The sequence below is a fragment of the Schistocerca serialis genome, chromosome 8, assembly GCF_023864345.2.
Source record: "Schistocerca serialis cubense isolate TAMUIC-IGC-003099 chromosome 8, iqSchSeri2.2, whole genome shotgun sequence".
Classification (NCBI taxonomy): domain Eukaryota; kingdom Metazoa; phylum Arthropoda; class Insecta; order Orthoptera; family Acrididae; genus Schistocerca; species Schistocerca serialis.
Window position 1 is genome coordinate 551,824,540 of NC_064645.1, and position 72,089 is coordinate 551,896,628.

Here is a 72,089-nt window from a genome sequence, read left to right on the forward strand (position 1 = left end):
CGCCAAATTTCACCGCTCTGTTCTAACGGATACGTTCGTCGTACGTTCCACATTGGTTTCTACGATTATTTGACGCAGTGTTCCTTATCTGTTAGCACTGACAAAGTCGCTGCTTTCGGTCGTTAAGTGAAGGCCGTTGGCCACTGCGTTGTCCGTAGTGAGTGGTAATGCCTGAAATTTGGTTTCCTCGGCAAACTCTTGACACGTCGGAATATCGAAATCTTTAATGATTTACGAAAAGGAAAGTCGTTGCGTCTAGCGCCAACTGCAAATACGGCGTGCAAAGTCTGTTAAATTCCGTAGTGCGGCCATATTCACGTCGGAAATTTTTTCGCAGGTGTCAACTGCGTACAAATGATACGTCCGCCAGTGCACTGACCTTTCATACCTCGTGTACGCGATACTACAGCCACTTGGCTTTGTGCGTATCGATATCCCATGACTATTGTCACCTCTTTTTATTTACTATTGCGCCAGAACCACCTTGTATATTAAGAAATTTGTTCTCTTTCTCTTCCACTTTATTCATATGAACTTTTTTCGGTTCTTCACACAACAGTGTTAGCACCGTACGTCTCAGAATAATGTAACGGCAGCATGTTTCTCGATTTTCTTCCCGTCTCTTTTGTCCCGTACAGGAGCTGTACACCGACGCTCCGTCGTAGCAGACACCGCTACTCTCTGGATGAAGCAGCCCAGTTAGACACAAAGGAGTAACACAACCCCGCCCGGCACTCTTGCGACGTCTGCAGAAGTCGTTATCTTGGCAGTCACAGTGAGCAGCACTTACAGCATATTTCACGCTGAGTTTGACCTCTAAGAGCGGAACAGGTCTCTCTCTTGTCTTTCTCACAATCTTGCAGGACATGTGTACGAAACTGTAAACGTAATTGTTGTTGTCTTCAGACTGATTTGATGCGGCTTTCCACGCTACTCTCTCCCGTAGAAGACCCTACTTCTCTGCATAACTACCGCACGTCAAGTCCATTTGCTCTTTCTCTACAGTCTGTTCTCGCCACATTCCTGCATTAAAAGCACGTCGTGATACTGTCAGAGGCGCATCGGCGACTTGTGCTCTTGCTATGTCCTGTATGGAGGTGTCTGCTCTGGTTAAGGCTTGCTTCGCTAATGCACGGTAAACCCAACTTGTCCTGATTTGAGACAACTATGCCCCATCTTAGAACAAGTAATGAACAATGTAATAAAATAAGGAATACAATCTGCCCGTAACAAGACAAATGAGAATAAACTAAACAGAACACACATCAATCGCATCTAGGCGTAGTGTCAGTAAACTGAGTATAAATGAACCCGAAAACACGTATACAAAATTCTAGCAATAGTGAATGTGTTGTGGCGATCGAACGTACACTGAGATCACAAAAGTCATGCGATAGTGACATTCACAAATACAGTTGGCGGTAGTATCACGTACACAAAGTATAAATGGACAGTTCATTGGCGGAGCAGTCATTTGTACTCAGATGATGCTTGAGAAAAGATGTCCGTCGTGATTATGGTCGCACGATGGGACATAAAAGACTCCGAACGCGGAGTGGTAGTTGGAGCTAGACGCACGCGACGTTCCTCTTCGGAAATCTTTAGGGCATTCGATATTCCGAGATTCAAAGTGTCAAGAGTGTGCACAGAATACAAAATCTGGGGCATTATCTCTCACCATACAACTATGAAGTGCTTCATGACTCATCAAACACCGAATTCGGTTTCATCTGAGGCCACATAAAACAATATTGAAACCATCATTCGTGAGAATTTATAACACTACCGTCTGCTACTGCTGTACCATAACCTTAAAGTTGGAGGCAGGTGGTGAAATAAAACTATCTTATTAAAGCAATTATGGTATAACGCAACAGAGCAGTGCTACCCTCTGAGAGGAATTTTGTTATGTTGACCGTCTTGTACCTAACGTAAGTGGCTTATCGGAAATAAAAGTCAGAATTACGTAAATATTCGAACAGTAACAAACAATATTTTTGCCTATCTATACTGTTTAAAGAATAAAGAAAACGGTCGCCAGCCTAATTAGGCAAGAGAATGATTATCATTCTTGTTTAAGAAAATAGGTATGAGTAACTTCAACGGACAAACACAACCTATATTTTGCCACACGCAAGTGCAATGAACTCTGATACCTGCATAAGTTCACGGTTAAGATTGGAAGCTGACAGAGCAGAACAGACTATTTGCATAAATATAACAGATAACATTACACACTATTACTTTCATGGCTTATTCAAACCGAATAAGTTTTATAACATTACTATTAATATTCACTGCAGAATCATAAATTGGACATAGGTTAAGTATTATTTTTCAAACACTTTCCTAGTTGACATGAAATTATAAATGTAGTTCACTGCAAAATTATGAACTGGTAACAGGTTAAGTCTCTCTCACTTAAATACTTTACTATCTAAAATGGAAGATAATTGGAATTCACTAACAGGTTACTTCTCACTGTCTTTTGAATAAAGAAATTATTGTTTTCATAAATAGTGGTCTTTCTATTTCATTGTTATTTGTCATGAGCATAAAGGATAACCTGTGGATCCTATTACATTATTAATATACACTTTCATTACCCAAAAGAAACAAGTACTTAGCAAGCATGAGTATATAACTTTCCACTATTGCAGTTTTCCACTTTTACTACAGTGAGACACAATGTTGACAAATTTGCAAGAACTGACTCACCTTTTAAAATTTACTACAGGCAGCACTATGATCATTATCTAAGCAAAACTTTATAAGCCTCAGTTTTATGAACTCTTAATTTTTAAAAGAGACAGCAAATTGTCTTTATTACCACAGTCTTCTACTTTCAAGTAAATAATTAAATAGGTGACTTTGAAACTCCAAAAAACTTTAAATTGGACTGTTTCCATCACTGGGAGGCTTTCACAAAACTACATCTACTACCTCCCACAATTTCACTAAATTCACAGTAAATCTGAATACTCCCTTCTCACCAAAGATCAAACAACACTATTTAATTAGCTATTTGGCTTTGAGGCTTTCATTTTTTTCCCACAAACTAGGACACTCGGTAATCATAGTTCAAATGGAGAAGAACCTGAGAGGTGTTGTGATAGGGAAAAAATCAAGGTAGGTACATAAATTCAGTTATAGGTTACCTTATATTTGTGCACACTAAAACATCCAATGAGCTGATCCTTCACTGTTTATTACTATAGTGCTCCATTACAGTAACTGCGCAATGTGGTGGCAACTGCATGTTGGTAGGTGGATTTGCAGGTAGAATCGCCGGACTCTGTCAATTCTTGGTGGCGATGATAGACATCAATTCCAGAATAGTTCCAGCTCTTTGTCCATCCATCCGAGGCATTGGAAAGCGGCAGGAAAAAGCCTCTCTCGGAACCAGCACAATATATAACTTTTACATGGGCAGTGCACAGTTTGGTATCTCGTTCCCGACTGACTCTTGGTTCCACCTTTTCTACCTAGGACAACCACAATTTGCTCGCTGCACAGTTCCGTTCCCGAGGGGAACCACAGCAACTTTTACATATGACATAATTAAGAACCCTAAGTGAAGGTCAGCAGTTTACATAACAACAAATAAACATTTTAAATAAAACAGAACATTTGCACATATTGGTATTTCAACAAAAAATTATTGAAACAAAATTGTTCAATCTCAAAGACAACCAAAGACGTTAAGTGAGAAAGACAACCATATCATTTGCTCATATCCTATATATTACATAGGTGAAACTTCCCACATTCCAAAAGACATCAAGTTTATAACAGAGAAAAGAATAAACACTCCCATGGTATGGATTCAATCCAACAACATTTACAGAAACTCAATGATGTAATACTAAATAAAACAAAAAGGCAAAATAACTCCGTACAGCATTAGAGCTATGGTGTTACAAATTCCGTACTGCCGCTAAAGATGGAGTTTAATCGTTACAGAGAAGCCCAACTCGAAATCGAACAAACTCCCATCCAAAAACCTCTAGTTACTCTATCACGGAGCAGCAACTGCTCGTGAGACTGATCTCGTCCGCGCTCTGTTAAGTTCTCTCCAAAAGTTAAACTTCCTCGCCTCTGCTTAGAGCGAGCGACAAAACTTAGTGGGGGCGTACCGACTAATCCCCAGATTGCTTGCTTTAGAAGGAGCAGGCACTTCCTCCAATCAGAAGAAAGGAAAGGAAACACCTGGTCTCTCCTGCCTAAAATTTTCCAGTCAACGGCTGAAATTTTGAAGACGGGACGCCCAAGGCTCGGATTTGAAACGGCCAACCGCGAGGCTCCACGGCCGCGTTTGAGGAAACTGTGTAGCGGCACAGTGTCGTCACCGGAGCTGCCTTCGAAAATAACGTTCAGCCGCTCTTCCCGGTTTGTCACTCCAAAGCTAAGCCAAGAGCTTCTTCCTGAACTTACCCAGTTACATGGATTTCTTATGCCTCCGGATTCATTCGAAATGAGCGATCATCCATGTTTGGAACAGACGGTTCTTATACATCCACCTAATGGTGGGTGACGGAGGGTTCTTCTGGTACCACTAACTCATACCCCCTTCCCCGTTCCAGTCGCTCAGAATAATTCCCAGTAAGCGTTGTGTTACTTTTAATTTCACGAATTTTGTCGTCATGGTCAAAGTTAGCTTGAGCTTCAATGCGAGGTGCTTTTAATAGTATCCACGACGAAGCTCTGTCTCGAAATCTGGCAGAAAATCCAATGAGATTCTGGCGTTATGTAAAGTACACCAGAGGAAAGACACATTCAATATCCTCACTGTGTGACAACAATGGTGATGCTGCGGATGACAGTGCCACTAAAGCGGGATTACTAAACACAGTTTTTCGAAATTTCTTCACCAAAGAAGACGAAAAAAATTTTTGAATTCGAATCAAGAACAACTGCCAACATGATGAGTAACTTAGGACTAGATACACTCGGCGTAGCGAAGCAGCTTATAAAAAAGACAAGGCGTGCCATCCAGACTCTATATCAGTCAGGTTCTTTTCAGAATATGCTGATACAACAGCTCCTTACTGAGCAATTATACGCAACAGCTCGCTCGTCGAAAGGTCCGTACCTAAAGACCGGAAAGTTGCACAAGTCACACCAATGCCCAAGAAAAGGAATAGGAGGAATCTTCTAAATTACAGACCCAATCACTAACGTCGATTTGCAGGAGGATTTTAGAACGTTTACTGTGTTGGAACATTATGGGTAACCAAGAAGAAAACGATTTATTGAGAAACAGCCAATACAACATCGTTCTCGTGAAACTCAACTAGCTCTTTATCCTCACGAAGTAATGAGTGCTATGGACAGAGGATGTCAAATTGATTCCATATTTTTATATTTCCGGAAGGCTTTTGATACCGTTCCTCGCCATCGACGCCTAATCAAATTGCGTGTCAATGGAGTATCGTCTCAGTTGTGCAATTGGATTCGTGATTTCCTGTCAGAAAGGTCGCATTACATAGTAACTGACGGAAAGTCGTCGAGTGAAACAGAAGTGACATCTGATGTTCCTGACCTACTTAAACGATTTAGGAGACAATCTGAGTATCCTCTTGGATTGTTTGCAGGTCATGCTGTCAGTTACAGACTTATAAAGTCATCAGATGATCAAAACAAATTGCAAAACGATTTAGATAAGATATCTGCATGATGTGCAAAATGGCAATTGACTCTAAAAAGCTGGCCGGGGTGGCCGAGCGGTTCTAGGCGCTACAGTCTGGAACCGCGCGACCGCTACGGTCGCAGGTTCGAATCCTGCCTCGGGCATGGATGTGTGTGATGTCTTTCGGTTGGTTAGGTTTAAGTAGTTCCAAGTTCTAGGGGACTGATGACCTCAGAAGTTAAGTCCCATAGTGCTTAGAGCCATTTGACTCTAAAAAATGAAAAGTGTGAAGTCATCCACATGAGTACTAAAAGGAATCCGCAAAATTTCGGTTACAGGATAAAACACATAGACAGGCTGTGAATACAACTAAATACTTCGGAATTACAATTACGAATAACTTTAAATTGGAATTATCACAGAGACACTGCTATGGGGAAAGCAGACCAAAGACTGCGAATTATTGGCGGAATACTTAGAAAATGTAACAGGTCTACTAAAGAGACTGCTTACACTATGCTTGTCCTCCATCGTCTGTAAGACTGCTGTGTGGTGTGGGATCCGTACCAGATATGATTGACGAAGTACATCGAAAAAGTTCAAAGAAGCGCAACTCTTTTTGTTATATCGGGAAACAGGGAAGAGAGTGCCTTTGATATGATACAGGAATTGGGGCGCTAATCATTAAAACAAAAGCGATTTTACAATGAAATGAACACCCTTAGCTGCTTACAGGCGTTGACATACGTCAACGGGGACAGATGAAAATGTGTGCCCCGACCGGGACTCGAACCAGGGATCTCCTGCTTACATGGCAGACGCTCTATCCATCACCCGTTCAGTTTCTTTGTTGATCCGTTCACTCAGTTTTATATTACAGAGGGTAGCTAACTCTCTGACCGAGCACCCTGAGCTACCGTGCCGGCATAATGAGCGTATGGCATTGGTGGCCGGGAGACCCCTCGTGGGGCCACTACGGCGACTTGCGAGTGAATGAGGATGAAATGTTGGTGAAAGACACACAACACCCAGTCATCTCGAGGCAGACAGTCCATCTGAGCCACCGAGGACACAGAGGATAGCGCGACTGCAGGGATTTATCTCTGGCACGCCTCCCGCGAAACCCACATACCCAACGTATTGTCCCGCACTACATTCGTAGTGCCCCCGCCCATTATACTCATTACTCGCGGCGCGTTGCCGATTCAAGCAAGAGTTCGGGCACTGTTTGTGCATTCGCACAGAATGTATTATATAAAAGAGATTTTCGTTGCGGTAGGATCTTCTCATGAAATTTCAATCACCAACTTTGTCCTCAAAGTGCGAAAATATTTTGTCGACCCAGCCTATGTAGAGGCCGGTCGGTGTGGTCGAGCGGTTCTGGGCGCTACAGTCTGGAACCGCGCGACCGCTACGGTCGCAGGTTCGAATCCTGCCTCGGGCATGGGTGTGTGTGATGTCCTTAGGTTAGTTAGGTTTAAGTAGTTCTAAGTTCTAGGAGACTGATGACCTTAGAAGTTAAGTCCCATAGTGCTCAGAGCCAACCAGCCTATGTAGAGAGGAATGACCATTATAATAAAACAAGTGATGTCAGAGCTCCTACGGAAAGATTTAAGTGTTCCGTTGTTCCTGCGCGCTGTTAGAGATTAGAAAGATAGTGAAATAGCTTGAAGGTGGTTGTATGAACCCTCTGCCAGGAACTTGACTGTGAATTGCAGAGTAATCGTGTGCGCGTAGATTTCTCGAGATGTATGTGGGAGGAAGTAATACATTGTCCGACTCCTTCCGGAAAGTACTCTGTCGAAAATGTAATAGTAAACCTCTTCGTGATGCACAACGCCTCTTTTGTAGCGTCTGCCACTGGAGTTCATTGAGATTCTCCGTAACGCTCTCGCACCGACTAAACGATCCCGTGACGAAACGAGCCGCTCTTCGTTGGATCTTCTCTATGTCCTGTATCAGTCCTACATGGCATATGTTGTGTAGTCAGTTGTAGTCACGGTGAAAACAAAGACACACGAATCCAGGTTCTCAGCGTCATCTCCCTCTCTAGCATGGAAAATACGCACGAGCCTGGAAAATACGAGCAAGACCACCGAAATTACATGAGAAATGGATTGATTGACGCCTTTCAACCTTATCTTCACTTCTCTGAAAACAAGCTTCCGGTGTTAATGGAAGAGATTCCTTTGGCTACAAGGATGGGTATGTCTTCCAGCATGACGAGGTCGCCTGCAAATTCTAGTCGTGAGGTGACACATTATCTAGACCTAACATTCCCCAGAAGACGGACCCATCAAGGCAAGCTTTTTGTCCGTAGGGATGGTTGAAATGCGTAGCCCACAAAGAAAAAATTCTGTCTTGAAATAAGACAGTCTCGCACTTTTGGGGCATCATAGATGGGCCTAGGGGTGAAAATTACAAAGTTTCAGGCTGTGCCTCTTTCGCGTTTTTATATTAACTCCATTTCCCCATTTTAATCTGCATAGGACTCGCACATTGAGGGGAGTACACACACACACACACACACACACACACACACACACATATATATATATATATATATATATATATATATATATATATATATACTCGATTCCCAGGATTTATCAACTACACACACACACACATATATATATATATATATATATATATATATATATATATATACTCGATTCCCAGGATTTATCAACTACACACACACACACACACACACATATATATATATATATATATATATATATATATATATATATATAGGGTGAGTCACCCACCTAACGTTACCGCTGGATATATTTCGTAAACCACATCAAATACTGACGAACCGATTCCACAGACCGAACTTGAGGAGAGGGGCTAGTGTAATTGTTTAATACAAACCATACACAAATGCACGGAAGTATGTTTTTTAATACAAACCTACGTTTTTTTAAATGGAACCACGTTAGTTTTGTTAGCACATCTGAACATATAAACAAATACGTAATCAGTGCCGTTTGTTGCATTGTAAAATGTTAATTACATCCGGAGATATTGTGACCTAAAGTTGACGCTTGAAACCTCCGACGTTCAGTTGCGTGTTGTAACAAACACGGGCCACGGTCGGCGAGCAGCATCTGCAGGCACATGTTTACGATGACGACCGTGTTTACGAGTGTGGCTGTAGTGCACTGTTGTGGTTTGGTCTAGCTGTCGCAGTGTCCGCATGTAGCGCTTGCTGCTATTGTTATTCTGCATTCGCCTCCGCACGCAGAGCAACTGTAGTACACCGTGTTACCAGACGTCTTGTGATAGTGTAGTGTTGTAGGAACTGTGACCATGGTGTATTCGAACTCTGAAAAGGCGGAGATGATACTCATTTATGGCGAGTGTCGACGAAATGCAGCTGAAGCCTGCAGGGAGTCTGCAGAACGGTACCCGGACAGAGAGCATACAACGTGCCGCACATTGTAAAACATCTACCGCCAACTGTATGCAACAGGTATGGTCGTAGCACGCAAACGGGTCCGTAACAGGCCCGTCACAGGAGAAGCGGGTGCAGTTGGTGTGTTAGCTGCTGTTGCCATGAACCCACACATGAGTACACGGGACATTGCGAGAGCCGGTGGACTGAGTCAAAGTAGTGTCATGCGCATACTGCATCGTCACCGCTTTCACCCGTTTTATGTGTCGCTACATCAGCAATTACATGGTGATGACTTTAATCATCGAGTGCAATTCTGTCAATGGGCATTAACAGAGAATGCGTTGCAGTTCTACCTGTTTACCGATGAAGAAGGATTCACAAACCACGGGACAGTGAATCTACGGAACATGCATTACTGGTCACTGGGCAATCCTCGCTGGCTCAGACAGGTAGAGCGACAGCGACCGTGGACTGTAAATGTATGGTGCGGAATCATTGGCTACCACCTCATTGGTTCTCACTTCATTGCAGGGGCCCAAATAGCTGCAACATACATCGCGTTTCTACAGAATGATCTGCCAACGTTGTTCGAAAATGTCCCACTGGAAACGCGACGACGTATGTGGTATCAGCATGATGGTGCACCTGCACATTCCGCAATTAACACTAGGCTGACCCTTGACAGGATGTTCGACGGGCGTTTCATAGGACGTGAAGGACGCATAAATTGGCCAACCCGTTCTCCTGTCTTACACCTCTGGGCTTCTTTCTGTGGGGTACGTTAAAGGAGAATGTGTACCGTGATGTGCCTACAACCCCAGAGGATGTGAAACAACGTATTGTGGTAGCCTGCGGCGACATTACGCCAGATGTGCTGCGGGGTGTACGACATTCATTACGCCAGAGATTGCAATTGTGTGCAGCAAATGATGGCCACCACATTGAACATCTATTGGCCTGACATGTTGGGACACACTCTATTCCACTCCGTAATTGAAAACGGAAACCACATGTGTACGTGTACCTCGCCCCTCATGGTAATGTACATGTGCGTCAGTGAAAAAGACCAATAAAAATGTGTTAGCATATGGACGTAATGTGCTGTTCCAGTCTCTTCTGTACCTAAGGCCCATCACCGTTCCCTTTGGATCCCTACGTAATTCGGTGCTCCCCGATACACACGATCGAACAGCGGAGGAGTGGTACTCAAGCGTCAACTTTAGGTTACAATATCTCCGGATGTAATTAACATTTTACAATGCAACAAACGGCACTGATAACGTATTTGTTTATATGTTCAGATGTGCTAACAAAACTAACGGGGCTCCATTTAAAAAAACGTAGGTTTGTGTTAAAAAACATACTTCCGTGCATTTTTTTATGGTTTGTATTAACCAATTACACTAGCCCCTCTCCTCACGTTCGGTCTGTGGAATCGATTCGTTAGTATTTGATGTGGTTTACGAAATATATCCAGCGGTAATGTTAGGTGACTCACCTTGTATATACATATATATATAAAGTCAGTATAAATTTGAAAACTGAATAAATCATGGAATAATGTAGATAGAGAGGTACAAATTGACACACATGCTTGGAATGACATGGGGTTTTATTAGAACAAAAAAAAAAAAAAACACAAAAGTTCAAAAAATGTCCGACAGATGGCGCTTCATCTGATCAGAATAGCAATAATTAGCATAACAAAGTAAGACAAAGGAAAGATGATGTTCTTTACAGGAAATGCTCAATATGTCCACCATTATTCCTCAACAATACCTGTACTCGAGGAATAATGTTGTGAACAATACTGTAAAGCATGTCCGGAGTTATGGTGAGGCACTGGCGTCGGATGTTGTCTTTCAGCATCCCTGGAGATGTCGGTCGATCACGATACGCTTGCGACTTCAGGTAACCCCAAAGCCAATAATCGCACGGACTGAGGTCTGGAGACCTGGGAGGCCAAGCATGACGAAAGTGGCGGCTGAGCACACGATCACCACCAAACGACCCGCGCAAGAGATCTTTCACACGTCAAGCAATACTTTTTTTTTGTTCTAATAAAACCCCATGTCATTCCAAGCATGTGTGTCAATTTTTACCTCTCTATCTACATTATTTCGTGGTTTATTGAGTTTTCAATTTTATACTGACTTTTTGATGACCCGGTATATCTGCCTATTACATATTACGACCCTCCTCAAGTGTCGGCGATCACTGTCCGTTAACAGACGAGGTCGGCCTGTACGCTTTTGTGCTGTACGTGTCCCTTCACGTTACCACTTCAATATCACTTCGGAAACAGTGGACCTAGGAATTTTTAGCAGTGAGGAAATCTCGTGGGCAGACGTATGTCACAAGTGACACCCGGTCACCTGACCACGTTCGAAGTCCGTGAGTTTCGCTGAGCGCCCCATTCTGCTGTCTCACGATGTCTAATGACTACTGAGGTCGCTCATATGGAGTAACTGGCAGTAGGTGGCAGCACGATGCACCTAATATGAAAAACTTATGTTGTTGGGGGAGTCCGGATACTTTTGATGACATACTGTACCCCTGCATTGGCAGACTGTTGTAACTACTGAAGGAGAATATATTATTGACGACTACTGTGTTATCTGTGTCTATCGTGGTTGTTAACTCATGGAAAAACCTTATGAACTTATTCTGCAACCCAACATATACTTTTTCAAGTTTCTGTTGTAGAACGACTTTATTAACCTATTAGTTACACACGACAAGTCCCGTTTCGACTACGATGCCTTTTTCAAGTGGTATGCAATATGCAGAAATCTGACGTCTGCAATATAAGCCTGCAATTGTGTGCCTCTACCCGAATACCTTTCCTGAAAACGGTATTATCTTCATTTTTTTTTTCAATCTCTTAGAGCACTTCGTAGTTCCAACGACCTACGATGAACTGTTTCTGTAAGTGCAGCTGAATTTCGTCAAATGTCATTCATTATTGTGAGTTCAAATGGTTCAAATGGCTCTGAGCACTATGGGACTTAACATCTGAGGTCATCAGTCCCCTAGAACTTAGAACTACTTAAATCTAACTAACCTAAGGACATCACACACATCCATGGCCAAGGCAGGATTCGAACCTGCAACCGTAGCGGTCGCGCGGTTCCAGACTGCAGCGCCTAGAACCGCTCGGCCACAGCGGCCGGCTATTGTGAGTCTTCAGGTTTTTTTTCGGCAAAGCTGATAGTTTGGAAGTTTTTACGCTTGCATCCTAGGTCTCGTTTTACCTTTACACAATATGTTTACAACTTCCCGCTTTCTTCTGATCAGGTGGCGTGCCCAGATTTCGTTGTTTTCCGTTTGGACTCAAACCAAATTGTGTTATCTCAGTTGCAAAACCCCAACACTTGAGACTTTAGAAACTGCGAATGTGTACTTTTTTAACACATAACTCTATAGTTGGCGACCTTCGGTATGGGTTGAATGACGTTTAAACGTCGAGCAGTGAAAGCAGTTTTAACAACGAAGTGATTTTTTCCTACTTTTAACGAAATGCTGTCCGAAGTCATAAACGAGAACCCGTAACTGTGTCGCGTAGCACGCGGGTAAGGGGACCTTAGTCAACAGTGTTACGTCACGAATTAGCTTTACTGGTCGTTCAGAAAGCGAGCAGCAACGACAGTGAACGAGGTAACCTGCAACACTGCACTGCCCTATTGTACGAAGGATTGAATAATCCGCATTAGCTTTGGAATAAAATCAACTTCATTCTGTTAATCAGAATTTCACAAAGAAGAATGTAACTAGAGAGAAAAGTTAAAGGGTTTGTTTTTAGGAAAAAAAAGCAGTTTAATTTCTCGTAGATGTTGTCGTTAGACACAGAGAACAAGCTCACATTCGAAAATAATGGGATATGTCCTCATGCATCTCTTTCAAAGTAGCCGCCCCATAGTTTCATCTCAAGTGATTTAGGAAAACCAGGGAGATCTAAATTTGGATGATTGGATATGCTTTTGGAGCTCTAGTCTTAATGAACAGGAATGTATTGCCTTAAATACTGCGCCAGATGATCAGAGCAGATATTTTATGAGCTGCGTAGTAATTGTAGAGGGAGGAATGGCGCTGGTGAAAAGTACTTCATGAGATATTATGTGTTATTGTAGAGAAACTTCATGGCAGTTACTGTTGGTTACTATCATTCAAAGTCGAATACTTCTAAGCTGTTCAGCAAGGAACTAGCCCGATAATTTCGGATGCCACTTTCTACAACAAGACAGTTATTGTTGCAATAAATATGTGGTGGCTTAGCATTACGACAAAAAAAGTCTAGGTGTTTGTTGATACAAACTGCTGCAGCTTAGCGTGGTATATTATCCAGAGAAACGGTGCAGTGGGTAAGAAACTTTCTGTCCGAAGTAGAGGGGTTCATATCCCCGTCGTTTCTTTCTCATTTCGCTTGATCGTGCTTTATTTGTTTTCCTAAGTCCCTGTAGGCAAACTTCATGTCGGATATGTCAACAAAGTAATGGCGTATTTTCTCCTCCACGTTTCGGTAATTTACTTCAATCTCCATTTTTATGCGAGTGATATATAGTACCTCTCATTAGTTTCGATATCCCATGACTGTTATCTGTTGTTCCAAATATGAACACAAACAAAACTTTATTTCTCCAAAAATGCAATGATATACACATAAACAGAAAAATTATGGTTCAAATGGCTCTGAGCACTATGGGACTTAACTTCTATGGTCATCAGTCCCCTAGAACTTAGAACTACTTAAACCTAACTAACCTAAGGACATCGCACAACACGCAGCCATCACGAGGCAGAGAAAATCCCTGACCCCGTCGGGAATCGAACCCGGGAACCCGGGCGTGGGAAGCGAGAACGCTACCGCACGACCACGAGATGCGGGCTAGAAAAATTATGTTTTACTTTTATTAAAGTATTCTCCCGTGTGTTTAATGATTGCCTCACAAACTCGAGGCATGCAGTCAGTAAGTTTTTGTATGCACTGAGAGTCTATACGATTCTACACATAATTAACAACATCCCAGAAATGTTCCTTGCTTGTTATGTGAACTTTTCAGATACGTCAGTCCACTCCATTCCGAACCACTTCTATAGGATTACAATCAGAGGTTTGGGATGACCGAATCACACCTTTCAGCACTTTTTGTTTTCCCTTTGATGCAATGTACTTCTTACAGAACGCCGACCGTTGTTTTGGGTCATCATCGTGCTGTAATGTAGACGCTTTCGCCATTAAGCTCAATCCACATGGTACCGTATGATAACGAAGTAGCGCTTCTGGCTCATACACATTTCTATTTTGAAAAAAATGGTTCAAATGGCTCTGAGCACTATGGGACTTAACATCTGTGGTCATCAGTCCCCTAGAACTTAGAACTACTTAAACCTAACTAACCTAAGGACATCACACACATCCATGCCCGAGGCAGGATTCGAACCTGGGACCGTAGCGGTCCCCGCGGTTCCAGACAGAAGCGCCTAGAACCGCACCGCCACGCCGGCCGGTTTCTATTTTCACGACGCCGTAAACACTCTATCTCCTGCAAACCATAACAGAACCCCAACGTGTTTAACTGTAGGTAGAGTGCACTGCTTGGCCACCTTTCTCCTTCAGTTCAACAAAAATCCTGCTTCTAGCATCAAACATCTCCAATTTCGATTCTTATGTGAATAACATTTCTTCCACTCTTCATGAGTCCGCTTACTAAGTTCTCTAGCCTATTCGAGCCTATTTTTATTTACGAGCTCCAGAAGAGGTTGCTTCGCTGCCACACATCCTTCCGAGCCGGTATCAAACAGTCTCCTTTTTACTGTTGCAACAATATGTTTTTCTTGTTCATTTGCACCAAGTCTGCGCGAATTTGCGCTGCTGTTTTGGAACCTATTTCTCTTAGCTATAATTCTGATGAATTTGTCATAACTTTTAGTTGTTTTACGAGGTCGTCCTGGTCGTGATAGGTCCTTATTGCCACCTGCTGGCTCCTGGAGGTGAAGGGTGTACTGGATTCCCTCTAAAGTCAAGCCACATTGTTTCACAATTTGGGGCACAGATAAACCTACTTGTCTGAGCGCTACAATTGCAGCACGTTTGTTTCTGTATATCTCCACACTTGTCGTAATATTGATGTGCAGGGCGACAACTGTCACTAAGGAGCTGAAGTACACAACGATATAATACACATCAGGGCCGGCCACTGCGTGCTTAACTTGCAGCGTATGCGTGCCACGTGAGGGGCAAGGCACGGCCTGCCACTCGGCTTTGCTCGGCCTTTCTCGGAAGTCCAGGAACGGCGCGACGTCTCACTTAAGAATGCGCGGTGAGGCACTGTTCACGCGGCTCAACTCTTTTGAGTTCGGCGGAATACCAGTGCTAGCACTGTTTGCCCTCCGCTATTTGTTCGTCGTGAAGAACGATGTTCACAGGTCTACTGGCACTTTACACGAAAAGAGGCAGTCTAGCAATATATCAGAAGCGCATGGGAATGATAGGAGACGGGAATGAGAATTCCCAATACCTAATATGTAGTCGCACAATCGACGGGTACTGCATATTTGCTATGAAACTGCATTACAATATCATGCAGAAAGATTTTGAAAATTTAGTTGCCAACGAAAAAGCATAAAATTACTATGTTCGACAGACCGGATTCATTGTTCTGTACATTGTGCTCAAATTCAAATGGCTCTGAGCACTATGGGACTTAACATCTGTGCTCATCAATCCCCTAGACTTAGAACTACTTAAACCTAACTAACCTAAGGACATCACACACATCCATGCCCGAGGCAGCAATCGATACTGCGACTGTAGCAGCGCGGTTCCGGACTGAAGCGCCTAGAAACGTTCGGCCACAGCGGCCGGCCGCTTTGTGCTAAATTTGCAACTATGGAGCACATGGAGAAAATTATGGTACACGCTTCACTCCATTGTCAGTTGCAACAGTTTTCAGCGGAACTAAGAGTATGGAGATTTCATGTATTACCGCAAAGTACACTGGTTAAGTTAGGGGGCATGGTCGGAACAATTTTTCGATTTAAAACACACTATTCTTTAATTTATGGAGGAAAAAGAAGTGCAGGGACGAAAATTAGAACATCCGGAATGGATTGCAGACTTCGCATTTTAGGTGGTTTTGAGACTGCCCACAGTAAGGCAATGCAAGGTATTTGGATTAGATTGGGATGCATTTAAAACGAAAATCGCGTTGTAGAAGGGACACATTCTGACAAAGACAGGCCTGTTCCATAAGTTCAATATCATTAAAGCAAACGCAAAGTTTCAGGAATACGTTGTGGCGATGAAAGAATTACAACGATAATTTCCTAAACGTTTTGAAATTAAGGATGTCACGATTACGTGGGAACTTGAGTACAAAATTCTGTGAAATTGTATGCATCTGTCTGTAGGCTGACAGGTGCAAATCACATCTTCAGCGCGCCAAAAATAATTAACTAATACCGATTTTTTTTGTTTGTGATCTATGTTGTTGAGTAATGTGAAACATAAAACCACGTCGTATGTAGTGCAAAGTTTGCAGTCCCCCCCCCCCCCCCCCACCCCCCCACTTGTCCTCTTCTCACGCGCAGACTGCACGGTGTGGCGGTGGGTGAAACGTGCAGCAAGACTGAGCACTTTGGCACAGACCATGAGCCAAAGTCTTGGCTGCCCCTGGTATATATCGTACCTCTGCTTGAAGTACACTGCGGGCATTACAACACTAGAGGGAGCAAGAGGGTAGTATGGAATAGGCATTCATTCTACGGTTGCAGGTTCGAATCCTGCCTCGGGTAAGGATGTGTGTGATGTCCTTAGGTTAGTTAGGTTTAAGTAGTTCTAAGTTCTAGGGGACTGATGACCTCAGAAGTTAAGTCCCATAGTGCTCAGAGCCATTAGAACCATAAAATCTCAAGTAGATGAAAACAAACACATAAACCTGACATTTTTACCAATGTTGTACCTATTCCTTTGCTTACTCATACATAGCCATGACATTATATGGCACCTACAGGGAATTAGATGGCAGTTATTAAGTTTATTGAAACGAATGAGTATCAGTGCCTGCTCGATACTTATCGATGAATATATCTGAAAGAAAAAGTATCCACATAGAATGTGGCGCAATGCTTACGAGCCTGTAATGTATAAGATGCCCATTTCTATACCCTAATTTAAAATACAACTGGAACACCAAGGAGAGTAGCAATTAAAAATTTTTTACTCGCATATGTAGAGGGTAGTAGGAGGAACAATAAATCTGTAGATGTTTTTGAGGGTGTAGAGGATGTGACATTTAGTGTTCAGAGTTGCTGTAACCCTGCTGGACATCAAGCTGAAATGAGCTTGGGTACAGAATTCCATGCTGCTTCATCTCTGTACCCCAGTTAATCGACCATACTCACTGAGGAGTGGTGGCGTGGCTGTCTCTTGGAAATCCATGACTATTTAGTGCGTGTGACATCTAGAGAACTTGTTGGCCAGAGAAACAATTGAACACCACCTGTATCAAGGTACACCAAGACAGCACAGACGATGTGCGGTGTTGAGTTACATTGTTGAAAGATAATGTTAAGGAGACCTTTGAAGATAGAGCACAGCCAACGGTCTCAGCACCACAGAAATGAAATGCTTATGGCCAGATTAACAGCAATGTGGACCAAAAGTGACTGTGTTGTGTAGCCAATGTCTCCCATGCAATCACGCCAGGACTCGACTGAGCCACTCCTGTGTTCAGTATTTTCGTTGCTCACCGCTGGCGGTGTGCCTCTATCTGCTGTCGCATCGAAGGTAGTCATAAGAGACTGTAGGGCACTCTCACTTCTGATATGGTGCTATGAAGCATAATGTTCTTAGGGAATATGATGATCATTACTTGGTTGCTATACTGGATATGATCTGACTTCATACAGATAATGAAATGGTTGGCAGTAGTTAACGCTCTTGCTTGTGTGCTCTAGTGAAGGAATAGCAGTATTCCTTACCTGCGATCAAAGGAAGAGGGTACTGATTTAAACGACTGCAGTAAAAGCATATGGCTGCTGAGGGCTGAAGGGAGTGTTTTGTCTATGGAACCTGGGTGGAAACGTTGCAAACCGCTCAGCTCCTCGGTCTCATTGTGCAGACGCGTTAGAAGGCGCCAGTCGGTCGGCGGCCGCGTCCAGGTAGGTTGACTAGCGCCGAGGAGTCGTTGCTGCTATGGGCAGAGGTAGATGACTGCAATAAAGTGGAGGATGGGCCCTTGTTAGGCAGGAAGCAGACGAGACGACTGTGAGTTTCTGCGAATTTCCGTGGGACAGGTCAGTGGCGCGCAGATGTTCAGACTCGGCTACAAAACATATTTGTGAAGGCACGAGGCTTTTAGCGAGTTTATGGGCGTTCCTTCGAAAGTTCGAAATGGACACAACAGGGGAGATAATCTTTTTATGAAGGGCTGTGGTTCTATCCAGGTCATGCTTTTAGCAAAGACGCGGTGTAAACGCGTGGGAAAGAGGCTGCAAAGCTGAATCGTTTTTCCTTTTCTCCCAATTAATTTTAAAGTCTCTGATTGGTCAAATCTGTGAATGCAGAGTAAGGGGCGGTCTCCCAGCTTCGAATGCCACGCCCCAGCTCGTGATTGGCTTGTGGGAATAGTCTAAGATATAAATATGCTATGCTACTATGAAACGTCCCCTTGAACAATTATACATGACTGTGCTTAAACTGACACACAATATTTTTAGCGCAATGCAATCTGACTTTCAACAATCCCTACAAAAGAATGGTCCTGACTAACATTAACCTATACCTTTCACAAATCACTTACTCACAAAAATCTTCGTTACTCGAACTACTGCAATACAGCGAGCGCCACTACTGCCAGCTAAATAAAAGATTCAAACTACTGAAGGCACTAACTACTGATAGGCATAGTTAGCAAATGAAAGATTTTAATAGAGAACAAACAATGTATTTACCTTACTAGTGTTCAAAAGTCATAATATATATAGCAGTTCATGACATCCATTCTTACAAATGTACTGTTTCTGATGGACACACGTCTAGATCCTCCGCTCTCAAAAATCCGCCATCTCACTTCCCCACATCTACCACTGCTGGCGGCTCACCTCCAACTGCGCAACGCTACGCGCTGTTTAACATCCAGCTGCCCAACACTACAATGGCAGACAACAATGCAAACTAGCCACAGACTGCACACAGCACAGCCAGTGATTTTCATACAGAGCGCTACGTGGCGTTACCAATAAGAAAACCTAAACAGCCTACTTACAATATGCTATGCTATCGTGTTGGCGAGGAAAGCTGAGAGAAAGAGAAGAGGACTCTCTTATACTGGCGCTTCGCTAGAAAAGAACTGCAGATCTTTACCCAAATGGTGAGACTTGTGTCCTTTCCTAGTGTGCCACTTAGAGCATGTGCCAGTCACCATCTGAACCGTCAGAGGTACTGCTTCTAGCATCACACACACGAGTGATGTGTGGGTGTACTTATTTGTCTTGAGTCGGCCGTCTAAATATCTTACATATTCCGTCACTCATAGGCATGGCACGGAGTCAGATTGGTTTGGCAGACCAGTAAATGGCTACACCTGCACACTGGAATCCACCAGGGTTTCAGAGGCTCATAGAGAAGTACCTGCATTCTGAATTAGCCGAATGCAAGACCATGTACGAGGGCAGTTCAATAAGTAATGCAACACATTTTTTTTCTCGGCCAATTATGGTTGAAAAAACCGGAAATTTCTTGTGGAATATTTTCAAACATTCCCGCTTCGTCCCGTATAGTTTCATTGACTTCCGACAGGTGGCAGCGCTGTACGGAGCTGTTAAAATGGCGTCTGTAACGGATGTGCGTTGCAAACAACGGGCAGTGATCGAGTTTCTTTTGGCGGAAAACCAGGGCATCTCAGATATTCATAGGCGCTTGCAGAATGTCTACGGTGATCTGGCAGTGGACAAAAGCACGGTGAGTCGTTGGGCAAAGCGTGTGTCATCATCGCCGCAAGGTCAAGCAAGACTGTCTGATCTCCCGCGTGCGGGCCGGCCGTGCACAGCTGTGACTCCTGCAATGGCGGAGCGTGCGAACACACTCGTTCGAGATGATCGACGGATCACCATCAAACAACTCAGTACTCAACTTGACATCTCTGTTGGTAGTGCTGTCACAAATGTTCACCAGTTGGGATATTCAAAGGTTTGTTCCCACTGGGTCCCTCGTTGTCTAACCGAACACCATAAAGAGCAAAGGAGAACCATCTGTGCGGAATTGCTTGCTCGTCATGTGGCTGAGGGTGACAATTTCTTGTCAAAGATTGTTACAGGCGATGAAACATGGGTTCATCACTTCGAACCTGAAACAAAACGGCAATCAATGGAGTGGCGCCACACCCACTCCCCTACCAAGAAAAAGTTTAAAGCCATACGCTCAGCCGGTAAAGTCATGGTTACAGTCTTCTGGGACGCTGAAGGGGTTATTCTGTTCGATGTCCTTCCCCATGGTCAAACGATCAACTCTGAAGTGTATTGTGCTACTCTTCAGAAGTTGAAGAAACGACTTCAGCGTGTTCGTAGGCACAAAAATCTGAACGAACTTCTCCTTCTTCATGACAACGCAAGACCTCACACAAGTCTTCGCACCCGAGAGGAGCTCACAAAACTTCAGTGGACTGTTCTTCCTCATGCACCCTACAGCCCCGATCTCGCACCGTCGGATTTCCATATGTTTGGCCCAATGAAGGACGCAATCCGTGGGAGGCACTACGCGGATGATGAAGAAGTTATTGATGCAGTACGACGTTGGCTCCGACATCGACCAGTGGAATGGTACCGTGCAGGCATACAGGCCCTCTTTTCAAGGTGGCGTAAGGCCGTAGCATTGAATGGAGATTACGTTGGAAAATAGTGTTGTGTAGCTAAAAGATTGGGGAATAACCTGGTGTATTTCAAAGCTGAATAAAACAACCCCTGTTTCAGAAAAAAAAATGTGTTGCGTTACTTATTGAACTGCCCTCGTACTTGCATTTTTCGGGCACGCGCCATTAATAACAGATTGCTGCCGTCCATGACTCCAGTCGCCGAGCGCACCGTGGTGTGCTACCCTGACCTACAGAAGGGTAAAGTAATCGCTGCTACGGCGTAGGGCTCCAGTATACGCTTCTCAGCACCCTGTTCTTTCTAACCACATTTTTCTTTATGGAATAGTAGAGTATAGGTGCTTGATAGTAGCGTAGTTTTTGGGTCATACCAAGGATTCTCATGTACGAAGTCAGGTAAAGCAATTAGTTCTGGGTAGTGTCGTGTATTGAACCCAAGCTGATCACTTTGTTCGCCATAAACTGCATGTCATTGAAAGCGTTTGCCCAATAAAAAAAATGTTCTTGTGCCGTTTCTGTAGCCACTTTTTTTGTCTTCTGATGTTAAGAATGAATAAATCTATTGTTATTTAGATCAAAACTCCTCCAAGTGTTCTGATTAAAATTACCTTTGCCATTTTCGTTAAAGGCATTCGATACAGTTCCCCACAGTCGTTTAATGAACAAAGTAAGAGCATATGGACTATCAGACGAATTGTGTGATTGAATTGAAGAGTTTCTAGATAACAGAACGCAGCATGTCATTCTCAATGGAGAGAAGTCTTCCGAAGTAAGAGTGATTTCAGGTGTGCCGCGGGGGAGTGTCATAGGACCGTTGCTATTCACAATATACATAAATGACCTTGTGGATGACATCGGAAGTTCACTGAGGCTTTTTGCAGATGATGCTGTGGTGTATCGAGAGGTTGTAACAATGGAAAATTGTACTGAAATGCAGGAGGATCTGCAGCGAATTGACGAATGGTGCAGGGAACGGCAATTAAATCAAAATGTAGACAAGTGTAATGTGCTGCGAATACATAGAAAGATAGTTCCCTTATCATTTAGCTACAAAATTGTAGGTCAGCAACTGGAAGCAGTTAATTCCATAAATTATCTGGGAGTACGCTTTAGGAGTGATTTAAAATGGAATGATCATATAAAGTTGATCGTCGGTAAAGCAGATGCCAGACTGAGATTCATTGGAAGAATCCTAAGGAAATGCAATCCGAAAACAAAGGAAGTAGGTTACAGTACGCTTGTTCGCCCACTGCTTGAATACTGCTCAACAGTGTGGGATCCATACAAGATAGGGTTGATAGAAGAGACAGAGAAGATCCAACGGAGAGCAGCGCGCTTCGTTACAGGATCATTTAGTAATCGCGAAAGCGTTACGGAGATGATGGGTAAACTCCAGTGGAAGACTCTGCAGGAGAGACGCTCAGTAGCTTGGTACAGGCTTTTGTTAAAGTTTCGAGAACATACCTTCACCGAGGAGTCAAGCAGTATATTGCTCCCTCCTACGATATATCTCGCGAAGAGACGATGAGGATAAAATCAGAGAGATTAGAGACCACACAGAGGCATACCGAAAATCCTTCTTTCCACGAACAATACGAAACTGGAATAGAAGGGAGAACCGATAGAGGTACTCAAGGGACCCTTCGCCACACACCGTCTGGATGTAGATGTAAATGTAGATGTAGATTACAATTCAAAGTTGGAAATTTGCAGTCGCAACAATTGCCGCCATACTGACCGTCTGTAGGTCTCCAGAGGTCGTCGCTCTGTCCATGTGGAGACTCTTCTTAGTGCTGACAAGCCTATTTTCTGACCCAAGATACAAGAAGTGGCACTACTACCCTACACATGCAAACCGAGAGAGGTGGCGCAGTGGTTAGGACACTGGACTCGCATTTGGGACGACGACGGATCAAACCTGGGTCCAGCTATCCTGATTTGGGTTTTCCGTGACTTCCCTAAATCGCTCCAGGTAAATGCAGGGATGATTCCTTTGAAAGAGCACAGCGACTATCCTTCCTGATTCTTGTAACAATCTGAGTTTGTGCTCCATCTCTAATGACCTCGATGTCGACAGGACGCTATACCCCATTCTTCCTTCTTTCTTACTGCACATCAAGGCTAGGTGCTGGGTGGTAATAATTAAAGTGCATGGTAACCACGCTGCTCACCCACAATATGGCTTGGCACGTGACAGTGTGACATGCAGTCATACAAACAAAGTACAGCGTCAGATTTGCACCTGGTGGTCAAAACTGGAACTAATTTTTTCCAGCGTAAATCAGTTCCAAATTAACGCATTAGCACATCTACCAAGTTTCGCTGCCATACAATAACTACAGCCTCTGTGAGTAACTGCACTTTAATTATAGCCACATCGTATATCTTTCCTCTCTGGTGCTAATCGTGTGGAGTTTTTTGAGATCCTCAATGGCATTGAGTATGGCCTCCCCGACACCATCCGTTCCACATTCGCATGACAGTCATTTGAGGCTTAGCAAGGCGAGCAGCAATGTTGTGGAACGATAAATTGCATACTCGATAGATGACTATTCTGTCGCTGTCGGTTTCCAACACATGATGGTAGGCGCTTCCGGTTGTTACATGAAGTACAACACGATATTTTGACAAACAAACAACATTCCAACGAGATAAAAATACATAAATAACGCTACTCGTCTCTACTGGGTGGTTACAATTGAAGTGCAGTTACTCACAGAGGTCCAACGTGGGGTGTAATTATCGCTTGACACCGAAAGTTGATAGATATTGTAAGTAGGCTGTTTAGGTTTTAATGTTGGTAACGCCACGTAGCGCTCTGTATGAAAATCACTAACTGTGCTGTGTGCGGTCTGTGGCTGCTTGGACTCATTGTTGGAACATTCGCTTGTGTAGTGTTGGGCAGTTGGATGTGAACAACACGTAGCGTTGGACAGTTGGAGGTGAGCTGCCAGCAGTGGTGGATGTGGAGAGAGAGATGCCAGAGTTTTGAGAGGTTACTATTTTTAAAGATGGTTGTCATGAATTGATAGACATATATGATGACTTTTGAACATTATTAAGGCAAATACATTGTTTGTTATCTATCAAAATCTTTCATTTGCTAACTATGCCTATCAGTAGTTAGTGCCTTCAGTAGTTAGAATCTTTTATTTAGGTGGCAGTATTGGCGCTCGCTGTATTGCAGTAGTTCGAGTAACGAAGATTTTTGTGAGATAAGCGATTCACGAAATGTATAGGTTACTGTCAGTCAGGGCCATTCTTTTGTAGGGACTATTGAAAGTTAGACTGCGTTGCGCTAAAAATATTGTATGTCAGTTTGGTGATGATCAGAATAAGTAAAGAGAAGAAACGTTCAGTTTTACTCAGCTGCCTTTGTATCAAATAACTAGAAGTTTACTAGTACAGTTATTCATAATTTTTCAAAGGGGATGTTTCAATAATCTTATTCATTAATGCAGAACTGATTTACACTGCAAGAAATTAGTTTCAGTTTTGGCCACCACGTCCAAATCTGACGCTGTAGAGCACTGTGTAAGTAACGGATAATAATAAAACCAGCATTATGTCTTTTGCACTTTTTCCACCTTTTCTGTCCACATCCGGTTCCTAATCCACTACATATCGAAACATTTCTATACACTACATATCGAAACATTTCTATATGTCTCCGTCATTCATAGCGCCAGATTTAAACCTGGTGGACAAAATTGGAACTATTTTTTTTTTTTTTAGCGTAATTCGGTTCCTATTTAAGGCATTAGGCTATCTACCAAGTTTCTCTGCCATACGATAAGTACAGCTCGAACTGGACCTTTGTGAGTAGCTGAACTTTAATTATGACCGATCAGTAATTCGTGCGGTTGCGCTGAGATGCTCATCATTTGTGTATGCAAACATGTAGTACATTTCATGCCAGTTCTGCCTTTGTAGCTTGCTGCTTTCAGGCTGTCATAATTTTAACAAGGAGCACTTTAATTTGCATCTTTTGATTAGGTTCCGAAGTTGGGACATTGTCAGGAGAACCTCCGGTGGCCATCAATTACGGTACCCTACACTCCCGCCAATAGATAATCCCTTCATAGCCCCATCACCTACGTAAATTACGTAAAAACTCTGAAATTCACGCATGGGTAGGTTTCTGTATTTTCTCTAAGCAGATAAAAAAATCTGTTCTTTTTTTAATTAGGTCTAGGATTATGTTTATGTTTCCGAAACGAAAGAAATTTTTCCACTTTGGAGCAGTTTCAAACGTCTCCTATCATATTTCGAAAACTCATTGAAGTATGTTTCTTTTTGTTGTTTACAAAAAGATCTTGGATCTTTCCAAAGTTTCGTATCGGATTGTATTTTCTGCGTTTAGTCTTTGTAAGACGACTTTTTTTTTTCAATTTTGGCAATACATAATTCGTAGCAAGTAAGAAATTTGTAGCCTCCATCTCCTACAAAAAAAACATGTAAATTTCTTAATTTTGCTACTGTCGTGCAGCTCCACTATCTCCACTTGTGTTAAAAAACTGTCATTTTAAGTAGGGCTAGAGTTATGCCTTCCGAAATAGGAAAAATATTCGCGTCCGAACAAGTTTGCTAGTTCACAAATGATGTATGTGGGGGGGAGCAGACAAGCTCACTCGCTGTTAAGTGTCTATAATTATTTAATTAACTCAAAATTGCAGCCGTCTCGACCCTCAGACAAAATATATAAAAAAAACGTTTACAAGTTTCGAAGCCACATATCACATACAAAAAACATATCAATATGTGTACGGAAATACTGCTTTTTTGATCTATTGGTGTAAGTAAATTTAACAAAATAATAAGTCCGCAGTCATAAATGTTCGAAATGGCTCAACGCATTCCGCGATGGCACCAGCAGGTTCAAGATGGAGGTTGCTCATTATTAAATTTGGGGGGGGGGGGGGGTCCTACGGCTCTTGTCGGTTACCGTATCTCAGTGTATTATAAACCATTTTGTAGGTCAAATTTGTATTGATCGTACTCTTTTCTAACCTTTGACTCCATTTAAGTCGCGTTCTTCCTCCGCGCGTTCTGTTTGTTGGACTGCACTGATCAACCAGAATATTATGAATGCCGACCCACTCTCGATATAAACCCGCCCAGGCTTTAGCAGCGTCAGTTGGCGAGGAATGGCTGCTAGTCACACGCACGGTGCATGTAGCAGCAGTGAGCGTACTGTCCGTGTACAGAATGGAGAAGGCGCGCAATCTGAGTTTGCCCGAGGGCAGGTTGTGACGGCCCGGAGGCTCGGCACGACTTGTCGTGTGTTCGAGGGGTGCTGTGGTGAGTGTCTTCAACACGAGGCGAAACCAGAGTGAAACCAGGTCCAGACGTAGTGCTGTTACGCAGCCACAACTCATTATAGATGTCGGACGTCGTAGGCTGGGCAGGCTGGTAAAACAGGACAGGCGGCGAACTGTGGTGGGACTAACATCAGACTTTAATGCTGGGCAGAGTACACGTGGGCCGGCCGCGGTGGTCTAGCGGTTCTGGCGCTGCAGTCCGGAACCGCGGGACTGCTACGGTCGCAGGTTCGAATCCTGCCTCGGGCATGGGTGTGTGTGATGTCCTTAGGTTAGTTAGGTTTAAGTAATTCTAAGTTCTAGGGGACTTATGACCTAGGATGTTGAGTCCCATAGTGCTCAGAGCCATACACGTGTGTCTGAATACACAGTGCACCAAAATCCTATGATGATGGGCCTCTGCAGGCGACGACCCGTGCATGTGCCAATGTTAACACCATAACATCAGCAACTACAACTGAAATGGGCACGTGACCATCGGCACTGGGCGTTGGCGTAGTGGCAGAGTGTTGCACGGTCTGATGATTCCCGACACCTTCTTCATCATGCCGACAGGAGGGTGCGGATCCGTCGTCTTCCAGAGGAACAGCTCCTTGACACCTGTACTGGGGGACGGAGACAAGCTGGCGGCGTCTCAATTATGTTCCGGGGAACATGCACGTGTGCATCCATGGGTCCAGGAGAGCTCGAGAAACGCACGGAGTATCGTACGCTTCTAAATGAAGATCACGTTTCCCGGTGGCAGTGCCGTTTTCCAGCAAGATAATGCGACATGCTACAAGGCGTGGGGTGTGATAGAGTGATTCGAGGAACACAGTGGCGAGTTCCACTGGTCCCCCAATCGAACACATCTGGGTTGTGATTGAACGCGGCGTCAGAGAACGTCCTCCACCCCCCCCCCCCCCTCCTCCCCTGGATTTTGCAGGAATTAGGTGGCTTGTGTGTACAGATGTGGTGTCCAGTTCCTCCAGGCGACCTACCAAGGCCTCATTGCTTCCATGCCACGGCGCGTCGCAGCTGTTGTTCGTACCAAATGTTGACGTATCGGCTATTAGGTAGGTGTTCATAATGTTCTAGCTGATCAATGTATAACCAAAAATTTTTCAGCATTCGTTCTTGTTCAAATGACTCTGAGCACTATGGGACTTAACTGCTGAGGTCATCAGTCCCCTAGAACTTAGAACTACTTAAACCTAACTAACCTAAGGACATCACACACATCCATGCCCCAGGCAGGATTCGAAGTTGCGACCGTAGCGGTCGCGCGGCTCCACACTGTAGCGCCTAGAACCGCTCGGCCACTTCGGCCGGCGTTCTTGTCCTATTCTCATTAAGTGTCCGAACCAAAAAAAAAACTCTTCATTCTATTTAATCTATTTTGGTATGTCTATTGTATGTTATTTCCCGTAGATCTTCATTGTTCTATGTCCCGACCGGGACATCCTTGATATTTGTCTTAGAATGTCTATTTCTACAGCTTAGATCTTCTTGCCGTTCTTCTCTGTAGTCGACCAACAGTCCGAACCGTAGGTGGTAATTGGCTCAATAATAGCTTTATCAAGTTTCGTTTTTTATCCGATTTTTGTGCAACGCAAAACGGAGTTCGATTCTGATGCCGTCTCCTTCCTGATTTTAATGTTTCAAGTACGAGTAAATGGGTCAAGAACCTTTCGAGATTTTTCTAACAACGTTCCCCAGGGAGATATGACGTTATGCGTGAAAAACTGCCGGATTGTGCATGACGTTTAAATTTATTACTTTTTGTTACTATATTCGCAACATATTTCACAGACTATATACACATACGTACCTACACATTATATCACTTTACAAGACATAGTTCACGAGATATGACCGAGCGAGGTGGCGCAGCGGTTAGCACATCGGATTCGCATTCGGGAGGACAACGGTTCAAACCCGCGCCTGGCCATCCTGGTTCAAATGGTTCAAATGGCTCTGAGCACTATACGACTTAACTTCTGAGGCCATCAGTCGCCTAGAACTTAAAACTAATTAAACCTAACTAACCTAAGGACATCACACACATCCATGCCCGAGGCAGGATTCGAATCTGCGACCCTAGCGGTCGCTCGGCTCCAGACTGTAGCGCCTAGAACCGCACGGCCACTCCGGCCGGCCCGGCCATCCTGATTTAGGTTTTCCGTGATATACCTAAATCGCTTCAGGAAAAAGCCGCGATGGTTGGTTTGAAAGGGCACGGCCGCCTTCCTTCCCCATCCTTCTCTATTCCTAAGGGACCAATGACCTCGCAGTTTGGTCCCATCCCCCGAGTCAACCAACCAAGCAGGAGAAACGACGTCATAAACAGTGAGATGCGTGAAAAAATGCTTCATCATGCACGAAGTTTTAATACTTTTATGTTTTACTACTGAGACACTCCTACAGGTGAGTCAACTTATGGAAATTCTTGACACTTGGCAGCGCTTTTGTCTGCTTTCAACTGCGAAATGCAAATGGCTGTAAGCGGAAACAACAGCTGTTTATAAAGCTATGAAAAGGCGTTGCCATAGAGACGTTTACGTAGATACACGAAAAAGCTGCGCTCAGCGACAAGAAACTGTTCATTGTTTATATATACGCAGACTGAAGCGACGAATGAAAATTTGTATCACCAATGGTATTTGAACGCGGGTCTCCTACTTACTAGGAAGAGAAGCTAACCACTACACCACCCCGCCAGACTGGCTTTGCGCAAGTACACGGACTATCCTAACATGCCTCCCTCCTCAATCCAAATTCCCATTCACGCATCAGCCCACATGGTAGACCACGTAAAGTTGAACACCATTCAGAGGCTCTCCAACTGCACTGGAGTAGCACGACAGCATCGAACGAAATGCGGGATCTTGCCTGACACCCAGGCATAGATGCTATTATCAAATGAAAGTATATGGTTTCAGAGATCTTTTCAAGTTTCAAACATCTATTCTATATAAAGAGTGAATATTAATAAAACCTACAAATTGTAGTGACGGATTGCTGACTGGAAATGGAAGAAAAAGGCCCTATGAACATGTGTCCAGAAATGCACGCCACTGTAGATGGCGCTGGCGAATGAAAGTTCCTCTGACTACATGCCGTGTGTTTCTTCTGTATTGCAGGCTGCGTCATTGACGCAGCGTACTGTGAGCAGCGGAATGGTCTGGTATTCATGACGGGAACAAGCCGAGATGGCGTTTGTGTACGGCCTAGCAGATGGAAACGGTAGAGAGGCAGCATGGCCTTACCAAAACAAGTACCCTCACCGACACCAACCACATCACACAACTTTCAAAGCTCTTTTTTGGGCGTTTGTGCGATCATGAATCCTTTCACACAGGCGAACATGGAGGGAGGTGGCGGACTGTGAGTACACCATATTTGGAGGACCCGGTTCTACAGGATATTGAGACGAGTCCCAGTACAAGCTCCAGGCAAGTGGCCCACCAACATGGTGTAAGCCAAGGTAGTATTATGTGTACCTGCATGGCAACCACTACTATCCCTATCACCTACAACGAGTGAATGGATTATCAGTAGCGGATTTTTTCTCTACAGGAAAGATTTTGTCGACGGTTTTTGCACCAGACCATCAGAATTATGGGATTTCTATTATCAGCAAACCATGTTGCGACACGTGGATGCGTGCATTGCATGGAGGCCACTTTGAACGTCAGTTGTGACGTGGATGCGTAGATATGCTGTGTTCTGGGACGATTTGTTGTTGTTGCACGTGCACAATTTATTTCTGGACACATGTTCGTAGCACCTTTCTTCCTCCATCTACAGGCAGGAATCCGTCCCTGCAGTTTGTCGGTTTTATTAAGCGATATGAACCAAGGCTGAGATTCGAACCCTGGGCTCTCCTCACTAGGTAGCCTTGGTACAAATATTCATTTGCTGCTTCACTCTGCATATATACAGGGTGGCCCATTGCTCGTGACCGGGCCAAATATCTCACGAAATAAGCGTCACACGAAAAAACTACAAAGAATGAAACTTGTCTAGCTTGAAGGGGGAAACCAGATGGCGCTATGGTTGGCCCTCTAGATGGCGCTGCCATAGGTCTAACGAATCTCAACTCCGCTTTTTTAAATAGGAACCCCCATTTTTATTACATATTCGTGTAGTATGTAAAGAAATGTGAATGTTTTAGTTGGACCACTTTTTTCACTTTGTGATAGATGGCGCTGTAATAGTGCCAAACATAAGGCTCACAATTTTAGACGAACAGTTGGTAACATGTAGGTTTTTTTTAAATTAAAATACAGAACGTAGGTACGTTTGAACATTTTATTTCGGTTGTTCCAATGTGATACATGTACCTTTGTGAACTTATCATTTCTGAGAACGCACGCTGTTACAGCGTGATTACCTGTAAATACCACATTAATACTATAAATGCTCAAAATGATGTCTGTCAACCTCAATGCATTTGGCAATGCGTGTAACGACATTCCTCTCAACAGCGAGTAGTTCGCCTTCCGTAACGTTCGCACGCGCATTGACAATGCGCTGACGCATGTTGTCAGGCGTTGTCGGTGCATCACGATGGCAAATATCCTTCAACTTTCCCCACAGAAAGAAATCCGGGGGCGTCAGATCCGGTGAACGTGCGGGCCATGCTTCGACGACCAATCCACCTGTCATGAAATATGCTATTCAATACCGCTTCAACAGCACGCGAGCTATGTGCCGGACATCCATAATTTTGGAAGTACATGGCCATAGTGTCATGCAGTGAAACATCTTGTAGTAACATCGGTAGAACATTAGCTAGGAAATCAGCTACGTTGCCATCGATAAAATGGGGGCCAATTATCCTTCCTCCCATAATGGCGCACCATACATTAACCCGCCAAGGTCGCTGATGTTCCACTTGTCGCAGCCATCGTGGATTTTCCGTTGCCCAATAGTGCATATTATGCCGGTTTACGTTACCGCTGTTGGTGAATGACGCTTCGTCACTAAATAGAAAAAATCTGTGATCGACCCGTAATTTCTCTTGTGCCCAGTGGCAGAACTGTACACGACGTTCAAAGTCGTCGCCATGCAATTCCTGGTGCATAGAAATATGGTACGGGTGCAATCGATGTTGATGTAGCATTCTCAACACCGACGTTTTTGAGATTCCCGATTCTCGCGCAATTTGTCTGCTAGTGACGTGCAGATTAGCCACGACAGCAGCTAAAACACCTACTTGGGCATCATCATTTGTTGCAGGTCGTGGTTGACGTTTCACATGTGTCTGAACACTTCCTGTTTCCTTAAATAACGTAACTATCCAGCGAACGGTCCGGACACTTGGACTATGTCGTCCAGGATACCGACCAGCATACCTATCACACGCCCGTTGGGCATTTTGTTCACAATAGCCATACATCAACACGATATCGACCTTTTCCGCAATTGGCAAATGGTCCATTTTAACACGGGTAATGTATCACGAATGAAATACCGTCCGCACTGGCGAAATGTTACGTGATACCACGTACTTATACGTTTGTGACTATTACAGCGCCATCTGTCACAAAGCGAAAAAAGGGGTCGAACTAAAACATTCATATTTCTTTACGTACTACACGAATATGTAATAAATAATGGGGTTTCCTATTTAAAAAAAAAACGCAGTTGATATCCGTTTGACCTATGGCAGCGCTATCTAGCGGGACAACCATAGCACCATCTGGTTTCCCCCTTCAAGCTAGACAAGTTTCGTTCTTTGCAGTTTTTTCGTTTGACGCTTATTTCGTGACATATTTGGACTGCTCACGATCAATGGACCACCCTGCATATATCAGAGATGTTTGAGACTTGAAAACGTCTCAGGAACCATATAGCTTCATTTGAGAAATTGTTTCATAATGCTAGAGGTATTTTCATGAGTACATGGAAATGAAATTTTTTCTATATTACATCAAAACACAGTTGTTGTTGTTGTTGTTGTTGTTGTGGTCTTCAGTCCGAAGACTGGTTTGATGCAGCTCTCCATGCTACTCTATCCTGTGCAAGCTTCTTCATCTACCAGTACTTACTGCAACCTACATCCTTCTGAATCTGCTTAGTGTATTCATCTCTTGCTCTCCCGTTACGATTTTTACCCTCCACACTGCCCTCCAATGCTAAATTTGTGATACCTTGATACCTCAGAATATGTCCTACCAATCGGTCCCTTCTCCTTGTCAAGCTGTGCTACAAAACCCTCTTCTCCCCAATTCCATCCAATACCTCCTCATTAGTTACGTGATCTACCCATTTAATCTTCGGCATTCTTCTGTAGCACCACATTTCGAAAGCTTCTATTGTCTTCTTGTCTAAACTATTTATCGTCTATGTTTCACTTCCATACATGGATACACACCAATCAAATACTTTCAGAAACGGCTTCCTGACACTTAAATCTATACTCGATGTTAACAAATTTCTCTTCTTCAGAAACGCTTTCCTTGTCATTGCCAGTCTACATTTTATATCCTCTCTACTTCGACCATCATCAGTTATTTTGCTCCCCAAATAGCAAAACTCCTTTACTACTTTAAGTGTCTCATTTCCTAATCTAATTCCCTCAGCATCACCCGACTTAATTCGCCTACATTCAATTATCCTCGTTTTGGTTTTGTTGATGTTCATTTTATATCCTCCTTTCAAGACACTGTCGATTCCATTCAACTGCTCTTCCAAGTCCTTTGCTGTCTCTGCCAGAATTACAATGTCATCGGAGAACCTCCAAAGTTTTTATTTCTTCTCCGTGGATTTTAATACCTACTCCGAATTTTTCTTTTGTTTCCTTTACTGCTTGCTCAATACACAGATTGAATGACACCGGGGAGAGGCTACAGCCCTGTCTCACTCCCTTCCCAACCACTGCTTCCCTTACATGCCCCTCAACTCCTATAAGTGCAAGCCGGCCTGAGTGGCCGTGCGGTTCTAGGCGCTGCAGTCCCGAACCGCGGGATCGCTACGGTCGCAGGTTCGAAACCTGCCTCGGGCATGGATGTGTGTGATGTCCTTAGGTCAGTTAGGTTTAAGTAGTTCTAAGTTCTAGGGGACTGGTGACCTAAGATGTTAAGTCCCATAGTGCTCAGAGCCATTTTTGTTTCTAATAACTGCCATCTGGTTTCTGTACAAATTGTAAAAAGCCTTTCGTTCCCTGTATTTTACCCCTGCCACCTTCAGAATTTGAAAGAGAGTGTTCCAGTCAACATTGTCAAAAGCTTTCTCTTAGTCTACAAATGCTAGAAACGTAAGTTTGCCTTTCCTTGAGCTTTCTTCTAAGATAAGTCGTAAGTTCAGTATTGCCTCACGTGTTCCAACATTTCTACGGAATCCAAACTGATTTTCCCCGAGGTCGGCTTCTACCAGTTTTTCCATTCGTCTGTAAAGAATTCGTGTTAGTATTTTGCAGCTGTGACTTATTAAACCGATAGTTCGGTAATTTTCACATCTGTCAACACCTGCTTTATTTGGGATTTGTATTATTATATTCTTCTTGAAGTCTGAGGGTATTTCGCCTGTCTCATACATCTTGCTCGCCATATGGTAAAGTTTTGTAACTTTTCGTTTCTAATAGCAAACCGACTACCCGGGCAGTACCGGGTTTGTGAGCTGGTCTTTACGTAAGTGTTGGTGTCACGGAAAGAATAAAAGATTTGTGACAAGAGGAACTGCGCAGATACGATGACATAAGGGCGCGCAGGGAGTGCGGTAGCAGCTGTGGCCGAGACGCTGACGCAGGCGCGGCCGTGGGGTCCGGCAGGAAGGCGGCAGAAGCGACCAGAAGCCGGCGTTGCGCCATGCTGATGGCTCACTTCCCACCCACGCGCCACTCTGGCCAATGAGGCGCGGCCAGCGACACACAGGACGCGGCACGCCGGGGCCCTGCGCCGCGGCCCAACGAGCGACCAGTTAAGCGCCGGTGCCGGCGCACTTCACCCACACCGCCGTGGAAGGCCAGCGGGCGCGTGCACCCAACGCCGGCGACCTGCGTCCCTTCTAACTGAACGGCACCCTTTGGACGATGTCCAACCAGTAATCTTACTAGAGATTTTCACTCTGCAGCGGAGTGTGCGCTGATATGAAACTTCCTGACAGATTAAAGCTGTGTGCTGGACCGAGACTCGAACTCGGGACCTGGAACAAACTGGCAGAATTGGAGCTGTGAAGACGGGTCGTGAGTCGTGCTTGGGTAGGATGGATGGACTCGCATACGGGAGGACGACGGTTCAATCCCGCGTCCGGCCATCCTGATTTAGATTTTCCGTGATTTCCCTAAATCGCTCCAGGCAAATGCCGGGATGGTTCCTTTGAAAGGGCACGGCCGACTTCCTTCTCAGTCCTTCCCTAAACCGATGAGACTGATGACCTCGCAGTTTGGTCTCTTCCTCCAAACCACCCAACCCACGATTATAGTTCGTGCTTTTGCCGGCACTGTAGCTCAGCGTGTTCGGTCAGAGAGCCGGTTGGCCTCTGTAATAACAAAACTGAGTGGAAGGATCAACCACCGAACTTGAACAGGATGTCTTGCGACGTCCGCAACAACCAAAGACAACGATCAATAACGAATAAAATGCAAAAAACAAAAAACAAAAAATGATGGTAGAGCACTTGCCCGCGAAAGCCAAAGGTCCCGAGTTCGAGTCTCGGTCCGGCACACAGTTTTAATCGGTCGAGAAGTTTCATATCAGCGTACACTCGGCTGCAGAGTGAAAAGCTCATTCTGGAAACATCCCCCAGGCTGTGGCTGAGCCACGTCTCCGCAATATCCTTTCTTCCAGAAGTGCTAGTTCTGCAAGGTTCGCAGAAGAGCTCCTATGAAGTTTGGAAGGTAGGAGACGAGCTACTGGCAGAATTGGAGCTGTGAAGACGGGTCGTGAGTCGTGCTTGGGTAGCTCAGACGGTAGAGCACTAGCCCGCGAAAGGCAAAGGTCCCGAGTTCGAGTCTCGTTCCGGCACGCAGTTTTAATCTGTCAGGAAGTTTCAGTACTCTTACTGTTTCTGTCTTCAAGTCCGTGTTCACTTAATATTGGCGTTCGACATAAAGGTAGCAGGAAGAGAATCCCGAAACACAGAAAGTACAGTGATTCCAAAAAGTATTCGTCTGGCTGCATATCTTTTAGAAAACAAAGTCTGTGTAACACGAAAAGATATGTGTACAATTCTAAAGAGCCAGTCATGAAAATAGTACCTCGGTAAATCATTTTTGTTGAAAAGCAAGGAAAGAGATACATCCAGATCGACAGCAAGGTTAACAAAATAGAAAATGTAATAGAAGAGCTAGTTCATAAAGTATTCGTCCACCATCTCAACATGCCGAAGTTCTGGGCGCAGTGATTAAACTATAACGCTGAACCACGGCACACACTAGAGTCAACCGTGCGCGGCCCCACTCCATCGGCAGTTGTAGTTCTGAATGGCTTCGGTACAGTGCAATTAGCGCCATGGGTGGTAAGGACAGTGAGACAACGCAGATCGAAAGCAAACTTATTCTGCGCTTACATAATGAGTGCAAATCTCCTTACGAGGTTGCTAAAGTAGTCGGTAGACCTTGATCGACGGTTCAATCGATAATACATCGATTTTGCAAAACAAAATATTTAAGAAACCAACCACGTACTGGGCGCCCTCACACTTGACTGATGCAGACGTGAGATTTTTCATGAGGGAAATGAAGAAGAAACCTAAAATCAGCGCTCCTAAGCTGGCTGGGGAGTTAGAGTTTAGAGGAAAGAAGGTTGTAAGAGGTCCATAACCAAGGAATTTATTGCTAGCACACTCGAGCAGATGTAACTTTCATGGAATGCTCACGCACTGCCTGCGATATGTATGCTACAATAGAATCGCAGACCAGAGAGTAGTGTCGGCAGCAGTAGTAGTAGTAGCTCGCAGTCGGGCGGTTGGTCAGATCGATCTTAGAGAGCAGTTGTCGAGTTGTATAGCTCACAGAGAGCATTTGTGTCCTGTATGGAATTACCAAGGCCGGTTGTGGAGAACGATGGCGGTGCCTGAGCGATGTAGTATAAGGTAAAAGCAAAAATTATTATTATTTATTGCCGCTCGCATATGTAATTTGCAACAACTCATTTTGTACTATTGTTATATCAAAGTCACATGTAAATAATTTTCAAAAATTTTTCGATAAAAACCTTTCTTATAAAGATAACTTTTGACAGTCATTCATCTGAATTAGAAGTTTTTAAAATGGTTCAAATGGCTCTGAGCACTATGGGACTTAATTGCTGAGGTCTTCAGTCCCCTAGAACTTAGAACTACTTAAACTTAACTAACCTAAGGACATCACACACATCCATGCCCGAGGCAGGATTCGAACGTGCGACTGTAGCGGTCGCATTGCTGACGTCCAGATTTACCAGTTTAGATTCACAGTCAGTTAATTATTGAAAGGTTATACATGAGTCACAATTTTGTTGAGAGGTTAGTCACCATTTATTGGGAGGTTACGGAATTTAAATGTTGGGAGGTTATAAGGTATCTGCCAACACAATACCTTCGAAACGTATGGGTATCACCGCCGAGTAGCGTGCAAGAAATTTTGGGTCAGTGAACTGAATCGAAGGAAACGTCTTCACTTTGCGATGGAACATACACTCCTGGAAATTGAAATAAGAACACCGTGAATTCATTGTCCCAGGAAGGGGAAACTTTATTGACACATTCCTGGGGTCAGATACATCACATGATCACACTGACAGAACCACAGGCACATAGACACAGGCAACAGAGCATGCACAATGTCGGCACTAGTACAGTGTATACCCACCTTTCGCAGCAATGCAGGCTGCTATTCTCCCATGGAGACGATCGTAGAGATGCTGGATGTAGTCCTGTGGAACGGCTTGCCATGCCATTTCCACCTGGCGCCTTAGTTGGACCAGCGTTCGTGCTGGACGTGCAGACCGCGTGAGACGACGCTTCATCCAGTCCCAAACATGCTCAATGGGGGACAGATCCGGAGATCTTGCTGGCCAGGGTAGTTGACTTACACCTTCTAGAGCACGTTGGGTGGCACGGGATACATGCGGACGTGCATTGTCCTGTTGGAACAGCAAGTTCCCTTGCCGGTCTAGGAATGGTAGAACGATGGGTTCGATGACGGTTTGGATGTACCGTGCACTATTCAGTGTCCCCTCGACGATCACCAGTGGTGTACGGCCAGTGTAGGAGATCGCTCCCCACACCATGATGCCGGGTGTTGGCCCTGTGTGCCTCGGTCGTATGCAGTCCTGATTGTGGCGCTCACCTGCACGGCGCCAAACACGCATACGACCATCATTGGCACCAAGGCAGAAGCGACTCTCATCGCTGAAGACGACACGTCTCCATTCGTCCCTCCATTCACGCCTGTCGCGACACCACTGGAGGCGGGCTGCACGATGTTGGGGCGTGAGCGGAAGACGGCCTAACGGTGTGCGGGACCGTAGCCCAGCTTCATGGAGACGGTTGCGAATGGTCCTCGCCGATACCCCAGGAGCAACAGTGTCCCTAATTTGCTGGGAAGTGGCGGTGCGGTCCCCTACGGCACTGCGTACGATCCTACGGTCTTGGCGTGCATCCGTGCGTCGCTGCGGTCCGGTCCCAGGTCGACGGGCACGTGCACCTTCCGCCGACCACTGGCGACAACATCGATGTACTGTGGAGACCTCACGCCCCACGTGTTGAGCAATTCGGCGGTACGTCCACCCGGCCTCCCGCATGCCCACTATACGCCCTCGCTCAAAGTCCGTCAACTGCACATACGGTTCACGTCCACGCTGTCGCGGCATGCTACCAGTGTTAAAGACTGCGATGGAGCTCCGTATGCCACGGCAAACTGGCTGACACTGACGGCGGCGGTGCACAAATGCTGCGCAGCTAGCGCCATTCGACGGCCAACACCGCGGTTCCTGGTGTGTCCGCTGTGCCGTGCGTGTGATCATTGCTTGTACAGTCCTCTCGCAGTGTCCGGAGCAAGTATGGTGGGTCTGACACACCGGTGTCAATGTGTTCTTTTTTCCATTTCCAGGAGTGTAGATTCGAAAAGGAAGACTTCTAGAAAAGAGTAGTATTTTCTGATGAGAGTAAATATAGCGTATTCGGGTCGGATGGAAGGCGAATGGTGTGGGGTAAGAAGAATGCGGAGATGTTGCCATGCAATCTTGTGCCAACGGTTAAGCACAGTGGTGGCTCCCTGATGGTGTGGGGCTGTATGAGTGCTGCAGGCGTTTGAAAACTACAGTTAATAGAAGGTACAATGGATCACCATATGTATATCAACATTTTAGAGGACAATCTGAATCCTTGCGCCGAAAAATTAGGCCTCCAAGAAAATTACATTTTTCAACGAGATAACGACCCAAAGCATACGGCTCTAAATACAAGGTTGTGGCTCCTGTACAAAGTACAGGAGGACGGCATCAGGAGAAGATACATTTCTAACAAGAGAGACCTAAAAGAAGCACTTCAAGACGAATGGGACAAAATTCCAGCCTCTCTGACGGCAAACTTGGTCAAATCGATGCCCAGACGATTAGAAGCAGTAATAGCTGCAAAGGGAAACACCACTAAATATTAAGTTTTGTAATTTAAATCATATTTTCAGATTGTAAATTAAAAAAAAAAAAATGAGTGGACGAATACTTTTCGAAGTAGCCCTTGAATAAATTCTCCATTTTGTCAAATTTGTTATCGCTATGGATATATGTATTTCCTTGTCCATCAATAAAAATGACTTACCAAGGTTCGTTGCATATCACTGGATGTTGACATTTTATGTTCCCTTCCTTTTACGTGACATATACTTAGTTTTTTAAGAAAATTACAACTAGACGAACACTTTTTGGACTCACTGTAGTTACTACAAAATTGTTAAAGCTTTCGTGGCCACTTGTTGACAAACTGCCTGTTGGCTTCTGTCTCGAGTTCTTCGGCCGACGTTCGTCTGATGATTTTTCTGACATTTCGCCAGCACGAGTGGCTGGCGTTGTCAAAGTTTCACCCTCCATTACTGTCCAGTCACCAATTTCTGCCTGCGCCAGAAATCTAAGAACAAAATCAGAATGGTGCTGCCGATCATGAGGCTTCGTTGCTGAACCAACTAGATCTTGTACGGGTACCAATGTAAAATAGACCGCAAAACTTTCCCTATTGTTGACCATTGGATGGACGACTTTCGTGACGCTGCACGAGCACTACCACTACCTGAGCCACACGCTTCATGGTCAGTTACAGCAACTGTGGCTTCCACTGGAATACGCTGCCTTCCTCTTCCAGGTGCCTCATCAAGTTTTCGATTCCAGTCTCTATCGCCCTCTACAGTTTTTACCCTCTACAGCTCCCTCTAGTCGCATGGAAGTTATTCCGTGATGTCTTAACAGGTGTCCTGTCATCCTATCCCTTCTTCTTCTCTCTTTCCTCGTCGATTCTGCGGAAAACCGACTCATTCCTTACCCTATCAGTCCACCTAATTTTCAACACTCTTCTGCAGCACCACATCTCAGATTTTTCAACTCTCTTCATATCCGGATTTCCCATAGCCCTTATTTCATTACTATACAATGCTGCGCTTTAAACGCACATTCTCTCGAAATTTCTTCCTCAATTTAAGGCACGCGATCGCTACGGTCGCAGGTTCGAATCCTGCCTCGGGCATGGATGTGTGTGACGTCCTTAGGTTAGTTAGGTTTAAGGAGTTCTGAGTTCTAGGGGACTGATGACCCACAGTGCTCAGAGCCATTTGAACCATTTCAGTTTACGGCCTACGTTTGACACTAGTTGACTTCTCTTGGCCAGGAATGTCCTTTTTGCCAGTGCCAGTCTGCTTTTGATGTCCTCCTTGCTCTGTCCGTCCTTGGTTATTTTGCTTCCTAAGTACCAGAATTCCTTAACTCCATCTACTTCGTGACCATAAGTTCTGATCTTAAGTTTCTCGCTGTTCTCATTTCTGCTACTCCTCATTCCTCAGCGACTTGTATCTCTATATGCCTGAAGTTCCCAGAACAGTTTGTACTTCCTTCTTTCATGGATCAGCTGAAGTGTTTCTTCTTTTACACATGGTTTCATCGCAGTTATCTTCGTTGTACCCATGTTTTTCTTCCCAGTCTCTGTGACAGAGGCTGGGAAGAAACGCTCATTCCTCATCAACTGCACTGTCTAGTGAAATATTCCTTACTACAGTATTTATTGCCTTAGAAAACTTCAAGTATATCCCTTCTTCATTCCCTAGTGCCTCTATATCCCATTTATTTCGGTATTGATCCTGGCTGACTAATTTCTTAAACTTCAGCCTACTCTTCATCACGCTCCATTTAATTCTATAACTGTTCCTGGATACTCCCTAAAATAAAGTATCTGATTTCGGAATCTCTGTCTGATCGTAATGTAATATAACTAAAATCTTCCTGTATTTCCTGGCATTCCCCAAGTATACCTCCTCCTCTTGCCACTCTTGAATTCGCTATTAGTAGCTGAAAGTTATTACATACTCAATTAATCTTTCAGCTCTCTCATTCCTATTACTAAGCCCATATTAAACCCTTTCTTCTCCTCCTTCCCCTACAACCGCATTCCAGTCCCCCATGACTATTAGATTTTCATCTCCCTTTACGTACTGAATTACCCGTTCAGTATCCTCATATACTTTCTCTAACTCTTCATCTTCTGCTTGCGACGTCGGCATGTATACTTGAACTATCGTTGTCGGTGTTCGCTTGCTGTTGATCCTGTTGAGCGCAACTCTATCACTGAACTGTTCACAGTAACTCACTCTGTCCTACCTTCCTATTCATAACGAATCCTACTTTCGTTATAACAGTTTCTGTTGCTGTTGATGTTACCATATACACATCTGACCATAAATGCTTGTTTTCTTTCCATTTCACTTCACTGATCCTCGCTATATCTAAACCGAAACTTTGCATTTCCCTTTTCAGATTTTCTAGCTTCCCTACCACATTCAAGCTTCTGACATTCCTGGCCCCGACTCATAGAATATTATTATTTCGTTGGTTATGCAGTCTGTTTCTCATGGTCACCTACCCCTTGGTAGTCCCCTCCCGGAGATCCGAAAGAGGGAATATTCCGGAATTTTTTGCCAATGGAGATATCATTATAGCGCTTTTTCAGTTACAGACCACATGTCCTGTGTATAGCCATTGTGTGGCTTTAATGCAGTTATTTCCTTTGTCATTTGCATCCTCATGTCGTTGATCATTGCTGATTCGTCCAGCTTTAAGGGGAGTTTCTCATCCCAAAGGCAAAGACTGACCTGAGCCTCTCACCGCTCCTTCACCCTCTTTGACAAGGCCGTTGGCAGAATGAGGGTGACTTACTATGCCGCAAGTCTTCTGCCACCAATGTTGATTATTATTCAAAATTTAAGCGCTGGCGGGGTTCGAACTCGGAAGAGAGGACCTTTTTATTCTTCAAATGTTCTCGTGTGTACTGCCGGGTGCAATAGTCAAAGGACCATAATATTTCGGTGAACAGCCGTTCCATCATCAGGTGATAATGATGGAAGTACCACACGATGATGGCGGAACGGTTTTCGCCGAAATATCGTGGATCTTCGACGACTGCATTCGGCAGCACGCCCGAGGACGTTGCAAGTATCATACACGCCGGGAAATCCGCAGGTCACTCATGACCTTCTTATTACTAATCACAGACGCTACCCTTAAAAACCACGAGTGCCATACCACACAGCGTGAAGAGAAATTTAGGGAAACACATTAGGAAACATTTAATAATAATTTATTAATAAATGTGTTCGTAATATTTAACCAAAGTGAAATTTAGGACAACACACGTGAGGATATATTTAATAATAATGTATTAATAAATATGTTCGTAATACTTAAACGAAGTTTGAAAATGAGAAGTGGCAAAGTCATTAACAGTTCACTAACTATAAACGCTTGTTCATTCTAATTTCAAAATGAACGATGACTAACTAAACTAGTAGTATGTCCAGTCTGGCTCTGCATCGGTGACAGTAGCCTATATGGCTCCTAGCACTGTCTGCTGATACATGCAGAGATCAAGAAACAAGAATTTTTGTTTATCACTGATCATTTTACATTGAAATAGGCGTCGTCGTTGTTGTACGATACACGTTGTACTAATACATACGGGTATATAGTAATAAAATAATGTCAGTTAACTATAGCATACGTATTAAGCACCACAAAACTAATATCCGCTACAGGAAGATTTCTAAGAGGTTGTGTCCGTAAGTTATACTGTGATATAGTACGGTACAAACACTATGCAATAATAGTTGGATAGAGTATACAAGACATAATTATACAAAACATAGAAGCATACTTATGCAAGGCATAAACATACCAATACCACCACCCCCCCCCCCCCACCCCCACCCCCCCATGAACCGTGGACCTTGCCGTTGGTGGGCAGGCTTGCGTGCCTCAGCGATACAGATGGCCGTACCGTAGGTGTAACCACAACGGAGGAGTATCTGTTGAGAGGCCAGACAAACATGTGGTTCCTGAAGAGGGGCAGCAGCCTTTTCAGTAGTAGCAGGGGCAACAGTCTGGATGATTGACTGAGCTGGCCTTGTAACACTAACCAAAACGGCCTTGTTGTGCTGTTACTGTGAACAGCTGAAAGCAAGGGGAAACTACAGCCGTAATTTTTCCCGAGGGCGTGCAGTTTTACTGTATGGTTAAATAATGATGGCGTCCTCTTGGGTAAAATATTCCGGAGGTAAAATAGTCCCCCATTCGGATCTCCGGGCGGGGACTACTCAAGAGGACGTCGTTATCAGGAAAAAGAAAACTGGCGTTCTATGGATCGGAGCGTGGAATGTCAGATCCCTTGATCAGGCAGGTAGGTTAGAAAATTTAAAAAGGGAAATGGATAGGTTAAAGTTTGATATAGTGGAAATTAGTTAAGTTCGGTGTCAGGAGGAACAAGACTTTTGGTCAGGTGAATACAGGGTTATAAATACAAAATCATATAGGGGTAATGCAAGAGTAGGTTTAATAATGAATAAAAAATAGGAGTGTGGGTAAGCTACTACAAACAGCATAGTGAACGCATTATTGCGGCCAAGATAGACACGAAGCCCACGCCTACTACAGTAGTACAAGTTTATATGCCAACTAGCTCTGCAGATGATCAAGAAATTGATGAAATGTATGATGAGATAAAAGAAATTATTCAGGTAGTGAAGGGAGACGAAAATTTAATAGTCATGGGTGACTGGGATTCGAGAGTAGGAAAAGGGAGAGAAGGAAACATAGTAGGTGAATATGGATTGGGGGTAAGAAAAGACAGAGGAAGCCGTCTGGTAGAATTTTGCACAGAGCATAACTTAATCATAGCTAACACTAGGTTCAAGAATCATAAAAGAAAGTTGTACGCGTGTAAGAATCCTGGAGATACTAAAAGGTATCAGATAGATTATATAATGGTAAGACAGAGATTCAGGAACCAGGTATTAAATTGTAAGACATTTCCAGGGGAAGATATGGACTCTGACCACAATCTATCGGTTATGACCTGTAGATTATAACTGAAGAAACTGCATAAAGGTGGGAATTTAAGGAGATGGGACCTGGGTAAACTGACTAAACCAGAGGTTGTACAGAGTTTCAGGGAGAGCATAAGGGAACAAATGTCACGAATGCGGGAAAGAAATACGGTAGAAGAAGAATGGGTAGCTCTGAGGGATGAAGTAGTGAAGGCAGCAGAGGATCAAGTAGGTGAAACGACGAGGGCTAGTAGAAATCCTTGGGTAACAGAAGAAATATTGAATTTAATTGATGAAAGGAGAAAATATAAAAATGCAGTAAATGAAGCAGGCAAAAATGAATACAAATGTCTCAAAAATGACATCGACAGGAAGTGCAAAATGGCTAAGCAGGGATGGCTGGAGGACAAATGTAAGGATGTAGAGGCTTATCTCACTACGGGTAAGATAGATACTGCCTACAGGAAAATTAAAGAGACCTTTGGAGAAAAGAGAACCACTTGTATGAATATCAAGAGCTCAGATGGAAACCCAGTTCTAAGCAAAGAAGGGAAAGCAGAAAGGTGGAAGGAGTATATAGAGGGTCTATACAAGGACGATGTACTGGAGGACAATATTATGGAAATGGAAGAGGATGTAGATGAAGATGAAATGGGAGATATGATACTGCGTGAAGAGTTTGACAGAGTACTGAAAGACCTAAGTCGAAACAAGGCCCCCGGATTAGACAACATTCCATTAGAACTACTGACAGCCTTGGGATAGCTAGCCCTGACAAAACTCTACCATCTGGTGAGCAAGATGTATTAGACAGGTAAAATACCCTTTAAGAAGAATATAATAATTCCAAACCCAAAGAAAGCAAGTGTTGACAGATGTGAAAATTACCGTACTATCAGTTTAATACGTCACGGCTGCAAAATACTAACGCGAATTCTTTCCAGACGAATGGAAAAACTGGTAGAAGCTGACCTCGGGGAAGATCAGTTTGGATGCCGTAGAAATCTTGCAACACGTGAGGCAACGCTGACCCTACGACTTATTTTAGAAGATAGATTAAGGAAACGCAAACCTACGTTTCTAGCATTTGTAGACTAAGAGAAAGCTTTTGACAATGTTGACAGGAAGACTCTCTTTTGAAATTCTGAAGGAGGCAGGGGTAAAAGACAGAGAGCGAAAGGCTATTTACAATGTCTACAGAAACCAGATGGCAGTTATTAGAGTCGAGGGACATGAAAGGGAAGCAGTGGTTGGAAAGGGAGTGAGACAGGGTTGTAGCCTATCCCCGATGTTATTCAATCTGTATATTGAGCAAGCAGTAAAGGAAACAAAAGAAAAATTCGGATCAGGTATTAAAATCCATGGAGAAGAAATAAAAACTTTGAGGTTCGCCGATGAGATTGTAATTCCGTCAGACACAGCAGAGGATTTGGAAGAGCAGTTGAACGGAATGGACAGTGTCTTGAAAGTAGGATATAAGATGAACATCAACAAAAGCAGAACGAGGATAATGGAATGTAGTCGAATTAAGTGGGGTGATGCTGAGGGAATTAGATTAGGAAATGAGACACTTACAGTAGTAAAGGAGTTTTGCTATTTGGGGAGCAAAATAACCCATGATGGTCGAAGTAGAGAGGATACAAAATATAGACTGGCAATGGCAAGGAAAGCGTTTCTGATGAAGAGAAATTTGTTAACATCGAGTATAGATTTAAGTGTCAGGAAGTCGTTTCTGAAAGTATTTGTTTGGAGTGTAGCCATGTATGGAAGTGAAACATGGTCGATAAATAGTTTGGACAAGAAGAGAATAGAAGCTTTCGAAATGTGGTGCTACACAAGAATGCTGAAGATTAGATGGCTAGATCACATAATTAATGAGGAGGTATTGAATAGAATTGGAGAGAAGAGAATTTTGTGGCACAACTTGACTAGGAGAAGGGACCGATTGGTCGGACATATTCTGAGGCATCAAGGGATCACCAATTTAGTATTGGAGGGCAGCGTGGAGGGTAAAAATCGTAGAGGGAGACCAAGAGATGAATACACTAAGCAGATTCAGAAGGATGTAGGTTGCAGTAAGTACAGGGAGATGAAGAAGCTTGCACAGGATAGAGTAGCATGGAGAGCTGCATCCAACCAGTCTCAGGACTGAAGACCACAACAACAACAACAAACATTTCACATAATGATACGTACAGTAGACTACAGGAAAATTTGTTACATGCTAATATCCCCCTCAGGCATCTGATATGACAGCCAGCTGCACCGCGACAGTCGGTGGATACTGCGACACTGAGAGGTTCTCCACAGTTGGCAGACGAACGTTCGCGAACTATTTGCGTGGTATCTGGGGGAAGTGCTGCCCAAGTGAAGTGCGCATTGAAATGCTCAGTAAAAGCAACATTATGTAGCCTAATGTCGCTTTGGTTGTATTCGCGTGTGAGTGCTGCCGTAGAAGGACATACGACTCACGGCAGTTGTTTTCAAACAGATGTATGTCGTATAGGTTAAGAAAAGGGCATACGTTTATACGAAGTTTTTTGTTAAAAATGATCAACGTTATCATACCTAGAAGCATGTACAGGGTGACAATTATTAAACTATATGAAATAAAATCGCCATAACTTCTGAATGGTTTGTGTTAGGACGTTCAAACTGCACAGTTGGCTGCAGGGAATGATGAGAATTAGTAGGCGCATGCATTGTTTGGTTTAGCGACGAAGCCCACTTTCATTTGGATGGGTTCGTCAGTAAGCACAATTGGCGCATTTGGGAGACTGAGAATCTGCATTTCCGGATCGAGAAGTCTGTTCATCCTCAAAGGGTGCCTGTATAGTGTGCAATGTCCAGTTACGGAATAAACGGTGCGATATTCCTAGATGGCACGGTGACTACCGAACGGTACTTGCAGATTTTCGAAGATGATTTCATCCCCATTATCCAAAGTGACCCAAATTTCGACAATATGTGGTCATGCAAGACGGAGATAGACTTCATCGAAGCAGGAGAGTATTTGACGACCTGGAGGAGCACTCTGGAGACCGCATTCTGGCTCTGGGGTAACTAGAGGCCACTGACATGTGACATGGGCCTCGACTGGCCGCCATGTTCTCCGGATCTGAGCACATAAGACTTATTTTTATGGGACTGTATTAAAGACAAGCTGTACAGCATAACTCCAAAATCATTGCTGTGCTGAAAACATTCAGGAGGTCTTCGACAGCATCGATGTTCCGACACTTCAGCGGGTCATGCAGAATTTCGCTATTCGTCTGCGCCATATCATCGCCAAAGATGGCAAGCATATCGAACACATCATAGCCTAAATCCGAATACCTGTAGTGACGTTTACATGTTGAACAAAGTGTCTGCTCGCCGTAGTTTCTAACTAGTTTACGTTTTTTTTCATGTAGTTCAATAATTGTCACCCTCTCCTATCCTACTAATTCAGCCTGTAAGTTAATATGCTTCTTTTACAACTGAAATGGAATATTTTGGTTTTTGTGATATACGAGGGCGGTTCAGAAAGTAACCTCCGATTGGTCACAGTGCGGGTTGTGGGGGGAGTAGCGACGCCATCTGTGCGTTCACGCACTCAACAGGTCAGTCGGCATCAAGCCGTGGTCGAGTGAACGCCGTACCTGCGCTAGTTTAGTTTTTGTGGCAGTTTGAAATGTGTGCTGCAATAGAAAACCCCGCCAAATGTGAAGTGCGTGCTGTCATAAGGTTTTTTACAGCCAAAGGATATTCTGTAGCAGCTATTCATCGTGAGCTTTGTGCCGTGTACGGACCAAGAGTTATGAGTGAAGGAGTTGTCCGTGAATGGGTACGTTTATTTAAAAGTGGACGAGAAAACGTTCATGATGAAGAGAGGAGTGGTAGACCATCATTGGTGACTGACGAACTCGTTCAGACAGTTGATGCAAAAGTTCGTGAAAATCGACGTTTCTCAATGTCGGAGTTGTCTACTGGTTTTCCACAGATTTCTAAGACTCTCTTGTACGAGATAGTGGCAGCAAGATTGGGTCACCGTAAGTTCTGTGCACGATGGGTGCCCAAAATTCTTACTGACCACCACAAAACTCAAAGAATGGCCTCTGCATTAGACTTTCTGTCACGTTATGAGGACGAAGGAGAACCATTGTTAAACAGAATCGTGACCGGTGACGAAACCTGGATTAAGTACGTGAACCCTGAGACAAAAGAACAATCAAAGATGTGGGCACATTCAAATTCGCCTACCAAACCAAGAAAAGCCTCGCAAGATTTTTCTGCCAGAAAACTGATGGCAACGGTGTTTTGGGATGCCAAAGGGGTGTTGTTGGTTGAATTCATGGAACGTGGTACGACCATTAATCAAGACGTGTACTGTGAAACAATAAAAAAGTTACGACGGGCTATACAGAACAAACGCCGTTGTATGCTGACTTCCGGTATCGTTTTTTTGCACGATAACGCCCGTCCTCACTCTGCTCGCAGAACAACGGCCCTTCTTGAGTCCTTCAAGTGGGACGTTATCAACCATCCACCTTACAGCCCAGACCTGGCGCCAAGTGATTATCACCTCTTCATGCATTTGAAGAAATGGCTCGGGTCACAGCGGTTTGATGACGACGAAGAGCTCAAAGATGCGGTCACAGGCTGGCTCCAGGCACAAGCGTGTGATTTTTATGCAGAAGGAATTTCAAAGCTTGTGAAGAGATACGATAAGTGCCTCAATCGCTATGGAGACTATGTAGAAAAATAGTGCAAAGATGTAGTTGTAAGATGTATATATTAAAATATTTTTATTTAACTTGGTGTATTTTTTTAAATCAACCGGAGGTTACTTTCTGAACGGCCCTCGTAGTTTGTTCCTTTTATACCAAACGAAAAACAAAATAAACGTAAAAGGCGAAAATTAGTGCTCACAGATTGATTTGTTTTCCTTAAAGGAAAGCTACATTAATGCTCAGCACAGTAACAATTGAAATAACCAACGGATAAGTACAAAAAAGTAAAATTATATTGATTTTCACGTTTACGGGTTTAGATTTTATGACTGATTATGTCTTGCACTTGTTGGTTAATTTTATTGGTGATATTAGCGTTGTTACTGTTTGTGTCGTGTCATCTGAAGAATGGTGTGCCAAAGCAAGGTTGGCACCTCGCAATGAAACTACAGAAAACGCTATTCGCTGTATGCTGCACCTCCTAAAGTCTTGTAAGTTTGTCTGTGTCAAGCATACGTTAATATTCAGAGTCAGTCGTAAATACTTTGAACATTTCTATGGCAATGGATTGTGCCAAGTTAAGTAAATCTGCATATCTATATTGTAATGATGTGAACTAATATTTTAACTGCTATAGTTCCGCTCAGTCTCCTCCCAAAGCAAACCAAAGAACCGACCATTGTACTAGCGAGTGTACAACAGTTTGCACCACAGTTTAATATTTGAAGTACTTCAACTTGATTGATTAGTCAGTTTGGTTGCAGTAATGATATGAACAGTGATTCAGGTTCATCCCTTACGTAGATGGACCTCACTACAGTGCAAAAGCAGAACTGTCCTTGTCAAACTACTGGTACTCCAAATCTTTCCCCATTTCAGTAACAATGGACAGACAGAGGCAACAATCTTTTTTTCAAGTTGCCTAAACCTGTTTTGCTCGCCCCATAAAAAACATCTTTCTGCCATGATCCCCTCCACGGAAACGAATAAGGAAATCTTTTGAATGAAACAACTGTTGTGACCGCTGAAGCAACCATTAAAGTTTAAAAGTAATTTAATAAACGGTGATAAACTACATGTAAATCCATACCTACATATAACAGCAATCAAGAATAATATTGGTAATGCTCTTTCAACTTAAACAGTTGGGCAAATACATGTATTTACAAAAAAAGGGTTATAAATTAATAACTAAACCAAAAATTTAATTGCTACAAAATGTTCACTATAAGTAGAAAATAGAAGTCTGTGTATCAATTTGCTTATTAACTCAGTGTCATTGGAATGGAAAGTTAAATCCAGTGGGGCATCAACACTTATACTGGGATGCAGGTCGACAGTAAGTTCAGGTCTCACATACAAGAGAACAACACGTGACAGAAGTTGGAAGCCATGATGTGGAATTCAGATCTGCAGAACTAACGCCTTCAGACGAAGTAATATCTGAATAGCGGTTTATTTGCAGTTTGACAAACAGACTCAGGTAATATTTCACCCGTAATTTTAACCGTGCAGGTCTATTGAGAAAACGTCCCTTATGATAAGGGAGGTCTTTATGCCGATGCAGCAGTTGGTGTTTTCATGGTACTCGACTACACAGGCCTCAGCTCGGCAGACCATTAACTCACAGACAAAATACGAGGGTTAACTGAAAAGTAATGGCTCCTATTTTTTTTGCCACTTATGTAAGGTTTGTTAGGTGAAAAACTGGAACTTGGCGCTATTCTGCAAATCATCTTCTCCAACTCACAGTAGTGAGTTTCTGCGTCAACAGATGTCAGTACCGCAGTCGCATGAAAGACGGACTACATCGATGTTCGTATTAGACAACGTTCAGCGATAGAATTCTTGAAAGCAGAACGGGAAACACCCAGTCACATTCATGAAAGACTGAAAAATGTGTGCGGTGATGCAACAGTGGATATCAGCACTGTTAGAAGTTGAGCTTCTCGCTACAACGAAGCTGAAGGGCAAACACCGTCCGCTGACGAAATGCGGAGCGGCAGTCCAGTGGTCGTAGTGACTCCCCACAACAGTCGGAGACTCGATGACATCAGCCATGATGACTGTTGGGTGACTGCAGATGATTTGGCTCTGAGCACTATGGGACTTAACTTCTGAGGTCATCAGTCCCCTAGAACTTGGAACTACTTAAACCTAACTAACCTAAGGACAGCATACACATCCATGCCCGAGGCAGGATTCGAACCTGCGACCGTAGCGGTCGCGCGATTCCAGGCTGCAGCGCCTAGAACCGCTCGGTCACTCCGGCCGGCGACTGCAGATGATTTATGTCGCATTACTTGCCTCAGTAAAGGCAGTATGATGACAGTTTTTCAAGAACTGGGACACTCAAAGGTCTATGAAAGAGACAAGAAAGACAACTCCTTCCCAACTTTGGCAGCGCTTCCGTTTCGATGGAGAGGAGTTACTGGGAAAAAATCTGACTGGAGACGAAACATGGTTTCATCTTTTTGAACAAGAATGAAAGAGGCTGTCAATGGAATGGAATTAAAGAAACTCACCGAAGAAAAAAAAGTTCACAAATATTTGATCGACAGGGAAATTTATGGCTACACTATTCTGGGTTGTTTTGAAGCAGTGATGCACAACAAATTCTGTTCAATTCGTCAGAAACCTCACGTCTTCTACGAGTTCGCCCAACAAAATCTATGGCAAATGTTCTTCTTTTGCATGACAGTGCAAGACCAGACACCAGTTGTCACACCACTGAAGAGATTGTGTATATTGGTTGGGAAGTCCTGCCTCATCCCCCATACAGCCCCGACTTGGCACCATCAGATTTCCATAGTTTTTGGGCTGCTATAAAAAGCTCATAATGGTATTCACTCTGAGGTTGACGTGGCCGTGGCAATGTCCATGCATCAGTGTCACTGATATGATACGCGAGTGGGGGGTGGCAGTCACTGAAACAAAGGCGGTTTTCTTTGCGGCGAGATCTATTTACGAAATTTCAATCACCAACTTTGTCTTCCGAATGCGAAAATATTTTGTTGACACCCACCTACGTAGGGAGAAATGATCATCATAATCATCATAATAAAATAAGAGAAATCAGAGCTCGAACGGAAAGATTTTGGTGTTCCTTTTTCCCACGCGCCATTCGAGAATGGAATGGTAGAGAAGTAGTATGAAAATGGTTCGATGAACCCTCTGCCAGGCAATTAAGTGTGGATTGCAGAGTAACCATGTAGATGTAGATGTAGATCAATGGCTTCAGAAGCATGATCGTGCGTTTTAGTGCACTGGAATATATGCCCTTGTTAAAAGATGTTGGCAATCACAGGAAACGCTTTAATACTGTAAAGATACGGACTCAAATTGTGCTTGAAAGATATTCTGATCCTCAAAATTCTATATAAGGTAGGTAACCCCATGCAGGTGATTACACCTGGGTTCAGATGCCACACAAATTTTATCAATAATATCTCTATGTAACATGACCAGAAAACGCGCACTGAAATCGTTCTTCATGTTCTTAATGAAGAGAGAGAGAGAGAGGCAGAGAGAGAGAGAGAGAGAGAGAGAGAGAGTTTGACTGCCACCAGTTTTCACGTATGTGACAATCCCAAATGGATATCGCCACCTTCTTGTCACATGCTTCCGACCTAGCCACAAAGGAAAAAAAAAATCCAATTTGAACAAATAAACAACGTGACAATTCATTCTGTACAAACAAGACACGATTTAGAAGTGAAACACATGAAATGTCTAAAATGATTACGCATGCAGCAGTCTCACGCTAGTATGTGAAACAGGATATTGAAACCGCTGATCTGCCTCGTCTGTCAGCAAACTGGGACAAGAATGTCCACTTCTCACAAAAACTGCCCCGAGAGTGCTTTCGGCTACATTGTCTGAACTCAGATTTTAGCTGCATGGCCTGTGATTGGCTGCTGGAAGGCAAAGACTTCGTGCTTTGCGTGACTTACCACTCGAGACTGCTCAAAGGTACTGCGGGATCCGATCTGCTTGGCAGATCTACGGCACTTTTGGCACGAATACAGAAGACAGGCGCGTGGCGCGATTTACGTCAATCATGACAGAACTCGGTCGGAACAGCTGACGCAGTTAAACTTTTCTAAAGTTTTTACACATTATCGAAGACAGCAAGGGCAGATAAGTGCCAGGACAATCGCATAATCAGCTTAACATCTCGTGCGTCCTAGCTGCTGATATGTATGATATACAAAATAACGGGAAAAAATGAATATCGATTAAACGGCGAACAGTTTGTCTTTTGGAAAGGTAAATGCACCAGAGAGGCGGTTCTCACGTTGCGACTGATAACACTAGCCAACAAAATTTTACTTTTTTCCGTAACTGGCATGAAAACAGCTAACGTTCATGTTTTCTGGTGTGCTGATAACGAAAATGGTAATGAAAATGCTAGATTAGCTCTCCTTTTGAAGTTACGATAACTTTACGTTACTGCATATCTAAGTTTATGCACGTACTTAGCTTGCTGTTATTCCTCAGAGGAAGGTCACTAAAGTCACAACCGCTTTGCCTGGCGTTTGTAGTTTTCTGCTGCTGATTAGTGTGAAACAGTGATCGACTTACAACTCCACATTCCCTGGTATCTCCTTGCTTAGGATTTGCTTGATTGTGTTTAATTTTTTAAAACACCTACCAGTACACTCAGTTTTACTTACTTGAAAAGAAGGTCACTCACAGTGACAAAAATTGAAAAGATCTCGTTTTGTCTCATGAACTTCTAATTTACTGTATACGACGTAATCTAAACTCAATACCAAAGTTGCAATTTTTAACAGCACATGCACTTTTTGAATCTATGGAAGTGGGATCTGACACTGAAAACACTATTCGGTGATTGAAATTTAGGTTTTCTTGGTTTCCCAAAATATCTTAAGGCAACTGACAGGGTTATTTCTTTGAAAAGGGCGCCGATGGTTTTCCTTCCCATCCCCCTCCAATCCGAGTTTGACTTCGTCAATGTTGATCTTTTGTCGAAGAACGTTAAACCCTAATTTTCCTTTTAAATCCACAAAACGGGAAGCGAGCATATGACGGAAAGTCCTTCCAAAGAAACTGTATTTTATGCAGCAACAAATACACAACTATAGTTTGGATTAACCTACAAAAACAAACAATAAAATACATTACTCGCTGCAACAGCGTAAAGGACTCTTTCCGTATAGTCATGGGCAAGGACGAAGGATAATTGTCATAAAAAACCGCATGCAACCAGTATTTTAAAAAATATGATCGTAACAACTGGGGAAACTGCAGAGGAATTATAACACCAGATGCAACGTATGACGGATGTGATAGAATTATGAATAAATATGCTGATGAAAAAAAATCGCAACGCCAAGAAATAATTAATGTAGAGTAATGAAATTGAGGGAATACATTTGCCTAGGTAACGTATTTAAGTGATCAACATTGCAAAATCACTGGATAATGTAAGTGGCAGACAAGCCATTGCAAATGTGAAATGCTGGTTGATTAATAGCCTATATGACTGCCACAATGTTGAATCCAAGCATGCAAACTTGCTTGAAATGTGTTGCATAAGTGGGACGAAATTTCATGCCTGTTGCACTTCATCGGCCATTACAGGGGATGGTTAAATGCTGTTTGTGGATGACACTGACAGATCTGGTGATCGAGCAGACCAAGGCAACATGTCGACACTCTGTAGACCATATTTGGTTACAACAGCGGCATGTGGGCGAGCGTTATCCTGTTGGAAACCTCCGCCCCCTCCTGTAGTGCTGTCTATGAACGGCGGCACAACAAAAAAATGGTTCAAATGGCTCTGAGCACTATGGGACTTAACTACTGTGGTCATCAGTCCCCTAGAACTTAGAACTACTTAAACCTAACTAACCTAAGGACATTACACACATCCATGCCCGAGGCAGGATTCGAACCTGCGACCGTAGCGGTCGCGCGGTTCCGGACTGCGCGCCTAGAACCGCTAGACCACCGCGGCCGGCGGCGGCGGCACAACAGGTCGAATCATGAATTTGACGTACAAATTTGCAGTCATGGTGTGTGGAATAACCACGAGAGTGCTCTTGCTGTCATACGAACACCAGGTTAAGTGTAGTGTGCCTAGCAAGCAGACAGGTTGTTACAGGCCTCCTTCTAACCAACACACCGACATCACTGGCACCAAGCCAGAAGCACCGTCATCAGTAAATACAACGGAATTCCACCCTGCCCTCCAACGAGCTCTCGCTTGACAGCATGGCGCTGGTTTGGGAATCAGTGGAACGCACGCTACAGAGTGTCTGGCTCGGAGCTGTCGTTGAAGTAACCGATTTGTAACAGTTCGCTATGACACTGTAGTGCCAACCGCTGCTCACACTGCTGCTGCAGATGCAGTTACGAGGCCATACGCCGAAGGAATGGCCATCCTTCTCGGTAATGCCACGTGGCCGTCCGGAGCTCGATCTTCTTGCGCCCGTACGATTCTCGTGACCACTGCTGCCAGAAATCATGTACAACGGCTAAATTCCTGTCAAGTCTTTCTGCAGTATGGCAGAAGGAAGATCAAGCTTTTCGTAGCCCTGCTATACGACATCGTTCAAACTCGGTAAGCTTTTGATAATGGAATCTTTGCCGCCTTAAAGGAAATCTTGACTAACATCAACTCACTACGTTCAGTCTTAAAGGTAACTAACACGATCATCACAGCGTGCATTTAAAGCAAACCTGGTTACCATCCTCATTGTATGTATTGTATTGTATGTTAACCGGGGGCCTAGAAATGACAGAGAAGCTCTGTCCACACACCAGCTGTCCCCACGACGAATACTGCATTGCACTTCACCCCTCCGCCGCCCCACACCGAACCACTCATTCAGGGTTATTGTGCGGTTCGGCCCCCGGTGTCCCCCCCCCCCCCCCCCTCTCCAGGGAAAGTCTCACACCAGACGAGCGTAACACCTATGTTTGCGTGATAGAGTAATGGTGGTGTACGCGTGCGTGGAGAACTTGTTTGTGCAGCAAATGGTGCAAATGGCTCTGAGCACTATGGGACTTAACATCTATGGTCATCAGTCCCCTAGAACTTAGAACTACTTAAACCTAACTAACCTAAGGACATCACACAACACCCAGACATCACGAGGCAGAGAAAAATCCCTGACCCCGCCGGGAATAGAACCCGGGAACCCGGGCGCGGGAAGCGAGAACGCTACCGCACGACCGAGAGCTGCGGGCTTTTTGCAGCAATTGCCGACATAGTGTAGCTGAGGCGGAATAAGGGGAACCAGCCAGCATTCGCCGAGACAGATGGAAAACCGCCTAAAAACCATCAACAGACTGGCCGGCTCGCCTGACCTCGACACAAGTCCGCCTGGCGGCTTCATGCTGGGAACAAGGTGCTCCTTCCCAGTCCGGAAAGCGGTGCGTTAGACCGGTCAGCTAACCTGGCGCGCTTCCATCCTCATAGTGGCGTTACCAGTGCCACTCTTATGCGACTGGAGCGAAATGTGAATAGACGTCATCTTTCAGATGTAGCAACACGGCTACTAGCTTCCTTTTATGTCCTACAAGTCCTTCTTGGTGTTGCAATTTTTTTTACGTCAATGTAGTTAAAAGTCGTATCAGGGAGACAACAGGAGTGAGACTAACGTTTTGGGAGAGTCAGATAAACAATTGGTTTTGCTTGAAGAAAATTTGGACTACTGAAATATGCCGGGAACTTTATAAAGTACTTATTTAGCATTGGTATCTCGAAGAAGAGTTTGATAATATTAGAACTGAGACGTTTTGTATAATTATGAATAACAGGTCTTACACAGAAAAAATAACAAATATTTTAAGAATTTGAGCTCTCAAGAGGCCATCCGCTGTGGCCGAACGGTTCTAGGCGTTTCAGTCCGAAACAGCGCTACTGCCACGGTCGCAGGTTCGAATCCTGCCTTGGGCATGGATGTGTGTGATGTCCTTAGGTTAGTTAGGTTTAAGTAGTTCTAAGTTCTAGGTGACTGAAGACCTCAGTCCCATAGTGCTCAGAGCCATTTGAACCATTTTTGAGCTCTCAAGAAACAACAACAGCTCGACAGAACACCCGGAGTATTAATTCACACAATCATCACAAGCAATCGCTTCACACAAGGATGTAGTGCCTTTTAATTAATAACTTCTGTAAACGAGGTAATTCATAAATAAAATACTGATATTAGTATCCACAATACCTGTTTTCTACATCTACATTCTGCAAACCATTTTGAAGAGCTTGGCAGAGGGTACGCCCTATTGTACCAGCGCTTAGGGTTCTTACCTGTATCATTCACGTATGGAGCGGAGAAAGAAAGATTGATTGAATGCCTCCGTGCATGCTCTAATCATTCTAATCTTATCCTCACGACCCCTATGTGAGCGATCAATTGGAGGCCGTATTATATTCCTGGAGTCATCATTTAAAGCCCGTTCTTGAAACTTTGTTAATTGATTTTCGCAGGATAGTTTTCCATCTTCAGAAGTCTGATAGTTCAGTTACTTCAGTATTACTGTGAAATCCTCCCACGGATCAAACAAACCTGTGACCATTCGTGGTGCCATTCTCTGTACGCTTTTAACACACTCCGTTAGTTACATCTGGTACGAGTTCCACACACTTCAGCAATGTTCTAGAACCGGTCGCACAAGTAATTCCTGAGCAATCTGCTTTGTAGACTGACTTCACAGTTAGAAGAGGGGCTAAGTCAATCGGAAATTCAGTATAGAATCTGACAGGGATTCCATTGGGGTCATGGAACTTCGTTCAATTTTAACGATTTCAGCTATTTCTCAACACCACTGACATTATTACGTCTTTCACTCTTCTTCTCAGTGACACGAGGATTAAATTGGGGCAATCTCCTGGGTTCTCCTTTGTAAAGGAACATCTGAAAACGGTGTTAAGCCTTTCAGTTTTTGCTTTGCTATCCTGAATTTCAGTTCCTGTCTTATTCGCTAGGGACTGGCTAGCTTTGGCGCCAGTAATAGTCTTTATACACGACCAGAATTTCTTTGGGTTTTGTTAAAGTTCATGTGACAACATTCTCCTGCGGTAGTCATTGAAAGCATCACGCATTACACTCTTCACAGCCAAACACGTTTAATTCAGCAACTCTGTATCCGTAGCCCTGTGCTTTGTTTTACACCTATTATGTGGTAATCTCTCTTTCTTGTTTTAAACTAGAGCGATATTTCCTATACATGCTCCTGCCCTGTGGTGAAAGTTCAGGTTCCTAATTGAACTATGATACTATCGATTTCTTATCTAGTTTACTGAAAATATATATCTTCTTGCTTGTTTTAATTGTTCTTTGTACTTTGGTAAACATTGTTGCCACAATCTCATCATGGTCTCTCATACCAGTTTCGATGCAGACATCCTCAAAGAGGTCAGGTCTGTTTGTTGCCATTAGATCCAATACATTTCCATTACGAGTGGCGTTCCGAACCACACACACCAAAAAAAGTTTTGCATCACCCCAGTTCCCAGAACTCCTGAAGACAGACGTTGACTGTGGATTCTGTATCACAGACACACTAAACCCGCCCAAAGATATAAACAACCATGCATGAGCAGCGCCTGTTAGATGGAAGGGGTCCGACAGCCTATCAGTTCCATTCATTCCACCAGGAAGGAGGTACACGGCTACTGTTGTCTGTAGTTCCACCATGCCTAGACGGTCAATACTGAGGTTCGAACGCGTCCGCATTGTTACTTTGTGCAAGGAAGGACTCTCAACAAGGGAAGTGTCCAGGCGTCTCGCAAGGAACCAAAGCGATGTTGTTCGAACATGGAGGAGATACAGAGAGACAGGGACTGTCGATACATACCTCGCACAGGCCGCCCAAGGGCTACTACTGCAGTGGATAACCGCTACCTACGGATTATGGCTCGCAGGAACCCTGACAGCAACGCTACCATGTTGAATAATGCTTTTCGTGCAGCCAAAGGACGTCATGTTACGACTCAAACTGTGCGCAATAGGCTGCATGATGCGCAACATCACTCCCGACGTCCATGGCGAGGTCCATCTTTGCAACCACGACACTATGCAGCGCGGTACAGATGGGCCCAACAACATGCCGAATGGACAGCTCAGGATTGGCATCACGTTCTCTTCAGCAATGAGTGTCGCATATGCCTTCAAGCAGACAATCGTCGGAGACATGTTTGGAGGCAACCCAGTCAGGCTGATCGCCTTAGACACACCGTCCAGCGAGTGCAGCAAGGTGGAGGTTCCGTGATGTTTTGGGGTGGCATTATGTGGGACCGACGTACGCCGCTGGTGGCCATGGAAGGAGCCGTAACGGTTGTACGATACGTGCATGCCATCCTCCGACTGATAGTGCAACCATATTGGCAGCATATTGGCGAGGCATACGTCTTCATGGACGACAATTCGCGCCCTCATCGTGCACATCTTGTGAATAACTTCCTTCAGGATAACGACATCGCTCGAGCCTTGAACCCTATCGACCATGCCTGGGATGGATTGTAAAGGGCTGTTTACGGACGATGTGGCCTAGCAGACACTCTGAGGGCTCTACGTCGAATCGCCATTGAGGGGTGGGACAATCTGGACCAGCAGTGCCTTGATGAACTTGTGGATAGTATGCCACGATGAATACAAACATGCATCAATGCAAGAGGACGTGCTACTGGGTATTAGAGGTACCGATGTGTAAAGCAATCTGGACCACCTCCTCTGCGGCGTCTCTGTATGGTGGTACAATATGCAATGTGTGGTTTTCATGAGCAATAAAAAGGTTATGTTGATCTCTATTCTAATTTTCTGTGCAGGTTCCGGATCTCTCGGAACCGAGGCGATGCAAAACGTTTTTGATGTGTGTATACGTTCTAGGTAGAAGGCATTTAGTAATGTTTCGCAGGCTGTCTCATAACGCCCACCTTTAACAGAAGTGTAATTTTCCCAATTGATTATTAGATGTTTAATGTCTCCACCGATGGTTACATTATGCCTGGGGAACTTGTGTACAAGTGAACTGAGGTTTTCTTTAAAGTTTTTGGTTACATCAGGAGATGAGTTTGGTGCGCAATAGAAGGATCCAATCATCATTTTACGCCCACCCCTGATACTGAGTCTTGCCCAAACAATCTCACATACAGCTTCAATTTCTATCTCGATGCATTTGTGTTTCTTGTCTGTTGCGACAAATACACTACCTCAATTTCCCATTTGCGTATCCTTCCGATGTACACTTAGATTTTCCCCAGAAGTCTCACGGCTATCAATTTCAGGTTTCAACCAGCTTCCCGTATCTTGTATTATGTGAACTTCACTGCTTTTCATAAGCGCTTCAAACTATGACACGTTGTTGCGAATGCTTGGGCAGTTAACAATTAGGATTTTATTACTCTCACCTGTGGCGGGCATTTTTTTTTTTCGATCTTACAGTGATACTTCTGGGCTTCCTACAGCTATCTTTATGTGGACTGGATGGAGAGCCACCTAATCTAAAAAAAATAATAACCCTTGTATGACCCCTCTCCTATACTGGCAGCTACCTGATGTGTCGTGCACACCTGACCCATTTTGGGGGACCCTACAGTTCTCAACCCTATCGCGCAATCCCAGGAAGTTGCAGCCTAGTATGTTACAGAACCTTCGAAATCTTTAGTCATTCCATTCGACTCAGAACCAAAGGAGCCGGCCGAAGTGGCCGTGCGGTTAAAGGCGCTGCAGTCTGGAACCGCAAGACCGCTACGGTCGCAGGTTCGAATCCTGCCTCGGGCATGGATGTTTGTGATGTCCTTAGGTTAGTTAGGTTTAACTAGTTCTAAGTTCTATGGGACTAATGACCTCAGCAGTTGAGTCCCATAGTGCTCAGAGCCATTTGAACCATTTTTTTTGAACCAAAGGACCACAATCAGTTCTGGGGACAATGCTCCAAACTGTGAGCTTCGTTGAAACTCCTTGCTCAAGTTTGGTCTTCTTAACTTTCTCTGCCAGTCGCTAGAATAACCTGACGGCAGGTATAATTTGTTCCAACGTGTGCCACAGTCTGCAGTTGGTTGCACCCTTTTCCCTCGATGGCTGCTGGAATATCCTCTTCAACATGTTGAATGTGGCCCCTGGCATACACACTGAGTGCACCTAGTGTCCTTCCCTGTCTCTTGCTGCCACTTTCCTGACGGGTACCATCATTCGCCGTACGTTTGAACTGCCGACGATTAATGTACCCCTACCCTTTTGTATTTGCCTCATCTTGACACAAGACAAAACAGATTTCCACAAAACAGCTGAAGTGAGTCCCACTGGCTCAGTTTCAGTTTCAGTGAAAGACAGCACCTCAAACTATTTGATTAGGGGGATCAGTGCAACACCCTGAATGCCACCGTGTACAGGTCGCGTATTCTACGACTGAGATGCTACCAGCAGCCGAATGGACGAGTAATGAGAGACCCGTAGTTCCTGTAGAGGAGACATGATCCACAGGAGAGGACAGCACCTAACGTACCTTTGGTACAGATACCACACGTACACAACTCTTAGCAGCTCTTCCAACACAACTCGCCTGACAGTAGTCAGACCAATTTCCAACTGCTTACGAACATTAACCGACTCGTCCCGTGTTCGACAACAGCATTCACAATGGGGATGAGTGTTGACTGGTGCACGGTATTACAGGATAGTGAACAAATAACTTCATATAAAGCCCGCTGATTATCTTTTAAAATGTTGGGCTACAAGGCTACTAGTTTCGTATAGCAATGGAATACTCAAAACGAAGTTTTCTGCTAAGGCAACACAAAGAACCGTGGTAAGAATTAGTAGTTCCCTAAAACTTTTTGAAGTTAATTATAGTTGTAAGCAAACTCGAAAACAAAGCTAATTTTCGATAAATGTAGATATATTGGGATACTCCTCTTTAAGGGAAACTAGATGTAACACAATGTGTTAGAATATCTGCTACAGTGACTAAATTACAAATGGCGATTTACTACAAATTATTCGTAGATTATGCACAGGAGAATGGTAGCTTCCGAAAATTCTCAAAAACGCACGTTTATTTGCGTTGATATACAATGAAATTCAAGGGTGATATATTTTTTCCAGTAACTGTGAACCACAAATGATGGTTTGCTAATGTTTTAATGAGAATATTTACAGTGATGCATACCCGTTGGTAAATTATCTTTCATATGCATGTGATAGCATTTAGTAGACAAAAACGAAAACTCCGTGAAAGGAGAAACTGTATACGAGACAAGTCTGTAAACAATATAATTGCGAAATTGCATTCGTTGGATATCTTACTTTGCATTAACGTGTGACTTTACTTACGAATTTGAAAGTGATTGATAAAAAACTGTCATATTTCAGAAACGCTTGGGAAAGAGAAACTGCTAGTTAATGTACAAAAGAAGAGGACAATTTATAAAGCTATGGCTGCTCGAATGCTGTTATGCCGGAAACGGATTGTGGGTTACAAATAGACGACAAAAGAGCATCAGACCGGACCAGTTCAAAAGCTCTTCCTCCTTCCTTTCAAACACTACAGGAAGTGCTCTGAAAGGAATTGTACAACGGTAAATTTGGCTTATTCCTCTCTGATACACAGTTTTAACTTGTTACATACAGTCATCGCAGTAAATATTCCACTTAGAATAAAAGGCCTAATTCTAAGCGCACACAGTTGCTGTAACGCTGAACCAAACGGAGAGGAATAAAATGTGGTAACAAAGAAATTGACATTTAAACATAAGCAAAACCAGTGCGGTGTAAGCTTCCTATTAGCATTTACTATTGTAGTTAAAATTCAGACATCGGACTGACTGACTAGTAGCGGACTCACATTGGTAAACTGCATTCGTTCCAATAATTACCGTGTGTCCAAACAAATACGTCCACGGTTACATTTTCAGTCAAACTATATTTTATACTGATGGTGAGAGGAACTTCCATGGTTAAGTTTCACTATCCCTCTGAATTAAATTACAGAACAGTAACTGTACCTATGAAGTCACAGTGACACACATTCATTTTTGAAATCGCAACCCTCCATTTTTTGGGGGTAAGTCTATTATCAGAGACATAAATTTATTAGTTCTCCGAAAGTGGATAGTGTGAGCTTGGCATCTTGAATAAATAACTTGCTGTTAAAAAATCTTCTGTTAAAGCTTCTAAGATTGCTCAACAATCACTAATTGTCGCTGGGGATGCGCACATCGGCGAAAATCTTAATTGAATCCAATAAAATTCGATTCGTCCGAAATAATTCGCGATACTTCAGATTGTTCGTATAGTTGACGTCATGAATGAATAACTTCGTCAAAAGTCATCTTTTAGGGAATCTTCACGATTTTGTTAGGGTCTTTTATACCGACGGCAGTGCACGAACCTATTTCACATTCACTATTCTCCTTCAATGAGAACACGCGTTGTGGTTCGGCGCTGTAACATTGTTAACGACACAGCAGCCCAAAGAGAACGTCTGACGGAAAGCACAGGTACGCTTGCAACGGCAATAAATATTTAGTTGCGATATTTCATTTACTCTCCGTATCTCAATATTGTCAAATATTTTCACTTGGCTTTCGCCATGTTGCGTGAACTGTTGCCCGATATAATTACTTAATTTAGCAAGACATTCAAATTGTTTCTCATAAATGAATGCTCAAGGGACGAGACAACCTTTGCGAGACATTGAGTAGTCTTCGTAATATGACCTCAGTATACGTGACAAGCAAGCGGGATTCACTTTCTAATGACCTCAGGTGCAGACTTTGACTACCATTTTCCTCCTAACACTTTTGTTCTTCAACATACTGTGGTGAACGGAACTTCCGCATGTATCGCTGTCAGTAACAGACCTCGATGAAACTTGGGCCATTCGTAAAAAGAACTGCTACGGTATAGTACAGAAGGTAACACAGATTTTTGCAATGAGACGAACAGATATGAAACATTTAAGCCATTGTACAGAAACCAGATGGCAGTTATAAGAGTCGAGGGGCATGAAAGGGAAGCAGTGGTAGGGAAGCAGTGGTTGGGAAGGGTGTGAGACAGGGTTGTAACCATTCCCCGATGTTATTCAATCTGTATATTGAGCAAGCAGTAAAGGAAACAAAAGAAAAAATTCGGAGTAGGAATTAAAATCCATGGAGAAGAAATAAAAACTTTTAGGTTAGCCGATGACATTGTAATTCTGTCAGAGACAGCAAAGGACTTGGAAGAGCAGTTGAATGGAATGGACAGTGTCTTGAAAGGAGAATATAAGATGAACATCAACAAAAGCAAAACGAGGATAATGGAATGTAGTCGAATTAAGTCGGGCTATACTGAGGGAATTAGATTAGGAAATGAGACACTTAAAGTAGTAAAGGAGTTTTGCTATTTGGGGAGCAAAATAACTGATGATGGTCGAAGTAGAGAAGATATAAAATGTAGACTGGCAATGGCAAGGAAAGCGTTTCTGAAGAAGAGAAATTTGTTAACATCGAGTATAGATTTAAGTGTCAGGAAGTCGTTTCTGAAAGTATTTGTATGGAGTGTAGCCATGTATGAAAGGGAAACATGGACGATAAATAGTTTGGACAAAAAGAGAATAGAAGCTTTCGAAACGTGGTGCTACCGAAGAATGCTGAAGATTAGATGGGTAGATTACATAACTAATGAGGAGGTATTGAATAGAATTGGGGAGAAGAGGAGTTTGTGGCACAACTTGACAAGAAGAAGGGACCGGTTGGTAGGACATGTTCTGAGGCATCAAGGGATCTCAAATTTAGCATTGGTGGGCAGCGTGGAGGGTAAAGATCGTAGAGGGAGACCAAGAGATAAATACACTAAGCAGATTCAGAAGGATGTAGGATGCAGTAAGTACTGGGAGATGAAGAAGCTTGCACAGGATAGGGTAGCATGGAGATCTGCATCAAACTAGTCTCAGGACTGAAGACCACAACAACAACAACAATAATTACGTTGAAGTCACCGCGGCTTAGAGTACAAAGGCCCCAGGACATCATTAACGACGGGACATAGTTGTTAACAGGTGAGATTTCTAAATAAGAATTTTTACTTAAACTGAAATAACAGAGAAGGTGAAACTTACCCGTTTTTACTTAAATTGCTTAATGCAGCTGAACCTTCTAAAACAACTGAGTGAAACGAACGTGCTGTCACTTTGCTTGTCTTTATCGTTTCAACACTGGCCTACAGAATTTTTCCCTGACAAATATAGCTCAAACTTATTCATTTATTATCCATAATATACAAGGATAACGCAATCTGACTGCTCAAATAATTAACACAAAAGAATGGCCCTGAATTAGACGAACTCCTAACAGTAACCTATACATTTCATAAGTCACCTCACCGAAAATCATGATGACACGAACTACAGCAAATACAGCAAGTATACAGGCAGCTAAATAAAAGGATCGTAACTACGGTAGGCTGTAACTACTAGTAGGCATGTGGTTTGCAGGGCAAACAATGTATTTAGCATATTTTACGTCAGTCATGTGACATCCAGCTCCAAAAATTATATAATCGTCCATTATTACCTACATTTTACAATCCATATTCAACCAGTATTACATCTCCATGACGGACACACGTCCAGACCATCTGCTCGTGCCAACACTAGAAACCTCCATCACTGCTAACTATTAACTTCTAACTGCCATCACTGCTAACAATTAACTTCTCACCGCGAGTCCGACCAGCCACAGAGTCTCTTACAGAGGGGGCACAGCGCTGTCAGTGATATTAATGCAGTCTAAAGCGCTACCAACATACAAACGTATAAACAAGCCACTTTTATAGCCCCTCTGCTCCACTCGAAAAAAAATTACAAAGTGTTTTGGGCAGTGGCCGAGACCAATTTGTTAAAAATGTTTTATATTAACAATATCAAATATATCAGACGCATACAATTAGTAACATACTGTTGGTCAATAAAGCAAAAATTCTCCTCAAAGTCCCTAAAGACAGTCCTAATCATTCATCAGAAGAGTAGTCTATGACAATTTTATGCAGAAAGTCTGAGCAGTAAAAGAAAATACATACGTTAGTAGTGGACCTCCATGCAATCTTGATGAAGTAGTGTTGCCCTCCCTACAGAAACACAGTGCTGACTCTTGACATATTGACATGAAGATTGGTATTGGGCCACAACAGAGCAGACCCTCAGCAGAGTCAGTCGAAGTCTTGAATAATATTAGTGGAATAGGTAGGTCACCACAGAGCATATCCTTGTAGAGATGATGGTCGTAATGGGCCATAAAGTTGCAGATCCACTGTCGTCCTTGTAGGAATGGCCTTGTAGAGATTATGGTAGTAATGGGCCACCAAAGGTGCAGCCCCACTGTAGTCCTCATAGATATTGTGGTAGTAATGGGCCACTAAAGGTGCAGACCCTACGTAGTCCTTGTAGGAATGGCCAGCAGCCATCCATTGCGACTGTGTGGGTACACAATCACAATTTAAGAGCCTTGAGGATAATATAGCAAGTCCATGAACCACCACTTATGCACTCACAATTTTTTTTTTTTTTTTGCAATGTCCTTGAAACCAGCAATGCTGCTAACCAGTCCCTTGCCGAATTATCAATACATATGCAAGCACTAACACAATCATATAACCTCTGACATTTTATACATTGAAAAGTGGCTACACTGAGTCACAGCGCCAGAAATCGCGCCAAAGAGTTTTATTCCGCCGCCTCCACTGGCAGTGCCTGTTCAGAAGTTGTGGTGGTTAGTGCTTTGCTGAAAGGATGTTGATAGCTGTATTATTTGAGGCCATGTCGTGTGCAGTTGTTTTGATGGGCTGGACAGCAGATGTTGTTCGAATGGAGATGTTGTAATGATCAAAGTGTATTTTTAGTCAATATATACGAAGGTAAAAAACATTTTTTAATTTTTTTTTTTTTAAATTTCCTAACTAACAATGCCTCTTGGTCACAGGTTCAGTCAACAAAGCATCTGGCTTGTGTTCATGTATTAGACTGTAATTCGGGTTTCTATGTGCAATTATAGTATTTCAGTTTTATGTAATTAATTCAGTGTAAATGGTATTTAAAATATCTTGTCTTATTGAGGAAGAACCGTGCCAGATGTGTACGTTGAATCACACTTCCACACACAGAACAGTTACACTTGTGCTTTGTTGTTCGTAGTTGTTGTTTCGTAGCTTTTATAGTTGCTGGGGCCTTAATTCATTAATTGTGTTAACGGAAGTTTCCTTTCATTCTTTGTTGTTATTCTATGCAGTCAGATTGCGTACTAATACTAGTCAGGGCCAACCGGTTACGAGATAGCGTAACCGAACAGACAGCTACTAAATCAAAAAATTAAAATTATTTGCATTATATTTAATTAAGCCCCCATGCACGTGGTGACCGCTGCTTCGGATCGTCCTTTGGAAATCTTCTGATAGTAAAATAGCAGACAGTAGTATTGTTGAAGTAATTTGTAGTTTAGTAATTGTAGTCTATATTGCATGTGTAGATTTGGTAATGAAGATTTGTAGTTGTCTTGTCTTTCTTCTAGTGGTATTTTTGCAGAATTTAATTTTTGATGTCTTGTATACGCGTTTGACAATTTTGTGCAATTATGAAGATTTCAATTGTTCGTTAATCGTGTTTGAGGGAAGCATTTCGTGTGAATGGTATTGTTGGTGATAAAGTGTCATATTGTGTGTAATTTTCGTATATTGACGAGTTTTGTATGTTTTGTAAATGATTACGCGAATTTTCAGAATACGAGATTAACGAAAGAAGATTCTGGAATAGTATCGAACACAGATAGCTTTACAGCTTTGACGGAAGAAGTTGGTTTTGCGGGAAATGTTAGGGGTGAAAAGAATTTCGAACAAGTTAATATGGAGCAGTTGATGAGTGCAATATTAAATTTGGGATCACGGTTAGACTCACAAATAGGAACAATTAAAACTGAGATGGGAACAATGGAAACACGGTTAGACTCACTGGGATCACAGTTAGGGTCTGAATTAAAAACAGAGATGGGAACTTTGGCAACACAGATAGACTCACAAACAGGAACAATTAAAACAGAGATGGAAACAATGGAAACCCGGTTAGACTCACGAATAGGGACATGTTTCAAAAATATGAAAGATGAATTAAAGAAAGAAATTAGAGAAGAAGTACAACCGATTTTGAATGCTCACAATAATAGATTAATTTCAATAGAAATCAGACAAAAGGAACAGGATAGAGAACAGGAAGAAAGAGATCACGTGCTAGTACAAAAATTTTCAGAGTTAAATTTACAATGCGCACACGATAAGGAAGAAATATTAGAGAGAATCGAGGAATCCGTACCAAATGACAGAATAAATAACCTAACACAACAATATGAACAGTTAACTACTAAATGTGTCAATACTGAAACCCGAGTCGCGACACTTACGGAAGACGTAAATAAACAGGAAGAAAAAATAGGTGACTTATCGGAAAGAGTTGAGGAGATTTCAGATAAATTGACAAGTCTTAGTTTAAATGGGGACAGAGATTCAGATGATACAGCTCCATTGCAATTTGCAGAAACCGAAGAGTACCAGAACATAAATAAACATGTTGAAAATCAGGGAAAATTTAATGAACGCGTTAAAAGGGAATTTGAGGCGTTACGAAAGCAAGTCAAACAAATTGAAAGCGAAATCGTAGGAAGAGACAGCAGAAGAAATTTAGAATCCCAGATAGCAGAGGGCTTTGAAGAAAATAATTTATTCCATTTACGAGATGCAAGAAGAGAGCGCCAGGCGCGCGAACTTGACAATAATCGATATTCGGACTACGACAGACGCGGTAGGTCTTTGTCGCCACGAGGCGAAAACTTTGACTATAAACACTTTTTAACTGTTCGGAAATTTAAGATCTTTCGCAATTCTAAGAATGACATACATCCATGTTCATGGTTAGATCAATTTATGTACGCACTTCCACCAAATTGGCCACTAAGTCACAAACTGGAATTTATGTGTGGATATTTAGAAAACGAACCGGCGACGCGGATGCGCGCACTTATTAGAGATTGTAATAATTTAAATGATTTTTATCATGCATTTCTATCGGCATATTGGTCCGAAAACACGCAAGACAGAGTCAAACATAGTCTTATTATGCAGCGTAATTTTAAACAGTCTGAGTTCCGCACGCCGGCAGAATACTTTGAAGACATGATTCGAAAGAATCAGTTCCTTTCCAACCCTTATAGCCCGACTGAATTAGTTCGCATTTGTTTAATTAAGCTGCCATAATCGATAAGACACATTGCTTTAGCCGGAAGATGTAAATGTCCTCAGGGGATTCACTACGCTAAGTGAATATGTGCCGTAGCGTGCACAGGGCCCCAAGCTGTAGTGGTGCTATTTCCCTTTTAGGTTTCTGCACCGCTGCCTACTGTTCTACTATTCTTTGTATCTATCAAAACAACTCTTCGACCATCAATCTATCTAGAAAAGGAGTCAGTAAAGATAACCGGATATGACTATTTTACCCAAAAGTGATTTCGGAAATTACCGTTTGGACTTACTATATCTTCTGCAGCATTCATTCGTAATTTAAACGAAATTTTACCTGTTTATCTTCGTGGCAATATTACTTCATATGTTGACGATATTCTTATTGCTAAACGTTCTTGGAGTGAGCACAACAAAATTTTGGATTCATTATTACGTATTTTTGCAAGAGTTGGCATTACAGTGAACTTGGAAAAATCTGAATTTGGTCGTTCTCAGGTGAAATTTTTTGGTCACATTATTTCTACAGAGGGTATTCTTCCTGATCCAGAGAAACTAGACGCTATTCGTAATTATGCTGTTCCTACCATAAAACGTGATGTTCGTAGTTTCCTTGGTGTCTGTAATTTTCTTAGACGCTTTGATAGATTGGACAATTTGGGCACACCTCGTTTATGTGAACTATCTGGAAAGAATTCTAACTGGTGTTGGGATTAGGAAGCTCAATCAGAATTTGAACAACTTCGTGATGCTTGCAACAGCTCGTTCAGTATCTAATGCTTTCATCAAACATTTTCTTGAAGAAGTGGGTCATGTTGATAAGGTTATATCAGATAATGGATCACAGTTTCGCTCTAAAATTTGTCTTCATACTCTACGGCGTCGTAAGATTAAACCAATTTTCATTTCACTTTTCACCCTCAATCTAACGCTTCAGAGAGATGGATGAAGGAAATCAATAAATTGTGTCGACTTTATTGTCATCAGAATCACAGAACGTGGGATCAGTATCTTCATATTTTTCAAAACATTCTGAATGAACTCCCTAACGACTCAACTTCTTTACCGCCTATACTGATATTAAAAAATAAAGCACCGACAAATCGCATTTCTGAAATCGTTCCTTTTCCGCCTTCACGGAAACTGCGGCATTCTGAAGTTGTCAACCTGGCTCTACAAAATATTGCATCTGCGGCTGCTAGAAGAGAGAAATCAGCTAAGCGTCCTGGTCGTTTAAAAACCTTGTCAGTTGGTCAAAAGGTGTTAATTAAGTCTCACCGTTTGTCTCATAAAGGAAAGGGCTTGTGTCGCAAATTTTTTTCTGCTTTATAACGGTCCATATAGAGTTCGCAAAATTATTCATGATAACACTGTCGAAGTAGAAACTCCTAAATCTTGGCGCTCTAAGGGAGTACATCATATATCGAACGTTAAAATTTTTGTGGAATGACATACTTTTGAGAAACTAAACACACGGAGAGTACAAGGATACCGTGCCGTGTTCCGGCGGTGGCACATACTCAAAGCAACAGTCAAGTCTGCGCGGCGCACAAGGCAGTCGTTGACCGCAAACAACTACTTCCTACGTCACGCGTACCTACAGCTGACCGAGCGCTCAGTGCGAATGCACTGACAGCCGTAAACAAATACACAGTCTAATTTCTCTGATTAAATTCAGTATAAAGCTATAGTGACATGATAAATTATGTTTATTAACGTTCAGTATTTTTCAGGATGCGGTTGTATAAAATATTTAAGAACTTCAGGTAAATTCTGTGTGTGTCCGACGTTAAGAGGACTTGCTATCGAGAAATTTTCAGGAAGAATGTAATTTCGAAGAAGAAACTAATAAACTAAAAAGGTAACTATTAATTGAGTTTATTTTTCAGGTAACATATTTCCACTTAGGTACGTACTTTAGATGTAATTTGCTGCTCGCAATTACGTGATTTATACTTTGTGCTTAATTTTATGTTCTATGAATTTACTTGTGAAGCGACGTGCTTGTGTACATTTGCTGATTTTGACAATGTTTTATAATGAACAGAGTTGTTACTTGTGTATATCATGCATTGCTTGGCTGCACTGCTTTTTCACTGATGTCATATTTTTCTATTATGTGCCTGCTGTGCTTATTTATTTAAATTATAATTGTCACCTGATTAATCGTGCTGATGTGGTTATGTATGTAGGTTACACTTTGTGATTTATCTGCTTGCGCCTTCATGTTTACTTATTAAGATTACATATGAACATTTATTTGCTTATGCTGATATGATGCTAATGACCTGTTTATTATGTAAGATATATTTGCTGCTTTGCGTATGGATCGCATATTTACACATTTCTGTTTGTTGTCATAACTACTCTTTAATTTGGTATATAGAAATGCTGATATGAGGTGTACGAACATGGAGTTTAGGTCACACTATGGTATTAATTATAGATTGTTCGCTTGGCAGAGCCTCGTTGTAGGGATTGTGCTGCATCCACTTGTTGACATTGACATTCTGTTCGCTACTGGTATATTTACTCGCTATTGCATGTTTTGCTTACGCTCAGTGCCTTATATTTTAAGATAATAAAATGAACTGCTATAATTCGACGAACGACATTAGTACAAGAAACTTCATAGAAGTCACATGAGCTGGAGGTTTCATGGAAGCTGTATAAATTTATGCTAATAGGAAGGAAGCTAACGACATGACATACCAACACTATGTTTAGACCATTGACAGCTATTACACTGCATTCTTCGTGAGCAATTGAAATAGCAAGTGACACTTGACACAAGAAATACTCCACATGTTTGCTTCTGTTTTGCCATGATTGTTAAAGTGGTGTACACACTGTGAAATATTATGATCATTCACACTCCACACTTGTACTTACTTACTGAGAGTTATTCAAACTAAAGGCTGTTAGAGGTCATGTATGCATTTCTTTTATTGAATGATGGACAAGGTAACCAAAATGTATTTTATGTTTCATAATGAGTAGAAGATTTGGGTCAGATGGATTACACAGAGGTTGTGTGTGGACATTGTGTCTTCGGATTGTATGGGATGATGAATTGAGGTTTGCACTAGGATTTTATCTGTACTTGTTCGAGGAGACTAACTAGAGGAAAGAGTTGTTATGGAAGTGAAATGGTATTGGCGATAAGGTTTATATGTGTCGACGTATTGAAGAGGTATTTTTGAGGTATTGAGATTGTGTGAAGTTGATGATTATTGGAGTTTTGGTGGACAAGAGGTAAGGTAAATGATATTGATGATAAGGTTTATATGTATTGATGTAAGAGGTATTATTGAAGTATTAAGTTTATGTGATGCTGATGATTATTGGAGTTTTGGTGGATAAGAGGTAAAGTAAGTGAGGAGCATATTTTTTTGTTGGTTTATATGGAACAAGGAGGATGAAGATGACAGA